Consider the following 72,089-nt stretch of genomic DNA (forward strand, 5'->3'; position numbering starts at 1 on the left):
GATACGATTGGAATCCGGGCTATTCAGGTCTGAAACTTGAAGAGAGGGTAGCACAATGGCCATCGTCACGGAAGTCGGCATTGTACAAGCAGGACGACAGGTGAATTGGAACCTACTAATTCTGGATCTTTACGATTCTCTTTGGTAGCTGATTTTTTGCACCAAGGACAGCACAAGTCGTTGTCCAACGATTTTTGGAGACAATAACGCCGTGATATACTAAATTTGTGGAAGTCTGCAATCTCCTTTGAGACGATCAGTAGTAGCTTGGAGTCAAGCGAGCCTACTATCAAGACGCGGTCGGCGGATGAGCAGCGGAAGGAGATTGAGCCATTGCATGAGCAAAGGTGGATGAAGAGCGATGTTGACGAGAAACGGAGCTGCAAAAGATCGATTTGCACAAGATGAAGAAAGAAGTGCAGAAGTATATTGCAATAATCTACGTCTGCTGGGATACTGCAATGTGCGGAGAGGAGAGGCTGCTGGTGCACGAGTATACGCATAGAGGAAAGCTTAGATGACATGCTGCAAGGGGAAGGAGGGAAGCAGAACCTGACATGGGAAAGCTGGGGACTCAATTTTCTGCATCACATTCTGATTTCGCATACCATCCACAGGACCTGAAGTCCGGCAAAGGATTATTGGATAGAAATCTTAAAGCTCGGTTGTCTGATTTCGGGATGGTAAGGCTGATGAGTGCGCTTGATATGCTCTGTGAGTCTTTTGGCTGGGACGCCATGGTACGTGCCCCCAAGAGTACTACCAGAGCATTCGTTGCACCACCAATTACACACACACACATATCAAGCGCATTCATCAGCCTCACCATCCCAGAGTACTACCAGAGCGTTTGTTGGCTGGTGATGTCTACGCGTTCGAGGTAATCTTGCTGGAGCTTCTGATTGGAGCTAGAAGATAGCAATCTGGTGGGTTGGGTCAAGGCACATATGTATCAGAATCGACCTCAAGATTGCTTCCGATTGCGTGGAGGATCAGCCATCTCGGCGACCCACATTGCAGCAGGCGGTGGTGATGTTGCAAGAGCTACAGGTAAATGAGAATCTGTAGAGTGTCTTTTGGCGTTGGTGGTGCTCCAAGCTTCTGATCGCTCCACCTGCTACATGATTGCCTGGTGTCAAGCTCAAGTTTTCCTCCTTGCATTTTGAGGGGAGGACGATGATCTTGATTGCCAACACTCAAAATTAAGCAATAAATCGCAAGGGTGATTCATTGAATGCGTTGCAATGCTGATTGACGGAAGTTGTGTCCTTCCAAACTACCCAACCGAATGTTGCATTTGTGCATACAATGTTTCGAGGAGATGTGCCGATTGTTGTCTTTAAACTTCAACAAATCTTGATGTTTAGCGATTGGCTGATGCGATTAATTTAATCAAACTATTGCAAGCTGCTCTCAGCTCCAATCGATCGGAGCTCATTCCTAAATTCTAGAAAAAAATTCTGGTTCGGGTGGAGGCAGGCGTGAGAGGTTCTGGTGCGAGGCTACATGAGAGGAAGGTCTACTCACAACGTTAATCAAGCATAGCAGGGTGAGAGCTAGCGAGCCCAGCTCTGCCCTTCCTCTGATCGTCCATCACCTCTGCACGAGCCTCTCCCTCTACTCTCCCCTCTCTCTCTCCCTCTCCTTCCACTCTGTTTTGCCCCTCTCCCTTTCCCTCCCCCTCCACTCTCTCCCTCCGCTCAGCCTGCTCGACTCTCTCGCTCGTCTCCCTCCCGTTCTCCCTCTGCGCTCTCGCTCTCCACTCTCTCCCTCCACTCTCCCTCCTAGTCACCCTCCCTCTCTTTATAGTTGCTCTGGCAACCTCCTTAATGGGTTATTAACGTTTGTTAATTACACTTTAAAGTACATTGCTTATCGAAAAAAATCACTGAGAAACCAGAGAAAACTACCACCGATAGTATTCACATATTGGCTGAGAAACCAGGTAAAACTACCACCGATAGTATTCACATAGCCAATACCATAAGTGACTATTACCGCCACTATTATACCTGTGGTAATGCTATATTACTGGCAATGTTTTTCATATTACCGTCAGTAGTAGCTTAAGTTACCGGTGGTATTGTTGGTTGCAGATTCACAGTTTCCCGTGCAGCCCGACGCCATATATCGGTGAAAAGAGCAATAGAGACTCATCATTCGATCCATTTGTATTTCATATCCCGATAAACCCTTTGGTAAGTTGGGAAAGAAAGTGAACCACAATCTGGATCTTAATAATGATAAAGCTCAGTGGGGGAGGGTGAGTCAGCATTCATTTACTTGTGGGTGTGGTTCGCTCCTTCGATTCTTTGCGTAAATTGGAAAAATCACAGACCACGAATGCAAGTGCTAGTGGATGTGAGTGTTTATTGTGTGTTCCTGACGGTGGTCTATACTGTAACTCCTTGCATTTTGGGGAACTTGTGGACCACGATCATGAGTGCCAATGAATACAATTGTTAGTAAGGAATCTTATTATTAAGTTAAGGCATGTAGAGAAGGGGCAGACGTGATGGCAATGATTTGAGCAGAAACAGGGCATGTGTTGTGACTACAAATGCACAATCAGAAATGCTTGAAACTAGAAATGTTTGTCCACAACCTTCAAGACGAGTTGTGACTAGGCAAACTGTGGATGCATCGAGTAATGCCATGCTAGTATTCATATGCCTGATAATATTCCTGGGGTTGAACAAGGAGTTACAAAAGAGGATATCAATGTCAAAATGGGCACTACCCGAATGCTTGATCCAACTTGTGAGGTTGTTAGCCAAGATATGGGGATGTCACAATCCTCTCAAAGAGGAGATATTCCACGTGCACAGGGGAAAAATGTAAGTCACATGGTCTAGAATGGGGCTTTGTCATTGATGTTCGTGACTACATTGAGTGGAAATGAAACTTGTGGCATGGACCCCTTCTTAATGCTTGCACTAGGATCCTCATTGCCTCATCTGTGAGTATTGTTGCCTTGCCAAAACATATTGGCACACAAAACCTAAATGCTTCGAGCTAAAATTGATCATGTGCCAAAGCGACACCACATTCATTAACATGCTCAACTTGTTCAGAAAATGCATCCACACCATTAAAGACTTAGAATACATCAATGACAAGTACTTGTGTCTTGTCCCACTCAATCACACCTTCCCCCATTTGTACTACACAAACTTACAAACAAAAAAACATGACGACATGGTGATGCAATTATGTACAGAATGAAAGCATGTACTTCTTGCAAAAGACCACTTCTCCCATGCAACATGCAGCAGAACTATGATGCTAGAGGATCCAAAGAACATGTGTGGTCTGCACACTAAAATTGAAATAAAAGAGGGTATGCTAGTAGAACTCTGCTCGCGAAACATTGACCAACAAGACAAGATACAGAATGGCACTGGTGGAGTTTTCATGACAACATAAACATCCGCTGGCAAGGACATAGTGTGGATACTATTCCCTTCCAAAGACATTGGGGTTTGGGCTCAACGAAATAACATCAACGCTTATTGAAGAACACATGGTGCCACAATGGACACCTATCTTCAGGATAATTGTGGAATATAAAAATCACCTCGCATAAGGAGTCACTTGTTTGGCGACTCATGAAAGAGCATTCAATATTATGTGGCCCCAGGAGCTAGTGCAGCAACTTGGACCTTGACAGAGAAGTTGCAATCTTCTGGAAAAGTTCGAAGAAGACCAATTTGAAAAAGTCAAGGTGTAAATGGAGTTGAGTCTGTATGCACGTGTCATGGTGATGGAAGTACAAGTGTTGGAGGCTCCCATGCAAGAACACCTTGTGTGGACACTAATATGCAAGATAGATCTCCACCTATGGCTCGTGAAGCTAGATCGGCAAATGCCACTCCTAATTTTAGGCAATCCACGATAGTATAGAGCATTTGGATTCCAGATTTGAAGAATGCACAGTATGTACTTGGTAGACCAATCTTGCATGGTTAGGATATCCACTGAGTATGGTCGATAACACTGATATGAGAGTCGCATGGAATTGCATTGCTAACTATGGACTGGGTTTCAAGCCCCCTTCATTCCACACATTGTGTACAACATTGTTAGAAAAGGCATATGCAGAAGAGAAAGATCACATAAATCCCAACATTTTCAAGCAACTGCATAACACCGGATGCACAATTGTCTCAGATGGGTGGACAAGCATAAAATGCCATGTTTGATTAAATGTGATGGTTATATCGCTACATGGGGAGGCTTTCCACATGTCAATTGATGCCTCACATGTAAAGAAGTTTGGGACCTATATAGTTGGTGTATTATCAAAGGTTATAAATGAGTTAGGCCCTGAAAGGTTGTGCGAGTTGTCATGGATAACGCCAAGAGTTGTAAAAAGGCAGGTAGAATATTGCAAAGGACATATACCAATCTATATGCATCTACGTGTTGTACGCATACTTTAGATATTGCATTAAAAGATTGGTATAAACAAATTCCATGGTTCAAAGAGATTGATTGTGAGGCTTGAGACATTGTGAAGTTAATACGATCAAAGCAACGTTGAGATCCCAATTGTTATGCATGACTTTCATAAGGTTGTGTGATAATATAATAACTCCAGTTTTCTTATGAGCCTGAGTTTGAGCATGTTTGAGAAAGAACCCTCATTGTAATCGGGCATAGAAACTCACACGTGCCACCATTGATCATCCACCATTTCCAAGTAGATGTAACTTTTGCCAATGCTTAAATATTGCTCGATGCAAACAACCCCTCCTAGCATTGATACTTGGCTAACTCATTACAAAACTTTGCAAACTCATGGTTTTGGGGATAATATTGTCACATGACCTTATGAAAGTCATGCAAGAAAATTGGGATCTCTTCGGGCTACATTTCCACCATTTCGGGTTTAAAAGGTACCCAACACTATGCCTTCCTCATTCTCTTAGCTTGGGCGAGTAGGGAAATTGCTCGCAATAAGAGCTTGCTCAATACTCCAAAAGTGCATCCATGCTTTTTCGATTGTTGGAGCCTTTGAGTCCAAATCCCTAAGCACATATAATACAGGTTCCATAACATTAGTATCATCCTCAAACCATTTTCATAATGTAGGGGATCCCAATGTTTCTTTCAAGTCATGCATCTTCTCCTTTGTTACCCTATCAGTCAACTCTGACATCCATCGTTCAAATGCATTACAATGAAATGCCTCTATAAGAAAACTTCTATTTTTCACCAAGGATTGCAAAGTGTAGAATTATGTGTGGAAAATCTCACGATTGCTGGCAATTGCAACATGGTAACACCATCAAGAGTCATAAATGTCTTTTTCAAGACACTACTTCGATCTTATTAACTTCACAATGTTTGGAGCTGCATAAACAATCTCTTTAAGCCATGGCACTTTTTTATACCAATCTTTCCATGCAAGATTTAAAGTATGCATACAACACACAGATGCATATAGATTGGTATACTCCCTTTGGAATATTCTACCCACCTTTTTTTAACTCTGGGCATTATCCATGATAACCTACACAACCTTTTCAGGGCCTAGCTCTCTTATAACCTTTGATAATACACTATCTATACATGTCCCCAAATTCTTTACATGTGAGGCATCAATTGGCATGTGGAAGGCCTCCCTACATGGTGATATAGCTGTCACATTTAATAAAGCATGTGTTTATGCTTGTCCACTCGTCTGAGACAATTGTGCATTTTGTGTTATGTAGTTGTTTGAAAATATTGTGATTTATGTGATCCTTCTCTTCTGCATATGCCTTGTCTAAAAATGTTGTACGCAATGTGTGGTATGAAGGGGGCTTGAAGCCTGGTCCATAGTTAGCAACACAATTCCATGCAGCTCTCATATCATTGTTATCACCATACTGAGTGGATATCCTGACCACAAAATTGATCTACCAAGAACATATTGTGCATTATCCAAATCTTGAATCCGAATGATCTCAACTATCATGAGTTTCCTGAAATTAGGAGTTACAGTTGCCCATCTAGCTTCACGAGCCATAGGTGAAGATCTATCTTGCCTATTAGTGTCTACACAAGGTGTTTTGGCATGGGAGCCTATAACACTTGTACTTCTGTCACCGTGTGTGCTTGTAGACTCTACTCCACTTACACCTTGACTTTTCCAATTAATATTCTTTGAATTTTTCAAGACAATTCCAACTTCTCTATCAAGGTGTGAGTTGCTATAGTAGCTCTTGGGGCTACACAATGCTAAATTTTCTTTCTTGAGTCACAAAGCAAGTGACACCTCTCCCCCTAATTTTTGTATTTCACAATACTTGCATTTCCATTCAATGTAGTCATGAGCATTAATGACAAAGTTCCATTCTAGACCATGTAACTTACATTTTCTCCCCTGTGCATGTGGAATACCTCTTTGAGAAGATTGTGACACTTGTAGAAATCGTCTCCCCGAATCTTGGTTAACAACCTCACAAGGTGGATCAAGCGTTGGGGTAGTGACCATTTTAGCATTGAGATCCTCTTCTACACCTCCTTGTTCAATCCCAGGAACATTATTAGGCATATGAGTACTGGCATGGGCATGACTAGATGCATCCACAGTTTGCCTAGTCACAACTCATCTTGAAGGTTGTGGATGAACATTTCTAATCTTAGGCATTTTTGATTGTGCATTCGTAGCAGTAACACATGCCCTATTTCAACTCAAATCATTGCCATCTTGTCTCCCACTTCTCTCCATGCATTAACTTAAGACTCCTCACCAACAATTGCATTCATTGGGACTCATGATTGTGGTCCACAACTTTCCCAAAATGCAAGGAGTCAAAGTATAGACCATCCTCAGGAGCATACAACAAACACTCGCATGAATCACTAGCACTCACATTTGTGGTCTGTAATTTTTCCTAAATGCAAGGAATCGGATTAGTGAACCACACCCACAAATATAATGAATGCTAATTCACCCTTCCCCACTCAGCCTTACCACTATTCAGATCCAGCACCTTTCAATCCCAACTTACCAAAGGGTTTATCTAGATATGAACCCCAATCAGATCGAATGATGAGCCTCTATTTCCCTTTTCGCTACGGCCTATGCAAGAAACTGTGAATCTGTAACCAACATTACCATCGGTACTTAAGCTACTACACACGGTAATATGAAAAACACCTCTAGTACTATAGCATTACCGTTGATTATAATATTGACGGTTATATTAATCATCGATATTAGTAAAATTAACACCAGTAATGTACATATAACCGGCAGTTATGTGAATAATACCGGAAATAGTATTACCCAGTTTCTCGGTGATTTTTTTTAATAAGCATTTCATGATGTTGTTTTTACGCTACTTTAAAGCATAATTATTGAACGTTATTAAACCATTAATGCAAATGTGAAAATATGAATGTAATCCCAGGTCAAATCGACTCAAAAACTTTAGGACATATGCAAATTTCCAATTTAAGGAGGCTCCATACAAGACTCCTTTCAAAGTATATCACCATAGACACATATATATAGTGCATGAATGAGAAATTGTTCAATTGATGAAATCAGACAAAGCATGGTTGTGAGGTGGCATCTAGCACTAAATTTTCATGCGAATTTTTAAAATCTTAAAAATGATAATTATTAATTATAAGCCTTGTTGAAAAAACTATGGTTGCACCTTGAAATGATTAGTACATAGCTCTTAGAAAGATTCCCCTCCTAAATGCTAAGGGGCTTAAGCTTGACTATGGTCAAGTATCTTGGTTGCATGCATAAAAAATTAAAGCAATCTTTGAGACCTTTAAATCTTTCATGAATTCAATGTCCTTGCCTTAAGATACATCTTTTTGAAGGTCATATGAGATATATATGGGAAATTAAAATTAGTTTGGTTTCACGAATTAGAAAAAGTGATATATATAGGGTAATGTAGATGACTATTGTAATTCAAAGCTAAAAAGTGATGTAGATGACCATTATCCATCTCCCTTATTCTTCCAAAGTAACAAGGCCTTTTTCACAAAAAAACAACAATGTAGATGACCATTTTCATGAGAGAATTTGCAAGATATTGGAAAATTCCATGAGAATTTATTTTGAGAATATAAATTGAATTATGTCACTCCAAAGGTTGGTGGTTTGGTTTGCATGTGCAATGAAAATGTGCACAAAAGTAAATGTGAAATTGGATTTTAATGGTCCTTCACGTGCTTTGGATTCAACCCGTTTCTAGTTCTACATTAATAAATTGGTAGTTTTTATCAATAAAAAGCATATGAAAATGTTTATCTTTGTCTCTCTCTTTCTTTCTCTCACTATTTTTATTTCTCTTTCTCTCTTTTTGTTTGCTTCTCTCTTTGTCTCTTGCCTATTTTCATGCTATTAATAGCTTAGGTTTTAAGAAGTCTCTTTTTCTCTCCCCTTCTCTTTTTGCATCTCTCTCTCTCTCTCTCTCTCTCTCTCTCTCTCTCTCTGAGTTTGAAATGATAGACCTCGGACCGATGCATTTCTATTTGGGGATTGAAGTTTGGCAGGAGCCGAAACATATCTTCATTTCACAACTGAAGTATGCTCTATACTTTCTCTTTCATGAAATGGAAAAATTCATCTTTTGCAAGCAAGGTGTGTGTTTTGATAGGGTTGAAACATTTGTGTTTCATTTATTCCATTCATTGGAAGAAAATGTGGCATTCCATTTGGCATTATAGGCTTTCTTTTCTTTGTTTCTTTTTCTTTATGTTGTTTCCTATGGGGTTATTTAAAAGACAGTCAGCAAGAAAATTATGTAGCAAGAAATTTTTCCTTGTGATTGTTCTATCTTGTTGGGAAAGAAATATGGCATTCCTTGTGGAAGCATAGCTGTGGGGAGAAGAAAATGCATTTGGGCTTTTCTTGAATGATATACAAAATTTGTGGGCCGTTTATTTTGGTAGGCGCATCAACTATGTATACATGTGTGCTTTGAAGTACTCCCCTTGGGGTTTTCTTAGATGGCATATAGATAATGCAAGGAATTTGGTTAGTCAAGTGTTTGGATGTGGACTCAGGGTATGTGCTCATTGATTCCTTTGGCAAACACATTTTCTAAGTATATTTTCGATGTGCTTTGGGGTAATCCCATGCATCTTCTAAATATATGTGCCATGTGCTTTGGAGTACTCCCATGAGGGTTTTTTGAGATGGTATATGGACAATGTAGGGGATTTGGCTAATCAAATGTTTGGATGTGAGCTTCCAGTGTGTGTTTGTTGATTTTCTTTGAGAGGCACATCTTCTAAATATGTGTGTTGTGTGCTTTGGAGTGCTCCCATGAGGGTTTGCTCAAATAACATATGGACAATGACATAGATTTGTTTGGCAGGTTTTGGGGGGTGCATATTTTAATTATATGTGTCGTGTACTTTGGAGTACTACTATGAGGGTCTGCTCAAACGACATATGGATAATGCAAGGGGTTTAGTTAGTCAAGTGGTTAGATGTGGGCTCGAGGTGTATGTGAGTGTGTTATTTCTTTTGGAAATATGGTGTGTATGTTTCTGATTTTGTGGAGCTTTTGATTTTGTGGGTGTGCTTTTCAAGCATTTGTGCTATGTGGTTTGGGAGCAAGGCAAACATGATAAAGAATTGGGATGTGGGTGTGTCATTTTTTATGGAATAAAATATGTATGTGACTTTGGAGTACTTCTATAGAGATTTGTTTGAGGGACATACGAACATTGCAAAGATGAGGATGCGATGAAATCCATAGATTATATTGTTATGGATATGCTAGATATTTGTTTCAGCTTTTGCTTAATCAAATGCAGTGGAGTTGTGTGAGTTTAGGAAAATATGTCTTTGCTATTTGGACTCTATGATGTTATCGTATGGCTTTGCACTCACTTGCATGCGTTGAGTTAATGAGTTTCCATTTATCATGGATTGTTAAACTTTGTGGCAGCCTCAATTTTGATTTTTCATCCTCTTTGATCTGGTTTCAATGACTATGGTTTCAATGACTGTGGCCACAATGAATTCAGTTCATGGTGAGTGGGAAATTAAAACATTGAGGTGCTAGGATGAGGGACTATCTAGCAAGACAATGTAAAGGGTATGGGTTTACAATTACTTCTTCCAAGGGGGGATATCTGTATGCCAGTTGGGGAGGGTGTCTATACATGTTTGTAACCTTCATGGGGGCTTTGTGGAAATTGCATGCAGTGCATGACAATGTGGCTTTATTGCGGGTCATTGTATTCTTTGGTAGTCTCCATTTTGTTTTCTATCCATGATGCAGATTTGGGTTTGATGAGCATGGTGGCAAGGGGCTCAATTCAACGTGGATAGGGAACTAAAGCATCGATGTTCAAGGTCTACCTGGCAAGGCATAGCAAGGCAAATCATGGGGATGGTTTTGCACTTGAGCTTTTTTTAATGGTTGTCCTTAACTTGTTTTTGAGAATTGGCTATATATGCTTGTGAGCTTTGTGAGAGCATTGATAAGACTAGACAAAGTCATGGGTTTTGTAGGGATCATGGCATGGTGCATTTTTTATTTCCTTTTCATGAGCAATTGCATTTTAGTGCTAGTAGTGGGTGGGAAATAAAAATGTTGAGTGGCACGAGTTGTGGGGGAGAAGAATTCATGGTCGTGTTTGTCTCATGGTTGTTTGTATATCAAGTTACATGATTATACATATGATATAACATACCTAAGTTGAGAAGGAATATAGGATTAATATTTTATTTGAGATTGCCTTTTGATTTGGAAAGAGATGGAATTTTTTTGTGTGGTGTTGGCTTGCACATAGGATTCACACATGAGAGATCTATTCAATGGCAAGGGGTTTGGTTCATGGCCATATTTGTCTCATGGTTGTTGGTATATCAAGCTACATGGTTATCCATATTATTCTATAACATACATTTGGAAAGACATGGAATTTGTTTACGATTTTTTCTTGCACGTGGATTTTAAACATGAGAGATTTATTCACTGGCAAGCTTGTACTTAGAGAGAGGTTGTTTGTTTGCTGTTACATATTCTATATAATATTAATTTGACATTTTTTTCCGCAATGGTAAGAGAGGGCACTAGTTCCAGTGCAAAAGCCTTTTGCTATGTGCAACCATGGCACAACTTTGGTCTTAACATTGTATTTGTTGGATGATCTTCCCTACTTGCGCTATTTGCATTTAAAGGAGGTTCTTATGTTTCAAGGAGATGATGTCAAGTGGGGCTTTGAGACAAAGCCATGCCTAAATGCGATGGCATTATTCATGCCCTATGACTTGCAAGTGGATACATATAAGTTATTTGTACATGAGTTGGGATGTTCCATACTTGGTGCATTGTGATAACCTTTTTATTCATTACTTGTCCAAGGAGAAGATTAGGTTCTTCAATGGCACTAGCCATGTGCTTATCTTGGGCTTCCATTTTTAGGATTTTTACTTATGTTTCTTCGATGAAATTTTTTTGTAAGAGCTAGTGGAATGGAGATTGAGGATACAGATATTCTATAATATATAAGTATGATGTTATATATGTAAAGAATGTGCATAGAAAATGCAACAAAAAATGATTCTTTGTTTAAAGAAGATGGTCATGATTTTGCAAATGGGACTTGGAAAGTTTTTCATTGAGGCAAGATCAATTGCTTGTACATAGGCAACGATCTATGTTTGGTGATTTTGGAAATGGGGCTTGGAGGGTTATTGGTTGGGGCAACATCGATTTCTTGTGTACAAGCAGCAATGATCTATGTTTGGTGCATTGTCTGAGCTTTGTGGGGTCTGAATTCAGTGAAAAATGGAATGGGGCCTCTTCCCATGTAAGGAATCATGAACGAGAGTTTCTTATTCTTGGCGTACTTCTAAGAGATACAGGATGCACAATTTAATACATTTGAGTTATGCTATGTGAAAGAGAGGGAATAATTTTTTTTGTCGTCATGGTTTGCTTTGACTACAAACCTTATTTTGTGAGTTTGGTTGCAATACAGACTATGGAGACAAAACTCAAACAAAAGGGGTGCATTTTTTGGCGAGCATGTTTTGGTGAGCTTGTGAAAAAATGGTGAGCTCTCTCTCTCTCTCTCTCTCTCTCTCTCTCTCTCTCTCCCCCCCCTTTATTTCCTCTCCCCTCTCTTGGACTCCCATATCTTCCCACCTCCCTTTGTTTTCTCTTCTTCCCCATCTCCTTTCCTCCATTCTCTCTCTCTCTCTCTATATATATATATGTGTGTGTGTGTGTGTGTGTGTGTGAGACATAGATATGTTCCATACAATTTATAAATATGCTTAGAAATAGCCTAATAAGAGCAATTGTTCATGACACCCACCTATCCATCAATGTGGTAAATTATGAGAATTTATCCAATCAATCGGTTCAAATCACCATCATTAAATATGCAAAAATCACACCTTTTTGTACTTGTTGGATCTAAAGAAGATCCAACGGTATGCAAATGGCACCTATTTCTGACAATTACAACTTCAAAAAGGTTTCCATAAAACCACCACAAGAAAAGGGGTTGCAATAAAACTACCACAAGCTTATTAGCATTTTTTTATTCTATGTTTGAAGATGAGCCACATGCACATTGAAGGCTTGTTGCCTGGTGTACTCTTGCTTCTTGATGAAGATGGTTTTGGCCATCAGGTCCATCGAGATGAAGGCATCCATAAATTATATTTTTCATTTTCGAGGCATCCTTGTTTGTTTCCATTAGGTGGATATACCACTCAAGAGAGGAATAGTCGGCAGAGGATGCATTGAGAGGAATAGTCGACGGAGGCGCAATGCATAAGGGCCTCCATTTGGGCCACCCACCTGGCTCTTGCCAATTGTCAATGTTGTTGCTGCTATTGTTGCTATTGTTGTTGTTTGGCCTCTTCTTTTTTCTGCTTCTACTTTGTGTTGGCCATGGTAGTGACGACTTCTTCAGTGGAGAAGTTGCTAGCTTGGCCTTCAGTTCCTTTACCTACACCTGATGGATGGATGGGGGAGCCAGGGCTTTGGAAGTTGTGGAAGAGGTGAATAAGAGGAGTTTATTTAGGGTGGCCTCTTTGTGGTTTTGGTAGAATCAAGTTTGTGCATGTTCCCTTTCCTTTTATTATCGAGCCTCATCTCCCACCTTTTGAAGCACTTCATTGGGATGAAAGTGTAAAGATATTGCTTATATGGTGAAATCTCATGAACTGTAACTCTCTAACCGTAGGGAGTTTCCTCTTGTTGTAAGAAGCAAAAGTACTTCATTTCATGTGCTCTATTCATTTTCGATACTAGATTGTAGATTTTGAACTTTTTCAAGTTCACTCCTTGGATGCACGCCACACGAGGAGGGTGGATATTTATGTCACTTCTCGACGAGTTCAAGGATTCTTTATCCCTTGTAAAACCCATAAAATTTTCACTATGCATTAGGGGAATTTTGGACTCAAAAAGGGTCTTTTGAATTAGTCCCTTAAGATTTGTGATTAGCAAACCAGCCAATGGGAAGTCTTGGGCATTAAAAGAATGGAGGATTCCATATTGGCCTCTCATTGGTGGAGAGTCCTCCTTGGTCCCCAATAGGCTTCCACTTGCTTCTCTCTTGCCCCCACCACCTCTTGAGGCATTTACTCCCCCCCTTTACTTTTGAATGGTCCCCATACCCTCCTAGGCTCTCTTGGTAGGCCCCCAAATCCACGACTTTTTTTTTCCTCCAAAAAATCAAAAATTTCCAAAAGTGTCCCTAGCACCCCAAACTATCCCCATTGACTCCTCACCTTTCTCTAAGTCTCTTCCTCCTCTCTACCTCCTGTCAGCCTCCTCCCAACCTCTTCCTCCTCTCAACCTCCTCTTAGCCTCCTCCTCTCAACCTCTTCCTCCTCCCAACCTCTTTATCTTTGCTTGCTCCCATTCTTTCTACGATGGTGAAGCACACCCCTTCCCCTAGGCCAAAGCTATCAATTCAATCTTGTGTGGATCGCATTTTGAAGGACAACAATGATATTTGGATCCCTCAAGAGTTTAGGTTAATGTCCTGGGTCACAATGCAATCGTGTGCAATAGATCCATTCAAGGTTTCTAGAAATGATAGAGCAAAGAAAGAGAAGCATTGGAAGGGTCGCATTGGTGGGTTTCGTAATACAAAAAAAGGACTTAAGGTGAAGGTTCAACACGTGTTCATGGCTTGAGACATGAACTTGGACCCTACCAGTCGAACTTGCTTTCCTTCAAATTGTATCTCTCTTTTACATTAACTTTTTTTCATTTTCAGTTCAATTGTGCAATCTAATGATTGTATGTGTGCATGCATTTTGAGAGAGGGTGTCTTGTGGTGATAGTAAAGGGGGAGGGGGGGAGGGAGAGAGAGAGAGATGGGGGGGTTGAGGGGTGTTAGGGGGAGATAGTAGAGGGGAGAGATTTGTGTGTGTGTGTGTGTGTGTAAGAGAGAGAGAGAGAGAGAGAGAGAGAGAGAGAGAGAGAGATAGAGTGAGAGAGACAGATTCATTGGCCCATTAACATTTTTCTTTGCTTTCTATGTAGATATCTTTCCCTCTACCAAAGTTGAAACCCAACCTCTGGATAGTCTCACGGGAATATTTCAAGCTTTCCATTCAAATATCAGGGAATTAATGTTCTCAGGATGGAGTGCTACCTCCTTGACAAAGTCTAGTATTTTTTTCTATAATTCATGTTACCAAGTTCCTTGAAGAGAAGGTGCATATGGAAGCCTCTATCCTATTGGATGAACAAAATGCTACCCACATTGTAAGTTCATGATATTTGTCAATATGAATGAATTTATGTTCTTAGTTTGGCATTGAGAAGATTACTGATGTTATCTCAATTTTCAAGACATCATCGAAGTTGATCATTTTGCAATACATAAAGGGGGTCGAGGTGACAACATCGATGTGGATTCAACACTAGGACACTACATGGGAATGTTTGAGTGCCATAGCCTAGTGTGCTTCCATACTTTGTTCTCCCCTTATGGGAAGGAGGAGATGATAAAGTGTAGGGCACTTTCAAAGCTAGTTTCCCTTGTGCCTTTACCCCCTTTTGCACGTAAGTGTATTTTGGTGAGGCAGGATTTGGCACTATCTACTTTTGGAGAGAAACTAGCAGGAAGAATCATGGCAGTTGCTACTATGGGTGCTTCGGTAGGTGTTTATGATGCTGGGCAGCTTGTAGAATCTTTTAGTGAACTGACTGTTTTGTCAACTCAGAGGAGAGCAGCAATAGTAGCTAAGGCTAAGCAAGCAAATATTTTGTAAAAAGTGCATCTATTGGATGCAATATACAAAAAATATTATATAGACATCAAAAATTAATATATATTTCTCTTATTTTCTAGATGGGTGGTGTTTTACATTATAATTGAGTTTCATTTCTTGGATTTTAGCGTATTCTTGTATTCTCCAAAATTTGCATCAAGTAGGGCTTGTTTTTTTATTAAAAAAGTCAAGTAGGACGTGGGGCTAGAGTAAGAGGGAGAGTACTGTACATGAACTTGATGAACTGCAAAAGTGGATAATTATAAATGATACTATGAAATTCCTTAATGGAAATGATACTATGAATTTAAATATACGGTTTAGTTTGAAGAAAAGTGCATTCCCTTATCAAAGATTTCAAGAATTCTTCAAGTTACTAGGTGTATGAATAAACAAGATCAAGATTGCTGATGAAATCTAGTGTAAAAAGCAACAAAAGGTTAATTCGATGCACAAATTTGGATGGGAGGGGAGTTGCATTTCAAAGAGAGTGAAATGGTCTTGTGTATTGATAGACACCTAGACCATCAATTAAAAGTGGTGGAGGAATGAAGCAATAGATGTGTTATGGTCCAAAAGCTTAAAGAGCCACATGGAAGGAAGAAATTCTACAAGTAAAATCTCAAACCCTTCCATATTTAGATTCACATATTGGGACTAGGAATGTTTTGCATCAAACCTAGGAGGAAAATAGAACAACAATCATATGGTGGCTAATTTAGTTATGTGCATGGTTAGTTGGAAGGAATAATGTAAAATAAGAGGATATATGCTCCATGATTGAGATAGCAAGCTCTCACTTATGCCAATGGTTCCATATGGAGATGGCAATAATCCACACATATACTTGGTTGGTGTTTGTGTATTATGAAATTTGGATAGGGAACAAGCATATGACCGACTCACAATACTAGCATAGGAGATTGGGTTTTGACTTTTATGGAAATTGAGGCTAAGGGGTGCTACACACAATTGAAGATGTAGGCCCTTATGGTGTAAAATGTTGTGCCTTCATGTTGTTTCAATATTACAAAAATAAGTGCTACAACACTTACCAAATCTCACTATAATTCATTTGTAGAATTTCGAAGCTTGTATCATACTTATTCATTATTAGAGCTTATAGGATATTGTGAGCATGCCTAATTGGGGTCACCTTATAAGCATGCAGCATAGAACCTTAGTTGATGGAAGAGGGTATTTTTAATAGGGGGCTTACCTTGAGCTTACATGTAGTTTACATACATAAGGAATTTTAAAAATACCAATTCAATGTTTTTAATTCTTGTAAAATTTTTAGAGGAAATATTTAAATCTAACATCCAAATATGTACACATATAAAGGGGAGATGCAATTATGTATAAAAAAGCAAAGTATTAAAAATAGGGGTATTTTAAATACCTACTTAGTTGTGCATGCTATATATGTGACCCCCTTTTTTGTTTTGTGTGTGCATTTTTCATTGTTATTGAGAATGATTAAAACTTTCATGGAATGCATAGAGGTACCATGTAGGGAGAAGTTAAAAAATAAGCTATTAGGCCTTGAAGCATTTTGTTACAAGAGGACCCATAACTAGAATTGCTTTTCCACCATAATCCATTTTGATTATTCTCTTTAACCAAGAGTTGACATCATGGAGCATCCCCCAAAAAAAAAACAATGTGTCACGTGTGTGTTGGGTGTGTGTGTGTGTGTGTGTGATGGGGGATGCATCCCCCAAAAAAAAAACAAAAAAAGCCCCCGAGGGGCCCTGGTGCATGGAGGTGTGACTTTGGGCCAAACGAAGCCAAAGTCACGGCCCGTTTGGCCCAAAGTCACGCTTGCATGCACCAAAGCCCTGTTTGGCCCAAAGTCATGCTTGTGTGCACCAGGGCCCCTCGGGGGCTTTTTTTTATTTTTCTCTTGGGGGGATGCATCCCACATCACACACACATACACCCATCACACACACAAGAAACATACACAAGAAAAAGACCCTATGCATAAATGACAATTAAAAAAAAAAAGCAAAAAAAAGCCCTGAAGGGGCCTTGGTGCAGCGCACAGGCATGACTTTGGGCTAGACGGGGGCCCCATCTAGCCCAAAGTCACTTGCATGCACCAGGGCCCCTAGGGGGATTTTTTTTGTTTTTTTGTTTTTGGGATGCATCCCCCATTACACACACACACATCCATCACAAACAACTTAAAAGATTTAGAGAATATTAAATTAAGTTTGCATGGATGCAAATTATATCTACAAGAAACATAGTTTCCAAAGGTATTCTATTACAAAAAATATTTACAACCATCTTTGCACAAAATTGCTTTTAACAACCAAAATTGGTGTCCATAGTGAATACAACAAAAAATTTGATCTATGGCCTAAGTTGTGGGTCTTCTCCGATGCACCTTGCCAGTTGTATGTCTTTTGCCATGATCGTAACCCTCTTGGCATGGATTGCACACAAGTTTGTGTCGTCAAGAAGGGTTATTATAGCCACTTCTATTGCTTCTTGTATGGTGGCCAGTGCGGTTGATTGAATACAATAGTCGTCCTTGTAGGACTGCAAAATCTCTTTCACCAATCAAGCGAATGGAGCTTTTGGGATGAGAAGGTTCATGCCACTTTGATACTTTCTTATCTCTTGAAGCGCCTTCCTTATAGGCTTTTTGCGGTGTCTTCTAGGGACTCCTCCACCTCCACCTCCACCTCGCCTATTGCTAGCTTTGCCTTTTCCTTTTGTTGTGCAATGCAATTATGGCAAAGATTTTCCACCCTGTCTAGAATGTGGAAAGTCATGAGTGGCATTGTGCCATGTGGGTTATCATTGTTGGCTCTCCATTTGTGGCCTTTGTTGTTGAGCCAATTGGATCTGTGTTTGCTTGGCAATCTACATCTTTTGCACTCTTGTTCTTCTAGTTTGCTTTCTAGCTCTTGAGGTGCCTCGGGCTAACTCTAAGGATTTGATTGATCCCCATGTTCTTCTTCATCATCATCTGTTTGCTCATCAGTTTCTATCCTCTCCTCCTCCTCCTCCTACTCCTCCTGCCTCCTCTGGCTTCTCTCTTCGATCATTGCATTGTATACATTGGGAGGGATTGGGAGCTTTGTTCTGGAATCAACCGATCTTCTAGTCTGTTTTGTTCTTGCCATGTCGATGATGGTGGGGCTATGGGAGATGTGACGGTAGGAAGGAATGTACTCATATGAGAGAGTGCTGGTGGTACTAAGAAAATGAAGGTATTTGCATATATATAGGGGTACATTTATTTTTTGCATCATTATTAGTTAGCCCCCCCCCCCCCCCCTTCTTTCCCCCTTTACCCCTCCTCAAACCCTCCTCCCCCCCCCTTATTTGTCATTGCTCCCTTGGTTAACCTCACAAAATTTTAGTGTACCACGTGCATTGTAAAGAAGGGATATTTCTCAAGAAAATTACTTAGCTCATTAAAACATTGGATTTTTTCATTCAACTTTAGGAAAAAATTACGGAAAGAGGGGTGTTTGTTTTGGGGAAAAAAACTTATTTAAGGGGTTTTTGAAATTCCCCTTGAACACCCGTGAGATCCAATGCTTTCCAACACAACTTCTGGTTGCTATCCAACTTCTATGTTTTTGGGAAGCTTGCAAAGATGTCCATGAATGTCTTCTTTTGTCATAATTGTTCTAGTGTATCTTTGCCGACAGCCTTGTGGCCATAACATTGACACGTCATGGCATACTCTGGTGCAACTTCGATGTGCAAGGTGCTTTTTCATGGCTTATTGGTGCAATCTTCCAATGGAGCCATGAGAGGGATTTAGAAACAAGGCCTTGGATCACTTCAAAGAATAGAATAGAATCAATGGAAACAAGTTTGGGACAATGGAAAGATATAATAGGATCAATGGAATCAAGTTCAAATTTTTGAGGTAAGGTATACCCGCGAGATACTTTTTGGGAATGTGGACCACATAAAGGTTGTAAAGAGAGTTAACTTTTTGAGAGTGGGGGGGCCCTCTAATTGGGAGAGGGAGGTGCACTTTCAGGGACCACATAAAGGTTGTAAAGAGATTTAAATCTTTGAGACTAGACCACATAAAGGTTGTAAAGAGAGTTAACTTTCACGAGATACTTTTTGGGAATGTGGACCACATAAAGGTTGTAAAGAGAGTTAACTTTTTGAGAGTGGGGGGGCTCTCCAACTGGGAGAGGTAGGTGCACTTTTGGGGACCACCAAGGGCCTAGGGAGATGTTCTTTTTTGTCCCCATATGGGGTGATGGGACGGTTTGTCGCCATATGAGCTGATGGGATGCTTTGTAGGCCTTATTAATTCTTAATCCATTTTGCTAATTCACTCCTTATGAGGCCCTTTTTTACTCCAAAATTCCCCTAATGAATAATTCATGTACAAAGGTTTCATATAGGATTTAAAAACTCAGTTTGCATTATTGTTTTTAACAACCGAAGGAGGAATGTTACAACCTCAAGGTTATAACTCAAAGTATGTATATAGCATTAGAGCTAGACTAGTAGCATAGCTACTCTAGTATGTTTCCCCAATAATTGAGAGTATAAAGCTAGACTAGTAGAAGAGGTTCTCTAGTTGCTTCTCAAATAGCTCAAGAAGAGATGGGATGTTGAAGCAGACGTTAGAGGAGAAAATGGTACAGGAGGAGCTGGTGCACAAGGTGAAGATAGAGGATCGTTTAGGTACATCACATGCTCCATCTGTATTGGAGTCCTCTTGAGGAGTTTCTTGGTATAATGGAAGCTGAAAGTCTCCACTGTTGGGTAAAGGCCAATGGCCCAGGATATATCCCTTTGTACCATACATACATAATAAGAGCTTACCTTGATCTGGGTGAGTTGGCACCCAAAATTTCGGTGTTCTCCCTTTCTTTGTTGCTCTCCGATAAGACCTCCTCTCCATCAACTGGTATCAGAGCTTGGTTGAGTGAAGCCAATAAGGAGACTGTAGCATTACGGTGTTGCTGTGCCAAGAGCCCAAACTTGTTGCATGGAGTCTCCTATTGCCCGTGGGTTGCCCCTGGGAGCTGTATTTTGACATATACTAGCTCGTTTTTATTGTTTCAGCCTTATATATCAGGTTGCCTCGATTGTTCCAGCAATCTATTGCTTTGTTTCAGTGGGGGAGAAGTAATATTATCCATCTGCATTCAAAAACGACCTACTGCTCTGCAATTCCAGCCACTAGAAGTTGCTTTTTTGGGGCCCAAAAGCAAAAACGTCTTTTGCTTGTGGTAGCGGACTCCGGTTGATCAAAGGCGGCTGGCACATTGAGATTTCAGTTGGGTTTATGCCTTCAAGTTGATGCATATCAAGCCAAAGGTTGGCTGAAAGTGATTGCTTACAATTAATGCATTTTGAGCCTTTGTTTCGCTAAGAAAGTGAGCATAAGTGAGTAGTGTTTTTTTGAAGCTATCTTGTATCCCAAGAGGGGATTATTTTTGTGAGTGCAATACTCTTCCCACTAAGGGAATGTTTTGGACAACAATTTTCAGAATTGTTGGGCTATTTCATTAGAGTTTATGCCTCAAATGCTTCAAGAAAAGTTGGTGATTGACAGTTTGCAGTCTTGTGACAGCTAGAAAAGTGAGCAGGTGGCTGTTTTCAGAAGTGAATATCAAAGAATCCATGAGGAATTGTTGAACTAAGAAATTTTAGTTTTCTAGACAATCTACAATCTTGTTTTTGAAAGCGTTTCAATTTAAGATTTAGAGAAAAAGTTTTGATGCCCGGTATGCCCATGATTTATAGTTTTGATAGTTTATAACAACAGTTAGAAAAAGTGAGCAGGGGGTTGTTTTCAGCAGTGAATATCAAAAAAATCCATATTGAATTTGGACTTATAGTAAACTAGAAGTTTGTAGATCTATTGGTTGTCTAGAACTTTGATGTTTATAGCAAAGGCAACCAAGTTATGGTTGGGAACATATTGATAGTTCAAAACAGGCCAAAATTGTTACAGACTATTATTATAGGAGTAAAAGTTTGCAAGCAGTGGTCTCCAATAGCAGATATAAGGAAATCTGTAAGGATTTTGAACTTGCTATAAACTAAGAAGTTGTAGAGTTTTCTATAAGCTACATTTGTTCTGTTTACACTTTTTGCATCGGAGCTACCGTGCAAAAGCTATTGGCTGGTTTTGGGATGCCCTGAGGTACTTATAGCAGAACGTGTATTTGTGACAGTGACAGTGTGGCTGTTGTCATTGTAGTTGATATTTTTGGGCTTGAGTTTGGTACATTGGTATAGTGTATCTTGGTTGTTTTGTCATCCATTGTGAGGGCTTCGGCATCAGAGAATGCATTGTTTAACATTGAGAAGTTGGATGGCACAAACTTCTCCTATTGGAAGGAGCAAATCTACAATGTTCTGGTGCAGAAGAAGCAAGTAAAGCCTAAACGCAAAGGCGTAAAGCTAGAGGATTGGGAAGATGATGAAGAGTGGAAGGAATTGGATGAGCTTGCATGCTCCATGATCATGCTCACAGTTTCAAAATCGGTGTATTTCAATGTGAAAGATACTGCAGGTGGTGCCTATGGTGTGTGGACAAAGTTGCATGATCTTTATGAGAAGCAGAGTGCCGCTTGTCAAGTATATTGGCTGAAGAAACTCATAGATCTTTGCATGGAAGAAGGGACTTCAATGTCTAGCCATTTAAATGAGTTTAACACAATTTTCAGTCAACTTTCAGCTCGAAAATTGCCTTTGATGACTCAGTTAAGGCAATGTTCTTATTGGTCACCCTTCCTGAAAGTTGGGACACTTTTAGGACTGCTATAAGCAATTCAGCCCATGCAAGAGGCCTGACAAGTAGTGATGTTGAGAGTAGCCTTCTCACTGAGGAGGTAAATAGAAAGAACAATGCTAGAACTAAAAGTTCAAGTGCTCTCAATGTGAGAGGGAGGTCATATTTCACGAGGAAATACCACAACAGAAATACAAGCAAGTCTAGAAGCAAATCTAGATAAAAATCCCATGCAGAAAAGGATTTGGAATGCTTCTATTGTGGGAAGAAAGGCCATTTCAAAAAGGATTGCTACAAATGGAAGAATGATAAAGGCAAAGGCAAAGCTAATGTGCAGCCCAAGAAGGAAGAGAAATCCACGGTCAATATAGAGGAAGTGAATGCCATAAGTAACAATAGTGATGAGGGTGACATTTTTTATGTCTCTATGTTTGAGCATGCTTTTCTTGTGACTAGTGATGATGCATTGTCACAGAATTGGATACTAGACTCAAGAGCATCTTTCCATGTCACTCCACATAGGGAGTGGTTTACCATTTATGATGCAAGAAGGAAAGGAACTGTGAGACTTGGAAATGATTATCCATGTGACATTGTTGGAGTGGGAGATATCCACTTGTCTCTTTCTAATGGTTCTACATTTATACTCAAGAATGTTAGGCATGTTCCAAATCTAAAAAAGAGCTTAATAAGTATGAGACAGCTTGATGATGATGGCTATCATGTGTTTTTTGGCAACAATACATGGAAAATTAGCAAAGGGTCACTTGTGATTGTTAGAGGTTCCAAGCATGGAATGTTGTACTCAATGCATGTGTCAGGCATCAGAGATAATGTAATCAATGTGACCAAGCAGCCATCTGTCTCTTTGTGGCATCGTCGGTTGGGACACATGAGCATGATAGGAATTAAGATACTTTTTGGTTTGCAGTATGTTCCCGTGTTTAATTTTTCACATTTATCATGTTTGAGCATTGCATGTATGGGAAGCAAACACGGTCTTCACATAAAAAATCTTTGGGCAAGAAGAGGCTTGAACCATTGGAGTTGGTTCACAATGATGTGTGTGGACCTATGCCTACTATCTCCTTGGGTGGTGCTTCTTACTTTGCTACTTTCATTGATGATGCTACACGGAAAGTGTGGGTCTATTCTCCTCGGAAGAAGGGTGATGTCTTTGATGCATTCCAAAAGTTCTTAGCATTTGCTAAAAATCAATCGGGCAAGAAGCCCAAATGCTTGCGCACTGATAATGGAGGAGAGTATACCTCTCATGCATTTAAGAATTTTTGTGAGCTACGTGGCATCAAGCGGGAGTTGGCTACTCCTGAGAATCCTTCTCAGAATGGGGTTGCTGAGAAGATGAATAGAACTATTCAAGAAAGGAATATAAGCATGCTTTCTAATGCCAGTCTACCTCATGCTTTTGGGTTGAGTCTATCAAGACAGCAGTACATCTTATCAATAGATCGCCTAGCAAGGCACTCGATGGGAAAGTGCCAGAAGAGGTTTGGTCAAGCAAGACACCATCTTATGGGCATCTTCGTGTATTTGGTTGTGAAGCTTATGGTCATATCCTTAAGGAAAAACGCAGCAAGCTTGATCCAAAGTCAAGGAAGTGCATTTTTCTTGGATATGGTGATTCAGGCAAGATGGGATACCAATTGTGGGATCTAGAGGCCCGGAAGATAGTACGCAGCCATGATATTATCTTTAATGAGGACAAGATTCCAAGTTGAGCTAGTACTCTGCAAAGCTTTTTTGACAGTTTTGAAAACCAGAAAAGAATGTTGAGACATGCAAAGTGGTGTTTCAAGAGGATGGACAACCACCATATGAGAGGCATGCACAACTTGTTCCACATGATGTAGGGCATGGACATCCCATAGATCGTGAGGTGGGAGAGCCACATCTAGGTGGACAACCTCAGGTTATGCAGGAAAATCAGTTGGGACAGCAAGATGCTCATGGTGAGCAAGTGTTGAGACGTTCCACTAGAGTCTCATGACCTCCACAAAGATATGCTCCATCTCTAGATTATGTCATGTTGACAGATTGTGGTGAGCCTTCATGCTTTGAGGATGCTATGTCTAGGAATGACAAGCATAAGTGGGAGAAGGCTATGCAATCAGAGATGGATTCTTTGATGAAGAATGGGATTTGGTTTATTTGCCCAAAGGAGAGCATGTATTGCCATGCAAATGGGTTTACAAGCTGAAGATGTCTCCAGCAGATGCATTGCAAATTTTTATTCAAGGTTGGTAGCCAAGGGTTTTAAGCAAGAGAAGGGTATTGACTTTGATGAGATCTTTTCCGCAGTGGTGAAGATGACTACCCTTTGTATAGTGCTTGCATTGGTTGCTTGAGAGGACATGGAGCTTGTCCAAATGGATGTAAAAGCAACTTTTCTACATGGAGATCTTCATGAGAACATCTATATGTAGCAGCCAGAGGGGTTTGTTGTGTAGGGCAAAGAACGGATGGTATGCAAGCTTCAGAAAAGTCTTTGTTTACTAAAATTTGGACAAGCTCCATGTTTGGCAACCAATGCAAGCACTATATGAAGGGTAGTCATCTTCACCACTCGGGAAAAGATCTCATCAAAGTCAATACCCTTCTCTTGCTTAAAACCCTTGGCTACAAACCTTGCCTTTATACTTAGGCAATGCATCTTTTGGAGACATCTTCATCTTGTCAACCCATTTCCTTAGGCAGTGCATGCTTTCCTTTGGGCAAATAAACCAAATCCCAAGTAGCATTCTTCATCAAAGAATCCATCTCTAACTACATAGCCTTCTACCACTTATGCTTGTCCTCTGCTTGTCATTCCTAGACCACAATCTGTCAACATAGCATCTATACCCTTTCTGCTGAAGAGAATAACCAATAAAGATGCACTTCTCAGCTTTTAGATCCAACTTGGACCTCAATTCATCTGGCACATGAATATAGGCAATGCAACAAAAAATTTTCAAATGAGAAATATCTGGTTTCCTACCAGTATACATCTCCTCTGGCGTCATGCCATGTATTGCTGCAGTGGGAGTCTTGTTCATTATGTAAACTGCTAATGCTTACATACCCTTACGCTAGCCTGGTCAAAACAGCGGTGAGCTAGTTTGAACAAATGGGCTCAGTCAAGACATCGGTGAGCTACCTAGTTGAAACAGACTTCCGTGCAAAATGGAGCCCCCATCTAAGAAGTACTTGTTTGAATAACACACCTAGGACCGTGTTTTTTTATGGTTGTGCATGACACTAAGGCAAAAACGGTGTTTTATGCTTGATTGACAATGCAAAGCATATCCGATGGCTGCAATACTTTGCACACACCTTAAAGTAGCTAGAATTGACTTACATGCAAAGTGGCACACCCATCCCATAAGTACTTGATTGGATAACATACCTAGCAGCGTGTTTTTTTACGAATGTGCATGACACGAGCAAAAATGGTATTTAATGCTCGATCGACCATGCAAAGGATATCTGATGGGCACAATACTTTTCCTACACCTCAACCTAGGTGGTATTGACATGTTCTCAAAGAGGCACACCCATCCGATAAGTACTTGGTCAGATAACATACGTAAGGGCATGTTTTTTTGCAGATGTGCATATCACTACGAGAAAAACGATGGATAATGCATGATCGACCATGCAAAGCATATCCGATGGTCACAATACTTTGCACGCACCTCAAACTAGCTGAAACAGACTTGCGTGCAAAGTGGAGCCCCCATCTGAGAAGTACTTGTTTGAATAACACACCTAGGACCGTGTTTTTTTATGGTTGGCAAAAACGGTGTTTTATGCTTGATCGACAATGCAAAGCATATCCGATGGGCACAATACTTTGCACAAACCTTAAAGTGAATGGAGTTGACTTACATGCAGAGTGGCACACCCAGCCCATAAGTACTTGATCGGATAACATACCTAGCAGCGTGTTTTTTTACGGATGTGCATGACACTAGAGCAAAAATGGTATTTAATGCTCGATCGACCATGCAAAGGATATTCGATGGGCACAATACTTTTCCTATGCCTCAACCTAGGTGGTATTGACATGTTCTCAAAGAGGCACACCCATCCTATAAGTACTTGGTCAAATAACACACCTAAGGGCATGCTTTTTTACGGATGTGTATATCACTAGGGGAAAAACGGTGTATAATGCGTGATCGACCATGCAAAGCATATCCGATGGTCACAATACTTTACGCGCACCTCAACCTAGTTGAAATGGACTTGCATGCAAAGTGGAGCCCCCATCTGAGAAGTACTTGTTTGAATAACACACCTAGGATTGTGTTTTTTTATGGTTATGCATGACCCTAAGGCAAAAATGGTGTTTTATGCTTGATCGACAATGAAAAGCATATCCGATGGGCATAATACTTTGCACATAGCTTAAACTAGGTGGAATTGACTTACATGCAAAGTGGTGCACCCATCCCATAAGTACTTGATCAGATAACATACCTAGCAGCGTGTTTTTTTACAGATGTGCATGACACTAAGGAAAAAATGGTATTTAATGCTTGATCGACCATGCAAATGGTGGATGGTGAGTAGATGAAAGATCTAGGATGGCTTTAGGTGAGCGTGGATGTAGTTTGGTGGGCTCCAAGTGGCTAATTTTGACTTTGGGGAGGCTAGGTTAAGAAGTAGTAGGAACCTTTTAATGTGGATCATTGATCTAGATCAAGATAAATGGCTAAGATGTAGGTGCATAATGGAGGGTTAGGGGAGGGTTAGGAAGGAGGATGATAATTGAGGGTGGATATCAATCTCCTTAGATGGAGGTCTAGGATGATTAAGGTGCAATAGGTGTCCTATCATACATAAAGTCTCTATTTGTGTTAATTAATTGTTGGGGGAGGGGGGAGTGGTACATGATGGCATAATATATAGGGATAATGAGGGGTGGGGGAGGGCATCAAGTAAATAAAATATTTAGGGATAAAGGGGGGAAGGGGGGCTTCAATTAAATAAGAAGGGGGGGGGAGTGGTATATGATGGCAATATATTTATTAGGGATAAAGGAGGGAGGGGAGAGGGCTTCAATTAAATAAAGGGGGGAGGGGGGAGTGGTATAAATACCTAGGGATAAAGGGGGAGAGAGGCTTCAATTACATAAAGGGGGGGGGGAATGGTATAAGATTGTAAAATATTTAGGGATAAATGCGGGAGCGGAGAGGAGAGTGGTATAAATATTTAGGGATAAAGGGGGGAGGGAGGGATTAAATTAAATAAAGGGGGGGTGGTGGTATACATGCCAAAATATTTATGGATAAAGGAGGAAGGGGAGATAACTTCAATTAAATAAAGGAGGGAGGGAGGAGTGGTATAAATAGTTAGGGTTAAAGGGGGGAAGGGTATGCCCTCAAGTAAGTAAAATATTTAGGGATAAAAAGGGGGGAAGGAGGGTTTGAATTAAATAGAATGGGGGAGGGGGTGAGTATTAAATGTGATCAAAAGGTACCTTTCCCTTTGATCCAGATCAAGATCAATGGCTAATATGGAGGCACATAATGGGGGGCTAGGATGGAGGACCATAATGGATGGTGGAGATCAACCTTTATAGATGGAGGGCTAAGATTGAGGTGCCTACTACTTTCACCTCCTCCCTTGAATCTTCCTAATATATGGCCTAGATTGAAGCGTTTTCTACACCAATCTCCTCCCTTGGATCTTCCATCAAATATATGGCCCAAATGGAAGCCCTTTCTACACCCATCTCCACCCTTAGATCTTCCATAAAATCTCTAATATATGATGGTATAAATAATCTGGCTAGGTTTTTATTTCATTTCAAGTAGCATAGCATATTGTTTTATGGTAGACAACCCTTTTTTTGCTAGATTGTGGGCTGAAAAATTTTTGATAGGACATGTTCAAATCCATTGCTCTATATCTCGTAATTTGGTATGACTCTCAATAACATTTTACTCAAGCCCCATACCAAATATTTACCCATAAATAGGTCTATACATGTCTTTTAGAATACAAATCCCTGTCATGCACATTACAACATGTGAGGGTCACCAACGTTGGTTTTTCATAACCATGTTCTGCATTGATGGTCATAAGAAGACAAAGTTTTGTGGGAATCTAATACATGATGGCATAAAGATTATGGCTAGTCTTTATTGCATTTTGAGTGGCGTAGCATATTGTTTTAGGGTAGAGAACCCTTTCTTGGTCACACTACAATGAGAAATATTTATGGTAGGGTAAGGTCAAATCCATGGCTCTATATCTTGTAATTGACCGAGACTTAGTATGATTCTCATTCATATTATACCAAAGCACCCTATCAAATCTTGTCCCATAAATAGGTCTATACATGGCTTTTTCTTTTAAAGAACCTCATCACACACATAGAACACGTGTGGGTCACCAATGTTGGTTTCTCATAACCATGTTGGACACCGATGTTGGTTTCTCATACCATGTTGGACACCAATAGTAGAAATAAGATGCAACTAAATAGGGTTCTAATACATGATGAAATAGAGATTCTTTCTAGGTTTTATTTCATTTTGAGTAGCATAGCATTTTGGTTTACAGTAGACCAACAACCCCACACTGCGAGCTGAAACATTTTTGATAGGGTAACTTCAAATCTTTTTCTCTATATCTCGTAATGGACTGAGGATTGGTATGACTCTCAATAACGTTTGACCCAAGCACCATACCAAATATTATTGCATAAATAGTTCTACACATGGATTGTGGTTCACCAATGTTGGTTTCTCATAACCATGTTGGACCCTGATAGTCGAAACAAGATGCAACTTGTTAGGATTCTAATACGTGAAGGAATAGAGATTTTGTGTAGGTTTTATTTCATTTTGAGTAGCGTAGTATATTGGTTTACGGTAGACAACCCTTCTTTTGCCACATCGTGAGCTAAAACATTTTTGATAGGGTAAGTTCAAATCATTTTCTTTATATCTCCTAACACACTGAAAATTGGTATGAATCTCAATAAGATTCTACCCAAGAACCATACCAAATTATATTGTCCCATAAATAGGTCTATACATGCCTTTTTATTTTACAATTCCCCGTCACACACACTACAACACGTGAGGGTCACCAACATTGGTTTTTCATAACCATGTACAACATCGATGGCTAGAAGAAGACAAAACTTTGTAGGAATATACTAGATGATGACATACGTCCAATTTTATAGCTCGTTTTGATACATTTGGTTGTGTCCTTTCGTCATCTTCTTCATTTGCTTTTGCACCTACATCTCTCATATCTCCATCTTTTACAATAGCCATTTTGCTCATGGAGGAGTCAAGGAGAGAAGCTACTGACTAAAGAGTTGAAAGGCACCTACTTGTGTGTCGCCTCCACACCCAATCGAAAACTTCAACAACATCTTAGACTCATACGACACTGAGGATCACAATGTCATTACAAACAATGTTCACATTCTTCTGAGCTCAAAGTTGCTGGAGGAGGTATTCCGATTCAAAATGCATCCAAAGCTATGATAGCTAGCCTCTGCTGAAAGATGTGATGCTTACTTTGATGAGGATAGCTACTCAACCTCACATGGCTACCTCATCAACAAGGCATTTGATGAAGGCCTAAGGAGATGGACCATATCTCTGTGGAGGTCATGAGACTCTAGTGGAACGTGTCAACACTTGCTCACCATGAGCATCTTGCTGTCCTAACTGATTTTCCTGCATAACCTGAGGTTGTCCACCTAGATGTGGCTCTCCCACCTCATGATCTATGGGCTGTTCATGCCCTGCATCATGTGGAAAAGGTTGTGCATGCCTCTTATATGGTGGTTGTCCATCCTTTTGAAACACCACTCTACGTATCTCAACAGTCTTTTCTGGCTTCTTGTGCATGTTATCCTCATTAAAGATAATATCATGGCTGCGTATTATCTTCTTGGCCTCTGGATCCCACAATCGGTATCCCATCTCACCTGAATCACCATATCCAAGAAAAATGCAGTTCCTTGACTTTGGATCAAGCTTGCTATGTTTTTCCTTAAGGATATGAACATAAGCTTCACAGCCAAATACACAAAGATGCCCATAAGATGGTGGCTTGCCTAACCAAACCTCTTCTGGCACTTTCCCATCTAATGCCTTGCTAGGCGATCTATTGATAAGATGTACTGCTGTCTTGATAGACTCAACCCAAAAGCCATGAGGTAGACCGACATTAGAAAGCATGCTTATATTCCTTTCTTGAATAGTTCTATTTATCTTCTCAGCAACCCCATTCTGAGAAGGATTCTCAGGAGTAGTCAACTCTCGCTTGATGCCACATAGCTCACAAAAATTCTTAAATGCATGAGAGGTATAATCTCCTCCATTATTAGTGAGCAAGCATTTGAGCTTCTTACCTGACTGATTTTCAGCAAATGCTAAGAACTTTTGAAATGCATCAAAGACATCACTCTTCTTTCGGAGAGGATAGACCCACACTTTCCATGTAGCATCATCAATGAAAGTAGCAAAGTAAGAAGCACCACCCAATGAGACAATAGGCATAGGTCCACACAAATCACTATGAACCAACTCCAATGGTTCAAGCCTCTTCTTGCCCAAAGATTTTTTAGGTGAAGACCGTGTTTGCTTCCCATACATGCAATTCTCACACATGCTAAAATCTAAAAAGTTAAACACGAGAACATACTGCAACCAGAAAGTATCTTCATTCCTATCGTGCTCATGTGTCCCAACCGACGATGCCACAAAGAAATGGATGGCTGCTCGATCACATTGATTACATTATCTCTTATGCCTGACACATGCATTGAGTACAACGTTCCATGCTTGGAACCTCTAGCAATCACAAGTGACCCTTTGCTAGTTTTCCATGTATTGTTGCCAAAAACCACATGATAGCCATCATCATCAAGCTGTCCCTACTTATCAAGCTCTTTTTTAGATTTGGAACATACCTAACATTCTTGAGTACAAATGTAGACCCATTAGGAAGAGACAAGTGGATATCTCCCACTCCAACAATGTCACATGGATAATCATTTCCAAGTCTCACGGTTCCTTTCCTTCCTGCATCATAAATGGTAAACCACTCCTTATGTGGAGTGACATGGAAAGATGCTCCTGAGTCTAATATCCAATTTTGTGACAATGCATCATCACTAGTCATAAGAAAAGCATGCTCAAACATAGAGGTATAGAGAATGTCATTCTCATCACTATTGTTACTTATGGCATTCACTTTCTCCATATTGACCGTGGATTTCTCTTCCTTCTTGGGCTGCACATTAGCTTTTCCTTTGCCTTTATCGTTCTTCCATTTGTAGCAATCCTTTTTGAAATGGCCTTTCTTCCCACAATAGAAGCATTCCAAATCCTTTTTGGCATGGGATTTTCCTCTACATTTGCCTCTAGACTTGCTTGTATTTCTATCGTGGGAATATGACCTCCCTCTCACATTGAGAGCACTTGAACTTTTAGTTCTAGCATTGTTCTTTTTATTTACCTCCTCAGTGAGAAGCTTACTCTCAACATCACTGCTTGTCAGGCCTTTTGCACAGGCTGAATTGCTTATAGCTATCCTAAAAGTGTCCCAACTTTCAAGAAGGGTGACCAATAAGAACATTGCCTTAACTGAGTCATCCACGGCAATTTTCTGAGCTGAAAGTTGACTAAAAATTGTGTTAAACTTATTTAAATGGCTAGACATTGAAGTCCCTTCTTCCATGCGAAGATCTATGAGTATGTTCTAGCTACCTTTGATCAACTAGAGTCTGCCACAAGCAAAAGACGTTTTTGCTTTTAGGCCCCAAAAAAGCAACTTCCAGTAGCTAGAACTGCAAAGCAACAGGTCGTTTTTGAACGCAGTTGGATAATATTCCTTCTCTCATGCTCAAACAAGGCAATAAATTACTGGAATAGTCAAGGCAACCTGATATATAAGGCTGAAATAGTAAAAACGAGCTAGTATATGTCAAAATACAGCTCCCAGGGGCAGCCCACGAGCAATAGGAGACTCCACACAACAAGTTCGGGCTCTTGGCATAGCAACACCGCAATGCTACAGTCTCCTTGTTGGCTTCACTAGACCAAGCTCTGATACCAGTTGATGAAGAGGAGGTCTTATCGAAGAGCAACAAAGAAAAGGAGAACACTGAAATTGTGGGTGCTAACTCACCCAGATCAAGGTAATCTCTTATTATATATGTATGGTACAAAGGGGTATATACTAGGCCATTGGCATTTACCCCAACACTCTATGTCTTGGTCTTCTGCATTCTGAGTTACACACCGCTTTGCATTGGGACACCTTTGGATGATTCATGAAAGAGAACCAAACTTTCAAATGGGTAAAAGTCAAGCTAGAGAACTAGGACAAAAAGTAGGAATGCAATCAAGAAAGATGCCTTGGGGTGCCTATTGCCATGGATGGAAAGTGCGAGCACGAGAATTGGGGGGGGGGGGGGAACATGCCCAATCTTTGACTCAAGAAAGCACATTTGAATCTTTAATTCATACAAGTGGGAAAACTTGTTTAGGAGGGAAATCATATTTGAGTCCATGATCTTTTTTGAAAATGATTCCTTGTCAGGCTTATACAGTTGTACATCCGTAAAGTTTTGTCTCTTTCTCTTATTATGTGAAACTATTTTGTATTTTCTCAATGTTACATTGGCCCTCTTATGATTGGTGGAGAGGGATTTTTCATTTTGGCCAAAAGGCCCTAAAGTGATGCTTCATTAGAAGGAAAAAATATATGGTGGTCTGAAGGTACCTCATTGGAAGTCAACATAAAGTGAAGACACATTGACCCATTAGAAGATAATAATTCAACAATACTAAGAGGAACTATGTTAACACTAGTTTGGTAGAATAACAGGACATAAAAATGTCATTTTAAGGTTTTGGCAAAAAAGCCGAGACTTGATGTAGATGTGTTTTTTGGTGATTTCCTCTCTTGAGCTTAAGGTAGACTCATAAGACTATTATCAAAAAATATAAGGAGCACCAAAACCTATTACATGTGATTATAGAATGCTCACAAATGTATGGTGTTTATATTTCCTTTCATAATCATTATGATCTATGGCCTTAAATGTAATTTTAGTGAATGCTCATGGTGAGGAAAAATTTGATCTTTTAGAAATAACTTAACATTTCTAACAAGTTCTAAACTCAACCATACTTTGTATATGTCTTCAATAGGATATTAAGGAGTAGCATGAGTTTTTAGGGGACTTAATGTCATGTAGAACACCAAATTCAAATTGTATATTGATTGTTCCTTACGCTGTTATTCACACTAAATTCAAGGTACAAGGGTTAAAGGATATCATAAGAACCTTAATAAGTTTAAATTATACTTATAGAGTGCCCCTAATCATCAATGAGTGATAAAAGTTTCAAATCTGATTACTGTTTGAGTCAAAGACTGCGTATGTTTTATAGTTATCCTTAGACTCTAGGACTTATAAACTCTAAGAAATTTCATTTTAAGTAAGAAGTGTGGCCATTTTATCTAAAACGTGAGAAAATATCTTGAAATGTCGGTGTTAGGTTGACCTTAAAACTTTAGGTAGAACTCAAATAGGTAGAGCTCAAGTTCCTATCCATAATAATTCTAGGTTTTTTTAGGCATATAAACTATTATGGCATATAATCAAAACCCCAAAATACCTTATTGATGCTTTTGAATAATTCTAGGAAGTGGCTAAGTTAATAGGACATAAAAGTGTCCTAGGACATTTTTATGTCCTTCTACCAAACTAGCGTTAAGGAAATATTAGGACTTAGAACAAAGTCTCTATCATAGCTACAATACCATACATACATACATGCATGCATGCATGCACGCAATGCAGGCACACGTGCATGCATGCATGCACACACGTGCATGCACGCATGTGAACACACACACACACACACACACACACTGAGAGAGAGAGAGAGAGAGAGAGAGAGAGAGAGAGAGAGAGAGAGAGAGAGAGGGAGAGAGAGAGAGAGAGAGAGAGAGAGAGAGAGAGAGAGAGAGAGGTGGAGGGGGATGGGGAAATGGGAGTGCACACATCATAGCCAATTACACTAAAGAAAAGAAGGAAGTGAGGTTATATACATCTCACTCCTTAGGTTGGGAGTACACACATCATAGCCAATTACACTAAAGAAAAGAAGGAAGTGAGGTTATATCCATCTCACCCCTTAGGTTGTGTTTCTCTATTTGCCTTTTAGGTCCTCTCTAGACTTTTGCTTATGATGCAATTTACAACATTGTCAATAGCTATCAATTAATCCATGATTAGGCCTTTGAGCCCATCTGAAGTATCTCTTCTTTAGAGCTTTGTGACTACTAGTCTTTGTGTCCTTTAATCAGTGAATGGCATTATCTTAGTAGGCCTTTTAGCCTTTCAATCATGTAAGCTCATGGCATGAGACATTGAGTCCTTGTCTTCAACATTGCTTCTATATGATAATTGTTTGTTGACATACAGCACATGTGTTCAACTTTTTGGGTTGCTTTGGGTTGAGTGGGCTGGTAAGCCCTTCATAACTAATAGTCATTGCTACACTAGCTAGTACATATGATACTTTTGTATACTCAAGATCATATTAGATTTTCACCATGCTCTATAATCTACTATATAGCCTGTGACAGTTTTACATTATGCATTAGCCTTTTTATTTGCTTTGGCTATTGCATAGACATTGGATTGTATCTACAACAATGCCTCAGCCAAATTTCCTTCTTGAGGCCATTGTGACCTTCTAATATCTTTGTGATCTCATACTTTGCTCTTTAACTCTAAATGTTCTTGTCAAACCTTTGCCAAACCTTGTAGGAGCTTGTTAAGAGTTGTAAATAGTGTACCAAGTATTTTATTAAGCTCTCATAGCTCCTCCAAGTTTCTATGTGATCTTGTGGTTTTGCCCCGTCTTCACTATTGTAGCCTGGGAGGACACTATGTAAAAATCCCATATAACACATGCGATCAAGGGGTACTTATGTATGGAAATTTCACTTTTTGAATTTAAATCCATTCTGTATAATTCCATAGAGATATAAAACCCTTCCATTTGTTGCACATATGCTACCTATACAATACTTAGTGAACCCCTCGGGTATCTAAGCTCTTCTTCCTCATAATGTAGACAATAGGCTCTCAACAAAAAAGAGAGGGAGAGAGAAGGAAGATAGAGGTTTTGAAATGAGAAATTGTAAAAGTTGAATGGAGGAGTTGCTCAGTGAGCTCCCCCTCGCACGTGGTGGCCTGTAGGCTGCTTGCGACTCCTGTTTGCTCCACCCGCTACCCCCTCCTCCTCGTTGCCCCTCCTCCTTACCTTGCCCTCGTCCTAGCCCTCACTCCATCTCACCCCTCCTCCCTCTCTGCTCTGCCCTGCCCTCCCTGCTCCAGCTCCACCTCCCATCCTACCATCTCCCCCACCCTACCTTCTCCCTTGCACTGCCTCCCCTTGCTCCACCCCCCGCCCTACCTTCTCCCTAGCTCCACCCCTCCTTCCGCCTCCTTACCTCCCACTCCCCTCCTTGCTGCCCCGCACATCCTCCCACCCTTTTGCCCTCTCGCCAGTGCACCCCCCTCGCCACACTGCCTCCCCCCTCCTTCTTCTTCTCCTCTTCACTCCGCCCTCTGCCTCCCCCCTCCTTCTTCTCTTGCCTCTTTGGCCCTCCTTCCTCCTCTTCATTCCTTCCTCCTTCTCCTCTCCCCTCTACTTTCCCTGCCACCCTCTCCTTCTCTCTCCTCCACCTTTCCGCCTTGCCTCGCCTCGTCGTTCTTTCTTTTCCTTTTTCATTTGCCTCCTTGCAGTGGGAGCATGCGTGTTTGTTACAGTGAAACAAAATCTTGGTGGCAACCTTTGGTCTGGCTAGAGGGGCTCTATGGCAGCACCCTCGACTCCCATAGCCGTCAAGGTTATTCTTTTCCTAGCTGACAAGAAACAGGTACAATAGGCAATTCAATCCCTCCAAGACAAGGCGCTTGTGGGAAGAATTGTGGGCCTCATGCCTACATGGAGACAAGTGTGAGAGTGGATCCAGATGAGCTTGACATTAGAGGGTGACCACATCCAGGAGGTCACTATCTATGGATGAGGCATTTTCCTCATCCAGCTGAGCTCCCCTGCTGACATTGCCTCGACACTTGTGGATCAAAGCCCCTTACTCCTTGGCCCGCACCTTGTCCACCTCTTTCCTTGGTATCATGGGTTCGCAGTGGAGGACATGGATACGACACACCATGTTCCACGGTTTTCAATTACACTCCATTTCCCAAGGCTCCCCAAGGAGTATCAAGCCATGCTCCCTTCCATTGGTCGGGCATTTGGCATAGTGCTTGAGTCCCTGCCAAAAATGACCGCCTCCGTTCTAGTAGGTGATGGAGTCCCCAGGATCAGACTGGTGGTGGAGAGCCTGGAATCCCTCCCAGAGTTGATCCTTCTTGAGACCCTGGAAGGGGGCACACTTCGCCAAAGGGTGGAGATCTCCGGGTTTCCAGGCTAGTGTCTTTGATGCAAATAGATGGGTTACATCACCAGAAATTTTCCCTGTGGCCTCCCTCATGCGCCTCCTCCCGCTTCTACTTGACTTTCATTGACAACTACAACAGAGATTGTTGGGTTTACTTTTTGAAAGAGAAATCTGAAGTGTTTTCTAGATTTCAAGAATTCAAAGCCATGGTAGAAAACTAGACAAGCAAAAAGATCAAAGTCATGAGATCAGATAGAGGAGGTGAATACATGCATTTAGCATTCATGAACTTTTGTAGAAGCCATGGCATTCGAAGACAATTCACTTATGCAAATACTCCTCAGTAGAATGCAAGAGCAGAAAGGAAGAATGATACTTTAGCACATAGTGCTAGAGCAATGCTTAGTGATGAAAAGCATCTTCCAAATTAGTATTGGGTAGAAGCAATAGCCACTGTAAACTATTTGCTTAATTGACTTCTTACCGAACCAATTCAGGGTATGACAACTTATGAAGCATTCACTAGACACAAGTCACACATTGGGCATCTCCGCATATTTGGTTGCATAGCATATGCCCACATACATGATGATCATTGTGGGAAATTGGATCCAAAGTCATGTAAATGCATCATGGTTGGCTACAGTGAAGAAAGCAAAACATACAAGTTGTATGATCCCATTGACCACAAGGTCATTATCTCTAGAGATGTAATCTTTGATGGGGAATCAGAATGGAAAACCTCAAATACACAGGAGATAGACGCACCGATTTCACAGTCATCTACACAAAAGGTTGATGAAGAAGAGCAAGAATTGCCAGTAACACCCCAAGAAGAGCCACGACAGCTCAGATGGTCTACTAGGGAAAGCAGACCTCCAGCCAAATTGACATATGCTTAGAAAGGCAAAGCACTTTAGGTAGAAACTACCAACGATGCTCTTACAACTACCATCATGGCTACAAAAGAGCCAATGTACTTCGAAGATACAGTAGACAAGCCAAAATGGCAAAGTGCTATGAATGAAGAAATGGATGCTTTGTATAAGAATAATACTTGGGAATTATGCAACCTTCCACTAGGATAGTTTATGGCAAATCCAAAATAGTCTCACTGGAATGTAGCCAAAAGAGTCTTAAGATACATCAGAGGTACAAGACAATTTGGGATAGAATACATCAGAAGTCATCCATGATTGCATGGATACTGTGACAGTGACGATGTCGAAGATCATGAGACCTAGAGATCGACACAGGGATATGCATTTCTCCTTCATCAAGGTGCTATATCATGGTTGTCAAACAAATAGCCAACTGTTTCTTTATATTTGACTCAAGCAGAATATAGAGCACTCACTACAAGTGCATGTGAGGCTATATGGCTAAGTAGACTATTTTCAAAAACAGATTACTTTGATGAGTCAAAGCCAATAACAATATATTGTGATAATCAATCAACTCAAGCATTGGCCAAGAATCCAATATATTACTCCAGGACAAGCACATTGATGTCAGAGGGCACTTTATCAGAGAAAGAGTGTTACTTGGTGGCATCACACAGTAGCATTGTGATAGCAAATAGAATGTTGGAGACATCTTTACCAAACCACTCGATAAAGAGCTTTTCGAGAAACACCAACTAGCTCTTGGTTTGACGCAGAGGAAAGACATTCCCATTAAAGGGGTGTGATGGAATGTAATGTTCAGTCCTTCTTCGATTCACCAGAATCATCATGTTGAGGGAAGGCCTACTTCATGATGTTGATCTTGAGGGAAGATGTTGAGAGATCACACTCACCAAAATGTGATCATATGTGCATAGCACTAACCCAATAGAGTGCTATAAAGGAAAGGGTTAGATTCCCTAACCCTAACCCTAAATGGGTTTGTATATATTCTACATTTTCAATTAAATCTAGTGTATAGTTAGTCATCTGTGGTGTGCTCTCTAGTTGTGCCCTCTCTCCTCATCTCCACTCTTCTCCTCTTCCCTCTTCATATTTTGTCAACATATGGATTGACTCCCACTTTTTAGTATAGCCTTGAGGCTCCGTCCATTTTGCTCACCTACTATGAGCTGAATCAACTCGTCATAGATGATTTATTACAACTCCACATGTATTGCATTGGAGGAAGAGGGGGATTAGAGGAGCTAGTATGCTCATATATGCTAACTCTATGCTATTAGTTTGCAGGTGTATCTCAAAGAAGGCATTTACTGAATCATTAGGCTACAATCAAATTCATCTCTCATATGCACTGAGGATCTTGATAGGGTCGTCTCATAGGTTATGGATTGAGATGGGATGAGAAAATGGCATCCCACTAGAGAGACATATGTTTATTTTATGTGATATGCAAGAGACTGAGACTGAGGAGAAGTTTTCATTCAAATGCCTTATGTACGATGAGATTTGTGGATAGCACCACTGTCTATTTAGGAGAAATTTTGTTCCACTTAGAGAGATTGTGGCACATCTTAGTAAGTGATGCTTGACCATTTTCCTCCTCTAGGCCTACAGATAGAGAGATCAACTCATTCAATCAATAACTAAAACACAACAAGCGGTCTCTACCTACGTGGCACTCTGACCCTCTACAGGCATAGTTACCCCTCTGGAGGCACACACAGTCACTACATGTGCACTTGTTTGCCACATCACCACAGGGCTCCACAGGTGCAGTCCCTGCTAGGCATAACACCGCATGTGACCCCTGATTGCCACATCATCATTGAGCACATTTGCACTCCTTTTGTCCCTCCACCTAGATCAAGCCGTATCTCTTGTTCTAGGAAGAAGTTGAGGGTGCTCCAAAAAGAAAAATCGATTGATTTTTCGTGCTCTATGCGCTCATCACATCACGCGCACATTTTGATGCAAGTATCACTCACTTTTGAGCCTCGCTGACAAATCCACTTCCTACATGCACATCAGCCTCTACATCGACGCATCTGACCCATCACATAAAAAGAACCAAAGAAAAGAAATTATTTGTTGTTCTTTCATCAATAAATGGTTGGTACATATGTAGATCAGAGTAGACTAGATTGCCATAAAGGGGACGCTTTGAATCTCCCAAAGTTGCCAATCTAAGCCATGCCCAAAATTCCCAACTAGTTCCTATAGGAAGTCAATCCATATGCTCGCATACGGTTTCACATCATCACATTAGCTGAAACTTGACATTCATCAGTTCAGTGAGTAGAGTTTAGAGTGATCAGAGGCATTGTGGATTGATCAGTGGGTAGATAGCACATGATTTGATTTCACACACACATGCCATCATTGTAAAGCCTATTCGGCTATTTCACAGCATTGTGCACATCATTTCAGCCTTGCAAAGCCTCTTGGCTATTCTCAGCATCATTTGCCACAAGCCTTGTAATTCAAATCGAATTATATATTGCAGTTCTATCTAGGTGAACTTTCAGCTGAGCTTCATGCACAAGGAGCGAGTGTGTGGTTTAGCGACGAGAGTTATCAAATTGCCGATGGAGGCAAAGGTGGAGAAGGCACACTTCTAGCCCCTCCAGACATGTGCGGAGTTGCTCGGGGTCGAAGCCTCCTTCATGATGATGAAGTGGGCATAGAAGATCGGTATTGAGCCGGTATCCACCCTAGTACGACATTGCACACACTGACTACTCGCCCTCCAAACCCTCGGCAAAATCACACAAGTCAGTCTTTCTAGGACGGGCACCCACCCATAAGAGAACCTTGTTCCCGAATCCCCCATCCTCATGAGCTCGACCATAGTGAGTTGGATCGTACACGGGCTCCACGATCATGTTCGTAGCCAGTGACACTACCTGTGTAGAGGGCAATGGTACAGCGTGCAGTGGACATCCTTATGATTCAGGAGCAGATGTTTTTAGCAGCAACAGACATTAGACAATGCCATTACCTTCTTTTAAGGAGAGGTCCAGAGGAGTGGTTTCCCACAGTAGGAGGAGCAGAGGGTTCTGCATCTCAATCTCACAGACCTTGGCTCCATAGGTCTACGATCAGGGCGAGCTCATTCCGGGCAGTTTGGATGGGAGTTCATACGGGAGAGTCTAGGATTGGAATCTTGAACATGTATGCCCAGCGTGTAGATAGCATCGCCCGACCTTTTGGAGGAGGCTATTAGAATGTCTTTCGGATGTTGACTCCTAGATTGTTGGAGGGGACTTCAACAACCTGGAGTTTGGGGAAGACAAGTAGGGCGGCACCTCGCTCTCTGAGATGCCAGCAATAGAGCATAGTACTAACCTAGGAGTAGTTCATTTTCATGATCAGTGGGGCAAAGACCCATGGAGAGAGCTAGAGTTCAACAGGACTCCTGGCAGCCTTCTCTTTTCCTTTGTACAGAGGAGATACGATGGATTGCTTGAAAGATTAGACCGCTTCTATGTTGGGGACTGGGCATTACACAGAGGCAATGCAATCAGGATTCTGGTAGGTACCACGATGTCTAACCACTCTCCAATGGTACTTCACTTGGATCAGCCCCACCGAGGTCTCCCCCAGAAGGGGATCCGCATTCCAAAATACCACTTGCAGGACGAGGAGATTTAGCAGGTTATGTCAGAGATCTAGGAGCACTCAAAGATGGCACCGAGTGAGGGTTGGGCTGTGTGGGTTGCCGATGTGATTCAGAGTAGTGTGGAGCTACAGGCTCACGCCCTCAGGCGGAGGATGACACTTCAAGAGCATGAGCGAGCTTTGAGGAGAGACCTCGCCTCCATCAAGAGGCTCAGGGAGCAGGACCCAGTGTCTCAGTGGCTTAGTGATAGATTGGAGAGCGCTCGTCTCGAGCTTTAGGACAAGGAGCTATGGTGGGCTGAGTTCTCCTACCATTCCTCTTGAGCCTAATGGGTACAGCAGGGGGACAGGACGAAGCATTTCTTTAAGAACACTGGAACCCGATCGACCAGCACACAACTACAGCATCTCCGAGACTTGCAAGGCATCATACACACTGACCCGCAGGAGATTCTTGACATGACCACCGGTTTTTATAGCCAGGTCTTTCAGATAGAGAGGATGACACCAACCGATCTTGTGGCCCGAGAGCTAGTTTGGGATCAAGTTCTGACAGTAGTCTCACGGGACTTATGCAACAGACTTGAGGAGCCTTTCATAGATGAGGATCTCTGGGAAGCCCTCAAGGCTCTCCCGACCTATAAATGCCTAGGGGAGGATGGCTTGACTCCGGCCTTATTCCGAAACTTTTGAGAGATTATCTCCACCCATTTTCATTTAGCTTGCGAGGAGATTTTGGACACAGGCCTTCTCCCTCAGTCATTGCATAGGGGGTGGATTTGTTTGATCCCGAAAGGGGGAGATAGGTCAAATATTTGATAGCAGAGGCGGGTCACTCTGCTCGATATTGCATACAAGATCCTCGCCAAGGTCTTGAGTTTGTAGTTACAACCTCATCTTACTGACATCATGCATAATACACAGACTGGGTTTGTCCAAGTGCGCAACATCCTGGACAACATCTTCATGTCCTAGGAGGCAGTGGATTGGTCCAGGGAGGAGTCACAACCACTAGCCATCCTTCTCTTGGACTTTGAGAAGGCCTACAATAGGGTGGAGTGGTCTTTCCTCGAGGGCACTATGAGGAGATTGGGTTTCTCAGACCGATGGGTCAGAGGAGTTTTAGCACTATATGCAGAGAGCTCTAGTCAGATGATTATCAGAGGACACACAGGCAAGGCCTTTCCTCTCTCTCGCTCGGTCCATCAGGGCTGCCCACTAGCTCCCTTCCTCTTCTTCTTTGTAGCGGAGGCTCTGGGCTACTATTTGACATCACAAGTGGTGGGTCTCATAGGGTTGAGGCTCCCAATCAAGCAAGATGAGGAGCTCCTTGACTCAGAGTTTGCAGATGACATGGCCTTGTATGTTGAGGGCACCACAGCGAGTCTAGAGAGAGTCAGAGGCACCTTAGCTATCTATTGTGAGGCCTCGGGGGCACAGATCAACTGGACAAAGTCCATAGGCTTCTTCACGGGCTTTGAGGAGACACTGGAGATCCATGAGAGGGGGAGTGACTTTGGTTTTAGATGGATATTGTGGGGCCAAACAACGAGATACCTTGGATGCCAAGTGGGTATTGACATCAGAACAGAGCAACAGATTGCCCCAGTCCTCGCAAGCTTCTCTATTGGAGCTCGGCCAAACTCTCCCTCGCAGGTCGCACCTTAGTGGCAAACTAGGTCCTTCTTGCCACTACCTAGTATATTGCCTCCTGTCGGTGCTTTCACAGAGGATGCATTAGGTAGCTCCGATGGTTGGTACGAAACTTCCTCTGGGTAGGTTCAGACAGCACAAGGAACACTAGGGCCTAAGTAGCTTGGCAGACAGTGATCATGCCACAAGCACTAGGCGGCTTGGGTATCATTGATCCAGAGATGCAGAGCAGGGCCCTTCTAGGCAAGTTGGTGGGTTCGTGGCCTCACCCCAAGTGCCGAGCCCTGGAAGCTCCTCTTATAGAGAGGGTTTTTTAGGAACACCCCACACACTGGAAGACAGTGGGAGCCTTCACATAGATGGATCGTCTCAGAGGCCCCTCTTACGGGGAAGGGCTCTCCCCTGATGAGGAGTCTTCACAGGGTTTGGCAGAGACTAGCAGAGGGTCTGATCCATGCTCTTCCCAGATCCAAAGAGGAGTTTGAGCACCAGCCCCTTATTATGTGGCACCCAGAGGTCAAAGATCAGGAGGGACGTATGCTTGGGTAGTGGACTCACATTGGCTAGACACAGTGGGACAGTGGTCCAACAGGGTCTTTTGGTCGCTAGAGCAAACTACCTATGGAGGCAGAGGCGAACGCCCTAGCGCATCTGAGAGGGGCAGGGCAACGGATGGCCGAGATCAACTTAGCCATTCCTGAGTCTTGGTGGGAAGGACTTCACATTTGGAGAGACAACAGATGGTTGGGACAGTTTTCCCATATTGGTGTTCCCTTGAGGATTTTGATGTAGTGTGGCAGCATGCACCCCGGCTTCTTCCATGTAGGACCTAGAGGCCTACTTCAACCCCTCACTAGAAGTGACCCTGAGATGGATGGGAGTCTTGATGGGATACACTAGCAAATGATCAGAGTGGTAGGACGATTGGGGAAGGAGTGGCACATTGATCCTCCCAGTATCTTAGAGCAGGATGCCTCTCGATGGCACCTCTGGCTTTGGGAGGGTAGTTCCATGAGGGAGGTCTAGTGGGATCTGGGGGAGTGGTTCTGGCCCTCCAAGGGCAGCCTAGCTGAGACGATAGATGAGGTGTCTTTCTTTTCCTACACCACACGGATTGGCAGGAGACTCGTCGAGGTGAACACCCTCGAGGGAGAGACACTGGGTGACCCAGAGAGTGCCTCGAGATGTTTGCTCTAGGTTTTGGACGCAGTTGTGGTCTAGCTTGCAGTCGAGGAAGATTTCATACTTCTTCTGGCTAGCATCCCACAGAGGCTTGCCCATGGCCCATGATTGGAGCAGATGCGAGTGGAGGGGCAATGCCACTGCTGCTAGATGGTGTCCTGGAGACTATCCCGCACTGCCTATGGAGCTATCGTAGCACAGCGAGGATCTAGATGAGAGCCCTCAGGATCATAACATGCATGCAGAGTCTACACAGAGACTACACTTGGGGGATGGTGGCTTGCTTGACAAAGAGAGGACAATCGTTCAGATTGATGAGATCTCCCAAGCCTACCGGATACAAGGTCAGAGCATTTAGAGGATTGCACTCCACGAGGCAGCCCCCCCTGACACCCTAGCTCCTCCTTCTCCTAGGGAGGACAGTGTTTGGGAGGTGGTAGCCAGCATCACGGCTTGGAACATTTGGGTGGCTCGGTGCAATCTTGTGATGGGAGAGCACCCAGTTCCACCCTTAGCTACCTTGGTTGCCATCTGGTAGGATATCATTTACACTCTATGGTCCACCTGGGAGCGTGGGACTCTAGGCTCGAAGGTGACCATTGAGAGGCGTGCTCGTTTCTGCAAGGCTTGGCCTGTAGGTGTTTTCTACATCTTCACTCCACGAGGGATTCACTGGCTATATAGTCCCCCCACTTGGCTGTTAGCCCCAATTCCAAAGATCCCCTAGGCAGTGAGCTGGGCTTCTCTGGAATAGGCCGATTTTTCTTTCAGCCTTTTCCGAGTTTTTCATACTCAGCACCTTTGGGGCTGTTGTTTTGTATGAAATCTTTCAAGCATTAATAGAAGGTTCCTTTCTTTGAAAAAAAAAAGAGAAGGAAGATAGAGTCTCCTAGGCTCAAGTTCTCCCAAAGCTCTAATACCAAGTTAGAAAGTAGGATGGACATAAGATGACAAGAAGACTCACACTCAATCGTACTTTAATATGCGAATGTAATCATGAGACTCTAAGACTAACTAGTTCAACAAGGGACAATTAAGATAAAGTCATTTGGGTGAAGGGCGAGCATTACCATAAAAGCATGCAATAAATTAGCTTGATTCGATTTATAATTGTTCTATAGTCGTGGAGTCTAGTGCTTCTCTTTGTTGTCGTTATACTTTCAAGGCGTTTGGATTGAAAACTATCCTCAAGAATCATTGTAAAGTAAGTTCAAGGATTGAAACTGATTATCTATCAAATCATCCCATTATTCGAAGCAATGTGAGCAAGAGTTCTCATAAACTTGTAAAACTAGATACGCAAGTTGCAACCCATGGGAAGACCCAGCCAAGGACGAGCTTTCCAGCATAGGCTCCAGGGGATTACTAGCTGTTGAGATTTGATGCGAGTAGGGAATGGACTGAAAAGGACATGGGTCTTACAAAGCAAGACGGATGCAGTGCCTTGCCATCAATTGAAGGCGTTTGGAAGGCCGGTTGCGTTACGTCCACGCCGATCTCTATGCCTCACAGTCTTGTTATACCAGCTACCTGCTAGCACAGTGCGGCAATTATACATTATTTTACCAGCATCCCCATCAAACCGCAAAGGAAATGGAACCAGGAAATCATCACAGCCTTGCCGTTGAGCAGCTCCAACACAATGACTACAATCGGACGACGTTGGCATTGGTAAACGTCATCGGTTTGCTCCTCGCAGTCCCCATTGTCATCACAGGCAGCTTGCTCGGTCTTAAGCACAACATTTATTGCATTACGTTCATAGAAAAGCCGATCGTAGCGTTGGGCGTCTTGCTTGCACTAGTCTCCCTGGCAGGTGTTGTCGCTGCAATTTTCCGAATTCAATGGCTTTTATGGGTCTATTTTGGAGGCATATCCCTCCTGGTTATTGTGCTCTTCTGCTTTGCCATTTTTACCGTGGACATTACGAGCGGCGGCTCCGGCCACTCTGTCCCGGGTAAGAGCTATGACGAATACGTGCTCAGCGATTATCCAAAATGGATGCGACATCGCGTGGAAGAGACGTCTGAGTGGAGCGATGCCACGAACTGCCTGAAGAAAAATGGCTTTTGCACTAAGCTTTTGCCTTACAATGGTACCGATGAATCGCTGTATGACAAGAGCCCCCTCTCCCCCATTCAGGTAGATCCTGATTCGCTCGCCTTGCGCATATCGATAGTCGCTTGTTTTCCCATCCGTCGTTGATAATTTGTTCACGTTTGATCTGCAGTCTGGATGCTGCAAACCTCCACTGGCTTGCAATTTCGTGTACGTGAATGCAAATGACTGGAGCTCAGCGTCCACTCCAGACGCGAGTGCAGACTGCGGATATTGGGCCAACGATCCTTCGCTGCTTTGTTATAGGTGCTCTTCGTGCAAGGCTGGAGTGGTTGAAGCAACCAAGGACCGGTGGAGGAAAGCCGGGGTAACTTTGTTTGTAATTTTAATAATTCTGATCACAGCCTATGCGCTTGCGGGCTTTGTTGCTTTCCACCACCACTCCGAAAGGTCTTAGCCGGGAGCCTACCAGGCCAACAGAGGGGCTTTCCCTAACGTCAAGGGCAATGGCGAGTAAGATGGCGATTCAGAATGATAGGGGCCGCATTCTCGGAGTGGTAATAGCTATCAATCTGCCATCTCTTCTAGCTTGATGATGAAGACATGGAAACACAATTCTAGATTAATAAATTGGTAATTTCGTGACCAATTCTAAGACCTCGTTGATTAGGCTAGTAGGTGCCCCATGAGTTTTATTCCGGGATTTTCTTAAACTAGTAGCATGACCAGTCTACACGGGTTAGAGACCCGCTTCGGTGGGTCTCAAGGCGGAATCGTAAATTTTATTTATTTTTAAGGAATGCAATTTGAAGTTTCAGCACCCCCTCCATTGTAGGTGCTCCTTGGCTTCACTCACTCAATCTTGGTTTTCCCAGACACTGTAGGTGATTGTAGGTGATGTATCAACAGTCAACCTTCAACTTTAAATAGATGGTCTTTCCATATTTGTATGCTTGTTTCAATTAATGGGCATTTTTTATGACATGGATTTTCGATTTACACTAGGCCAATAGGAGAAGGTTAAAAACCACACGCACACACACACGCACACGCGCACATCCACACAAAGAGAGATGCTCGCCACTTGATTTAGTTGCTCGCCACTGGCTCCTCACCACTTGATTTTTGGGAAATGCTTCCCTCACGCCGCTCGCCACTTGATTTTTAAGAAAGGCTTCCCTCAGTCATTTCCCTAATGTCTTCTCTCCCTTCCCGCCCTCCCCTCCCCTAGATTTCTATTTCTTCTCTTCCTTCGTTCTCCTCCCCCTCCCCTTCCATCCCCTTTTAAAACTCCCCTTCCCTAGATTTCTTTTCCTTCTCTTCCTCCGTTCTCCTCCCCCTCCCCTTCCATTCCCCTTACATTCCCTTTTTCCCCTACCTTCGCTCAACGGTGGCCATCTTTTTTAATTTATTTTTTCAAACAAAACAATAAATAAATCAATTTGCGAACTTGGATTATAGTCACTCTTTTTTTTTAATGGCCATAATACCTCACACTCAAATCAATCCCACCTATCTTGAGGCACGTGCAAAGTATTATTGCCATCGAATATGGTTTGCATAGTTGAACTCGCACTAGACCATGTCTCATGCACAACTGTCAAAACACACCCTCTAAGTTGTGTTATTCAAATGCGCACATATATGATGGTCATGATAATTTTCACACACATAAACTCACTTATCTTGAGTCACATGAAAAGTATCGTTGCCATCGGATATGGTTTGCATGGTGGAAATCGCGTTAGACCATGTTTTTCACCAAATCTCATGCACAATGGTCAAAAAACACTCTCCAAGTTCCATTATTCAACCGCACACATATCCAATAGCCATGATACTTTGCATACACATCAACCTCACCTACATTAATATGCATGCAAAGTATTGTGTCCGTTGGATATGGTTTGCATGGTCGAAGTCGCATTAAATCATGTTTTTCACAAAGTGCCATGCACAGCCGTAAAAAAAAGACGCTCGGAGGTGTGATTCAAATGCGCACATGTCAAATGGGAATGATAATTTGCACATGCATAAATACCACCTACCTTGACAAGCTTGCAAATTATTGTGCCCATTGGATATGGTTTGCATGGTCGAAGTCGCATTACACCACGTCATTACCAAGTCTCATGCACAACCGTCAAAAGACACTCTTTGAGGTGTGTTATTCGAATGCACACATATCAGATGGGCATGATACTTGTATCATACATCAATACCATGGTTACATGGTCCAAGTATCAGTAAAGCATTTTTTTAACCAAGTGTCCTACACAACCATAAAAAAACACACTCTTAGGTGTGTTATTCGAATGCACACATATTCGATAGACACGATACTTTGCACATATGTCATCCCACCTATGTTGAATCACATGCAAAGTATCATGAACATTGGATATGGTTTTGATGGTTGAAGTCACATTAAACCCTATTTTCCACCAAGTCTCATGTGCAACCAGCAAAAAACATGCTCAAAGGTGTGTCATTCAGATGCGCACATACCCGATGGACATGAGACTTTGCACATGCAGCATCAATCCCACCTACATTGAGGTGAATGAAAAGTATCATGACCATTGAATATTATTTTAATGGTCTAAGTTGCCACAAACTCTGTTTTTCACCAAGGGTTATGCAACGATTGTCAATAAGCACGCTTTGAGGTGTGTTATTCAAATGTGCACATACCCAACGGGCACAATATTTTGCATGCACATCAATCTTACCTATGTTGAGGTGTGTGTCAAGTATTGTGCTAATATGATATGGTTTGGATGGTCGACTTTGCCATAAATGCCTTTTTTCACTAAGTCTTGTCCACAACTGTCAAATACTATTTTTTAATGGTTGTGCATAACACTGTTAAAAATAGGGTTTATGGTGGCTTCAACCATCTAAAGCATATCCTATGGGCATGACAGTTTGCACATGCCTCAACATAAGTGGGAATAACATGTGCGCAAAGTACCATACCCATCGGGTATGTACGTGTTCAACTACTACACTTCAAAGCATATTTTTTTACAGTTGTGCAAACACTTGGTGAAAAACGGGGTTTGTGGCGACTTCGACCATCCAAAGCAATAAGCAAGGTATTTTACATGAACCTCACTATAGGTGGGATTGACATGTGTGTAACGTATCATGCCCATTGGGTATGTGCGCGTTCAAATGACACACCTCACATACTATTTTTTGACAGTTGTGCATAACACATGGAGCAAAACAGGGTTTGTGGCGACTTCGACCATCCAAAGCATATTTGATGTGCATGATACTTTGCACCCACCTCAAAATATGTGGTAGTGATGCATGTGCAAAGTATCTTGCCCATCGGGTATGTACGCATATGACTAACACACTTCAAAGCATATTTTTTAACGATTGTGCATTACACTTGGTGAAAATAGGGTTTGTGGCTACACTTGGTGAAAACAGGGTTTGTGATGACTTCAACTATCTAAAGCATATCTAATGGGCATGACATTTCCCATGCACCTCAATGTAGGTGGGTTTAACTCACATGAAAAGTATCATTCCCATCGGGTATGTGCATGCTTGAATAACACACCGTAGAGCATGTTTTCAGATGGTTGCACAAAATACAGTGAAAAATGGGGGTTATGATGACTTCAACCATCAAAAGCATATTTTACGAGCACCATACTTTTCATGTGACTCAAGGTAGTTGGGATCCACGTGTGTGAAAAGTATCATATCCATCGGGTGTGCACGCATTCAAATAACACATCTCAGACTGTGTTTTTGGATGGTTGTGCATAACACTTGGTGAAAAGCAATGTTTGTGGCGACTTCAACCATCCAAAGCATATCTGATGGGCATGATACTTTGCAAGAACCTCAACATAAGTGGGATTCAATCATGTGAAAATTGTCATGCCCATCGGGAATGTGCACACTCGACTAACACAGCTTAGAGCATGTCTTTTTCCGGATTTGTAGTGACTTTCACCAGCCAAAGCATATATGATAACCTCAAAATAGTTTGAATTGATGCGCTCTCAAAGGATATTGCCCATTGAGTATGTATGTGTTCGAATAACACACGTCATAGCATGTTTCTTTGCACTGTGCATAACACTTAGTGAGAAACAGGGTTTGTGGACTTTGACCATTCAAAGAATATTTGATGGGGATGACACCTTGAACCTGCCTCAAAATAGGTGGGTTTGACATGTGTGCAAATTATCATGCCCATCAGGTATGTGCGTGTTCAAATAACACACCTCAACATGTGTTTTTTGATGGCGGTTGTGCATAACACTTGGTGGAAAAAGGCATTTATGGTGACCAACCACCCAAAGCACATCTGATGGGCACGATTATTTTCACACACCTTAGAGTAGGTTGTATTGATGTACATCCAAAGAATAATGCCCATCGGGTATTTACGCATTCGACTAAGACACTTCAAAGAGTTTTTTTTAATGGTTGTGCATAACAATTGATGAAAAAGAGGTTTTGTGGTGACTTCGACCATTCAAAGTATATACGATGGGTATAACACTTTGTATGTACCTCATAGTAGGTGGGATTTATGCATGTGCAAAGTATCATTCCCATCAAGTATATGTGCATATGAATAACACACCTCAAAGCGTATTTTTTTATGGTTGTGGATAACACTTAGTGAAAAACAAGATTTGTGGCAACCTCGTCCATCCAAAGTATATTCAATGGACACAATAACTTGCACACACCTCAATGTATGTGGGATTGACATGCATACAAAGTATCATGCCCATCGGGTATGTGCACATTTCAATAACACACCTTAGATACTATGTTTTGATGGTTGTGCATAACACTTGGTACAAAACGGGGTTTGTGGCAACTTCGACCATCCAAATCATATATAATGCACATGTTACTTTGCACGCATCTCACAAAATATAGGTTGATGCACGTGCAAAGTATCGTACCCATTAGGTGTGCATAACACCTAGTGAAAAACAGGTATATGGAGACTTCAACGATCCAAAGCATATCTGATGGGCATGATACTTTGCATGTGCCACAGCATAGCTGGTGTAGCTGGGTTGATGTGTGTGAAAAGTATCCTACCCATTGGGTATGTGTATATATCAACAACACACCTCAGAGCATGTGTTTTGATGATTGTGCATAACACTTGGTGAAAAACAAGATTTGTGGTGACTTCAACTATCCAAAGCATATCAGATGGGTACAATACTTTGCATGCAACTCAATGTAGGTGGGATTCATGCACGTGCAAAGTATCATTTCCATCTAGTATGTATGTGTTGGAAAAATGGGATTTATGGTGACTTCGACTAGCCAAAGCATATTAAATGTGCGTGACACTTTGTATGCACCTCAACATAGGTGGGCATGGATGTCTTTATCAAAGGTATATATATATATATATATATATATATATATAAAATCTTGGTGAAAGTTTATTGAGCTATTTTTTTAAGTTTCACAATATTGATAATCATAAAGCACAACTTTGTATATTCTTTTGAATTTTGAAGTAAAATATGCAAGTCCTAGCGAAACTTCAAATTTTTTCACATAAAAGTTTTAAATCCTTGCAAATGTTTCAAACATTTATTTGTAGGAGGGCATACAAACTTTTGACATTATTATAAAAGTTTTGAACCTTAAAGATACCTCAGATACTACTTTTTTATGATTGTACATAACACTTAGTGATGAAAAACGGGGTTTGAGGTGACTTCAAGCATCCAAAGAATTTGATGGGCATGACATTTTTCACATGCATACACATAGGTGGGATTCACATGCATGCATAATATCATGCCCATAGGGTATGTGTACGTTTGAATAACACACCTCAAATACTATTTTTTTATGATTGTGAAGAACACTTGGTAAAAAATAGGATTTGTGTCAACTCCGACCATCCAAAGCATAACCGATGGACACGATACTTTTCATGCAACTCAATTTAGGTGAGATTGATACACATTCAAAGTATTTTGGCCATTAGGTATGTGCTATTAACTAGAAAAGAATTCAAGGCATGAGGCTAGATGCTAGGCATGGCGATGCTCGAGGGCCATGGAGGAAAAGGGAACGTGAGGGAAGAAGCGTTAACATAGGTGGGGAAAAAAAGATTAAGAGGGGTGGGAATGAAGAGAGGGACTATGGCACAAGGGGGAAGGAAGAGGGGTAAAAGGAGCATGTACATGATGGGAGGTGGAATGTAAAGATGGAGACATCAAGGGAAGAGAGTCATGCTTTATTGGAAAGATGGGGGGGGGGAAATCAAAGTACTAGCTAGGTGGCTTTACAAGAATGAGCGTGTTCCATCAAGGAATAGCCCCCTCCTTTTATAGCCAAGAGAGGGGGTCTCTCCCAATAAATGCATCCTCCCACATGCATGGTGTGTGTGGAAGAGTGTCCCATGTGGGCTAGGCGGTTACGTACTCTCAATTGTGTATGACAACCCTTTGCCTCATTTTTCCACATACATCAACCCCTATATCCCAAGTCTAAAATACTCCCTTGGTCTCTTCCCAATTTTTATAATACGCTCAAACATCTAGGAGGACAAGTGGAGGGCTGGCACAAGGAATCTTGCCACCTCATCCTACTTTCCCATTATTTAACTTGCACTCTTGGACTTTCTACACCCCCCCCCACATGGGCCTATCCTACATGGAGGGAATAATCCAATATAATATCCATCTCCACCTATTTTATATTACTTCTCCCATGGTCCTTGGGCCATATCTCACTAAATGCAGGTGTGGGACCGCCTAGGTGGAGGGGTGGTGCATGGAGGACCCATGCCACCTTATCATTTTATATTATTACTACCATGGATTATGTACAACACACCTTATGGGTCCTCTTACATGGAAGGGTGGCACATGGTCATGCCCTACCACCTCAACCCTAGGCCATATGCACATCATATTTTATTATACTATTGCCACACATACAATCACACACACATATTTATGCCTTTTACTTTGGTCAAATTTATCCATAACAGTTCCCCCCCCCCCAGGCAGGGAATGCATAGCATTTCCATGCGTGGGACCATCATGCACAAAGAAGGGCTTGAGACAGTGCTTGTTGATCACCTTCTTGCCATATGGCTCATGCAGCTCCTGAACTTGTACAAACCCATTGCTATGTTCCTTGATGACTTTGTATGGACCAGTCCACAGTGGCAGGAACTTCTTATCCATTTGGCGGTCCAATCTGTTATCAAAGCATAGCACAACATCCCCCTTAGCAAAGTGTCTTTCCCATCCCTTGCGAATTTCAGCATCCAAGTGGGCCTTTTGTCGATTCTTTTGGATCTCTGTTTGATGTAGTGCAAGGCGTCGGGTTTCATCTAACTTCTCAAGTTTTACCAACCTGGCCTCTACATGTTCATCTTCTGTCATCCTCTGTTCTCATGCCAATCTCAAGGCCGGAATCTCCATCTTTAGTGGTAAAACAGCCTCAGTACCCTACACCAACTCAAAAGGAGTGTGACCTGTAGACGTTTTATGAGTGATGTTGTAAGCCCACACAGCTTCAGTGACCTTCTGATCCCACTGGCTCCTATTCCCTATGGCCAATTTTCCCATGGATTTACAAACTTGGAGGCCATTGGTCCACTCCATTTGTCCCATGGACATTAGATGATAGATGCTAGAAGTGCAGTGATCAATACCCATGTGATCCATGAGCAACTCCACTGCTTCATTTAAGAATGGACTCCCATGGTCAGATACTATTTCCATGGGTGTCCCAAACCTTGTGCAGATACATTCAAATATGAAAATCCAAGTGAGAAACAGTACCCTGTCACTAATCTCCTGCTGTCCGTGTCTCCTGCCCAATCTGAGTCACAGAATTCGGTCAAGATGTTGCCCATGGTATAGGTGATGCCATAATCAAGTGTGCCTTTTGATGTATTTCAGCACCCGCATCCTTGCCCTCCAATGGTTCTCCCAAGGCTTATTGGAAAACCTGCTTAGTACACCAGTCACAAAACTGATGTTCGGTCGTGTGTTGCACAAGTAGATCAAGCTTCCCACAAGTCTTCTGTACTTCGCTTCGTCCACCAGTGGTGATGAATCCTTGCTTGAGAGCTTCGCGTCATTTTCCATAGGGGTACCAATTGTCTTGCACTCAACCATACCAAATGCCTTCAGTATCTCTCCCTGTTATGACAAGGTCGTCCACATAAAGGACCACAATCATACACCTGCCTCCTTCTCTAAAGATATACAAATTTGCATTAGATGGGCTCCTCTTGAACCTGTTTTGCAGAGAGTAGGTATCAATTCACTGGTACCATGCTCGTGGGGCCTATTTCAGCCCGTAAAGTGCCTTCTTCAGTTTGCATACTTTACCTTCTAAACTGGGGATCTCAAAACCTAGTGGTTGTTCCACGTATACCTCCTCCTTGAGATCTCCATTCAGAAAGGCGGATTTCACATCCATGTGAAACACAGGCCAACTTCCCTAGGCAGCTAAAGCCAAAACACTGTGCAAATCCTTTTGCCATGAGCCGAGCCTTGTACTTATCCAACGTGCCATTGGACTTGTACTTGGTCTTGTACTCCCACTTGGTTCCAATTACCTTGCATTTTGGTGGTCGATCCACAAGGTCCCAAGTGTTGTTCTTCATTATGGAGCCATACTCCGACTGCATAGCCTCCATCCACCTATCATCACCCTGTGCCTCTTCAAGACACTTGGGTTCATCAGCACGGATCACTTCTATCATCAAAGCATAGTTAACCAAGTGTTCCTGCACCCTTCTTTGCTCCTCTAATCTCTTGGACCGGTGGTGTTCGATGGTTCCTCCTCAATGGCTGGAGGTTCTCTGCCATCCAAAAGCTGCTTTACCCACTTCGGGAATGGCCATTGCCGTTGTGGTTCTGTAGGCTCTTCTTCATCTTCTTTGTCTTGAATCCTCCCAAGCACTATTGGGGGAGTGCGGTCTGGTGTTGGTGGCGGTACTAGATGGATATCCTGGTCCTAGTTGTTTGGGAAGGAAGCATCCTTCTCCAATTGATGCGGTTGTTCTGAGAAGACCACATCGCGACTTACAATTACCTTCTTGGTAACAGGGTTATAGAGATGGTAACCCTTCACCTCTTCACTGTAGCCCAAGAAAATACACTTCCGGCTCTTCGGTTCCCATTTGGTCTTGGTAGCATCAGGGACATGCACAAAATAGTCACATCCAAAAACTCTAAAATGTGCAGCTGAAGGTTTCTTATGCAGTGGAGTCATCCCATTCACAGCCTTCATGTAGCTACGATTCAAGATGTAAATTGTGGTGTTACATGTTTCAACCGAGAAATGCTTTGGCAACTCTTTCCCTTTCATCATACTTCGGCCCATTTCGCAGATGATGCGTATCTTGTGTTCTGCTACTCCATTTTACTATGATGTATGTGGCAGGGGTTTCTGCCTCTTGATCCCGTGACTTTTGCAGTAACTTTCGAATTCAATCGATGTGAACTCTCCACTTCTGTCTGATCTCAACTTCTTCACCTTCCTCCCCGATTCTTTCTCGACCATTACATGCCATTCCTTGAACCTACTGAAAGCCTCGTCTTTAGTCTTCAAGAAGTATATCCATATCCTTCTACTGTAGTCATTGATCAGCGTCATGAAGTAGTAGGAACCACCCAAAGCTTCCATCTCCATCTTTCCGCAGAGGTTCGTGTGAACGAGCTCTAGAGGAGCCTTTGCCCTGCTAGTCTCTTTAGGAAAGGGATGCCGATGCTGCTTGCCCATCATACAAGCTTCACATACATCGGGCAGATCTAAAATTTCTGGTAGGTCTGCAATAATTCCACTTTTACGCATTTCCTTCAAAGAACTAAGGTTTAGATGACCAAACCTCTCATGCCACAGCTTAGTGTTCTTCACATCAGCTTGCACACTAAAAGTTGAGAGTTTGTAAATGTTGTTGCGCCATGTACCTTTACTAATGACCTTTCCTTGAAGATCCAGGATTTGTGCACCATTCTTATCAAATTAAACTTTGAGGTCCCGATCTATGATCGCAGAAATGGACAACAAGTTCCTCTTGATATCTGGCACATAAAGAACATCGGACAACTGTTTTACAACTCCATCTGACTTAAGAGCAATCGTACCTTTTCCTTTTGCTGGACATTTTGCATCATTGCCGACTGCTACCAGGATGTCATTCCCTACTGGCTGTAGAGAGGTATACCAATCCTTCCGACTGGTCATGTGGCACGATGCACCACTGTCAATGATCCAAGGTTCATCCATAGGTACATGAACTACCTTCGTTCAAATCTCCTCAATTGCTACGAATAGCTCTATTGGTACTACTTGTGCGCTGTTGCTGGACTCTTTCTTTACTCCGTTCTTCTCATCTGCAATCTTATTTTGGCACTCATTCTGCTTGTGCCGTGCCTTTTTGCAATAGAAGCACTTGATCTTCTTCTTTCTCTTTTTATCATCAGAAGAAGATGGGTTACCAGAGTCCTTACCCTTACCTTTCTTTGATCTGGGTCTAGAATGCCGAATCTTCTCCAGTCCTCATCTTTTGACGCATCTCCTCCTCCAGAAGCATCGCGCTAAAATCCTCAAAGTTGAGGGATGGATTCATGTTCTCTATATTTAGTGCCATAACAAGACCATCATACTTTGGTGGGAGAATCCGTATGCACCTTCATGCTAGATTCTCGCAGGTGATGGTGATGCCAATTGCAGTCATCTGATCGCGCAGATTCTTCACCCTAGTGATGAACTTCTCTGCCACTTCAGACTCAGACAACTTCTCATTCGCGAGTTGAGTCTTTAGATTCAGAATCCGCGTCTGATTCATTGTCTTGTACTAATTTTTCAAGACCGTCCATGCCTCCTCCGCTATGGTGACATGTTGAATTAACGCCATGACGGAATCACTAACACTGTAGACAATAGAACACAGCACATTTGCATTTCTTCTTGTCCACGCAAGAATCTCATCCGTAGTTGGTACTCTCTGTTGTCCTACATTGGTTGGATTCGGTCTCAACCGACCTCACGTCCACACCAGTAGCAGTGTCCCAAAGCTCGTATGTGCTTAAGATGGTCTTCATCTTGAACTTCCAGAGTGGATAGCTAGAGCCATCCAACTTTCTGCTTTCGTCGAATGGTGGGAAATCAAAACTCATATGACATGTCAATTGTATCAATACAAAATTCAATGATGCATTAGTAGAGACATCCCAAATGGGACTGTAGAGATAAATAAAAACTCATATTACAGGTATTGTATCAATATAATGAGTGAGTCATAATCAAAATCTAAAGTCCAACTATGATGACAATATGTAGCTACTCCTATGCCGATGAAGTTGGAGGCTACTATGAAGGCTGATGTGAAGGAGTCTATTGATCAGGCTGAGGTTGCCCATCAAGCTGTTGATTAGGTTGGTGGCTGGTCATCAGTCTGCTATGAAGAATGAGGCTGCTCATCAAGCCACTGTGAAGGTTGAGGCTCCTCATGAAGCTGCTATGGATTATCACTTGAAAGCTTCTCTTCCACTTTGGGATTATCCTCAGCTTTTTGATGGTTTCCTCACCCTCCTCCTTCCCTTCAGTAACAATAGGCTTCTTGCTTCCGCAAGCAGCAGCTGTAGATTGGATCTCACTCTACGTCTCCCTTGGGATACTTTATGAGCATAATTTAATAGCTTTTCTATGACCATAGATCTATATCCATCGACATACATTGATTTAAAGCTATCCTCTGAAACTTGCAATCAAGAAAAGTAATAAGAAATATTAATAGATTATATTTTGTTTCACAATGGCATTTGTACAAGATTCACAAATATATAGATTTATACACTGTGTGCAAATTTTTGTGCCCATCGGGTATGATTTGCATGGTTGATCAAGCAATTAACACCATTTTTTCCTTAGTGTCATGCACAACCATAAAAAAACACGATCCTAGGTGTGTTCAAACAAGTACTTATCTGATGGCAGCGCCTCTTTGCACACAAGTCAATAACACCTAGGTTGAGGTGTGTACAAAGTATTGTGTCCATCTTATATGCTTTACATTGTCGATCACGCATTATACACCGTTTTTCACCTAGTGTTATGCACTACCATCAAGAAACATGCTCCTAGGTGTGTTATCCAAACAAGTAATTATAGGATAGGCATGCCACTTTGCATCCAACTCAGTACCACCTATTTTAAGATGTGTGCAAAGTATTTTGTCCATCGAATATGCTTTGCATTTTCGATCAAGCATAAAACACCATTTTTGCCTTAGTGTCATGCACAACCATCAATAAACACGGTCCTAGGTATGTTATTCAAACAAGTACTTATTGGATGGGGGCGCCACTTTGCATGTAAGTCAAGTTAAACTAGGTTGATGTGTGTGCAAATTATTGTCCCCATCGGATATGTTTTGCATGGTCGATCACACATTATACACCGTTTTCCCCCTAGTGTTATGCACATCTATATAAAAACACCATTTCCCCCCTAGTGTTATGCACTACCATCAAAAAATGCACTCCCAAGTGTGTTATCTGAACAAGTACTTATGGTATGGGTGCCACACTTTGCATGCGACTCAATACCACATAGTTTGAGGCATATGCAGAGTATTATGCCCATTGAATATGCTTTGCATGGTCAATCACACATTATACACCTAACAAGAAGCTCCCAGGTGTGTTATTCGAACAAGCACTTATGGGATGGACGTGCCACTTTGCATGCAAGTAAATGCCACCTATGTTGAGGAACTTGCAAAGTATTATGCCCATCGGATATGCTTTGCATTGTCGATCAAGCATTAAGTTCCGTTTTTACCTAAGTGTGATGAACATCCATCAAAAAACACGCTCCTAGGTGTTATCCGATCAAGTTCTTATCAGATGGACACACCACATTGCATGAATTTCAATACCAGCTAGGTTGTGGTGCGTGCATAGTATTTTGTGCATCGGATGTGATTTGCATGGTCTATCAAGAATTAAACACATTTGTGCCTTAGTGTCATGCACAACCATAAAGAAACATAGTCCTAGGTGTGTTATTTCAACCACTGCTTATCAGATGGGGGTGCTACTTTGCACGCAAGTCAATAAAACCTAGGTTGAGATGTGTACAAAGTATTGTGCCCATTGGATATGCTTTGCATTATCAATCAAGCATTAAACAATGTTTTTGCCTTAGTGTCATGCACAACCGTCAAAAAACACGGTCCTAGGTTTGTTATTCAAACAAGTACTTATGGACTAGACACACCACTTTGCATGTAAGTCAATACCACCTAGGTTGAGGCATGTGCAAAGTATTGTGACCATTAGATATGCTTTGCATGGTTGATCACACATTATACACCTTTTTCCCCTAGCATTATGTACATCCGTAAAAAAACATGCTCTTAGGTGTGTTATCCGACCAAGTACTTATTGAATATGACAAAATATGAAGAGGGGAGAGGAGAAGAGTGGAGATGAGGAGAGAGGTTACAGCTAGAGAGCACACCACAAATGACTAATTGTACACTAGAATTAGTTGAAAAAATAGAATATATACAAACCCTTTTAAGGTTAGGGTTAGGGGATCTAACCCTTTCCTTTATAGCACTCTATAAGGTTAGTGCTATGCACATATGATCACGTGATGGTGCTATGCACACATGATCACATGATGTTGAGCGTGAACTCTCAACACCTTCCCTCAAGATCAACATCATGAAGTAGGCCTTCCCTCAAGATGATGATTCTGGGGAATCGAAGAAGGACTGAGCATTACATTCCATCACACCCCTTTAATGGGAATGTCCTTCCTCTGCATCAAACCAAGAGCTAGTCGGTGTTTCTCGAATAGCTCTTTACCGAGTGGTTTGGTAAAGATGTCTGCAACATTTTCTTTGCTATCACAATGCTACAGTGTGATGTCACCAAGTAACACTCTTTCTCTGATGAAGTGCTCTATGACATCAATGTGCTTTGTTCTGGAGTGATATACTGGATTTTTGGCCAATGCTTGAGCCGATTGATTATCACAGTATATTGTTGTTGGCTTTGACTCATCAAAGTAATCTATTTCTGACAATAGTCTTCTGAGCCATATAGCCTCACATGCACCTGTAGTGAGTGCTCTATATTCTACTTCAGTCGAAGACAAAGAAACAGTTGGCTGTTTGTTTGACAACCATGATATAGCACCTTGACCAAGGAAAAATGGATATCCCTGTGTCGATCTCCTGGTCTCATGATCTCCAGCATAGTCACTATCAAAGTATCCATGCAACCGTGGATGACTTCCTCTGTATTCTATCCCAAACTGTCTTGTACCTCTGATGTATCTCAAGACTCTTTTGGCTGCATTCCAGTGAGACTGTTTTGGATTTGCCATAAACTGTGCTAGTGAGCTTACTGCATAACAAATATCTGGCCATGTGATTATCAGATATATAAGAGATCCAATGAGTTGCCTGTAGTATCTGTCATTGATTGTAGGCTTTTCTGAATCTTTAGTAAGTTTCAAACTCTGTTCCATGGGAGTGGCTGCAATCTTGCAATCTGCCATATGAAACTTCTTCAGGAGACTGTCAACATATTTGAGCTGACTCATGAATGTGCTATCTGAATCTCTCCAGAACTCAATTCCAAGACAATAGTGCATAAGTCCAAGATCTTTCATGTCGAACTCTGCAGATAAGTCTTGTTTTAGTTTTTTGATGAAGCTATCCTTGCTTCCTATCACAATCAGATCATCTACGTACAAAAGTGCAATAGTAATATCTTCCCCTTGAACTTTGTAGTAGAGAGTATGATCTGCATTGGACTTCATGTATCCCAGATCAGCAAAATACTTGTCAATTCTGCTGTACCAACTTCTAGGTGCTTGCTTTAAGCCATAGAGACTTTTCTTGAGATGGCAAACCTTGTTCTCCTTTCCTGGTTCAACATAACTGGCTGGTTGTTGCATGTAGACTTCCTCGTCTAGATAACCATTGAGAAATGCATTTTTGACATCTAGCTGATACACATTCCATTTACTGAGTGTTGCTAGTGATATCAAGAACTGTATCGAATCCATCTTTGCTACTGGAGCATAAGTCTCATCATAATCTTGGCCATATTGTTGTGCAAATCCTTTTGCAACTAATCTGGCTTTGTATCTCTGAATACTGCCATCTGGATTGTACTTCACTTTGTATACCCATTTGTTGGCTATGGCCTTCTTTCCAGGTGGAAGGTTGCATAATTCCCAAGTGTTATTTTTATACAAAGCATCCATTTCTTCATTCATAGCAGTTTGCCATTCTGGCTTGTCTACTGCGTCTTCGAAGTACACTGGCTCTTCTGTAGCCATGATGGTAGTCATAAGAGCATAGTTGGGGGTTTCCACCTGAATTGCTTTGCCTTTCTGAGCATATGTCAATATGGCTGGTGGTCTGCTTTCCCTAATAGACCGTCTGAGCTGCTGTGGCACTGCTTGGGGTGTTGCTGGCAATTCTTGCTCTTCTTCATCAACCTGTTCTGTAGGTGACTGTGAAGTCGATGCTTCTATCTCCTGTGTAGGTGAGGTTTTCCATTCTGATTCCTCATCGAAGATTACATCTTTGGAGATAATGACTTTGCGGTTGATGGGATCATACAATTTGTATGCTTTGCTTTCTTCACTGTAGCCAACCATGATGCATTTGCGTGACTTCGCATCCAATTTCCTGCGATGATCATCATGTATGTGGGCATATGCTATGCAACCAAATATGCGGAGATGCCCAATGCATGGCTTGTGTCCAGTGAATGCTTCATAAGGAGTCATACCTTGTATTGGTTCGGTAGGAAGCCGATTAAGCAAGTAGTTAGCTGTAGCTATTGCTTCTGCCCAATACTGATTCGGAAGATGCTTTTCACTAAGCATTGCTCTAGCACTGTCTGCTAAAGTCCCATTCTTCCTTTTAGCTCTTGCATTTTGCTGAGGAGTATCTGCACATGTGAATTGTCTTCGAATGCCGTGATTTTTGCAAAAGTTCATGAATGCTGAAGACATGTATTCACCTCCTCTGTCTGATCTCATGACCTTAATCTTTCTGCCTGTTTGGTTTTCTACCATGGCTTTGAATGCTTGAAATTTGGCAAACACTTCAGATTTCTCTTTCAGAAAGTAGACCCAACAATATCTCCTGTAGTTGTCGATGCAAGTAATAAAGTGAACCATTGATGCTGCGGGTCTGGGCATAACCCCATACATCTGTATGAATCAAATCAAGAATACCTCATGCACGAGAGGTACTTCTGACAAAGTTGGTTCGCTTTTGTTTGCCGAAGCAACATGCTTCACAGACCTTTCCAAGAAACTGTAGCTTCGGAATCCCAATTGCCATATTTTGATTCCTGAGATCTAACAAGTACTTGAAGTTGACATGACCATATCTCTTGTGCCATTTTGCAGATAGTGGCATCTGTTGCATTTCAGCTGACATGGCATGCTTATCTGGTACTGTAGCTAGCATCCTATATAAGCGTCCTTCCTTGACACCTTTTGCTACTAGCTGACCTCTTTTGGATTTGTCTCTGATAGTGCATTCATCATCGCCGAAGATGACTTTGTAGTTGTGTTCCATCATTTGACCTACTGACAAAAGGTTCTTGCTGAGCTTCGGAACATAGAGCACATCTTTGACTAATCCTTTTGTACCAGTGAAATTGTTCATGGGGATAACACCTGTCCCTTGAATCGGATTCGGTGTATTGTCTGCTGTGTAGATGACATTCTTTTGACCTTCTAATGGCTTCATTTCTGTGAACCATTCCTGATGATTTGTCATATGAGATGATGCACCGCTGTCGATGTACCAAGGATCCTGTTCCACTTGGTCGACTTGATAGCTGAAATCCTCTTTGGGATTGAAATCAGTGTCTAGGTGCATTGTATCAGTCTGATGCAATTCCTCACTTGCAAGAAACATATTTCCATGTTCATTTGCAAAATTACTGTGACTAGAATGTCCACCACGATGATTTCCTCTTCCTCGGGAATTCCCTCAATTACTGCTAGATTGACCGCCTTGGTCGTACTGCTTCTTGCGGCAATCTCTTTCATAGTGTCCGAACTTGTGACAGTAATTGCACTGGATGTTTGACACATTGGTGGATGCATTCCCTCGTCCTTGGAATCTTCCTCGGTTGGAATGATTTCCTCTTTGCTGATTCTGATGTTGCTGAGGATGATGCTGATGCTGATGCTGATTTTGACTTTGTTGATGATGACCACTTTTCTGATATGATCTACCTCTATTTCTACCTTTGCCTCTGCTTCTGTCTGAAGCTGTGAATGCCTGATCATTAGAATGACCTTTACGTGCTTGAATGGCCTGAGTCCTGAGTTCTTCACCAAGTAGAACTGACTGAAGTTCTTCCAGTGTTGGAATTTGCCGTTGGATGGCAATACTCTGGACTAGATTCTCATATCCTTCTCCTAGTCCATTCAGGATTACTTGAACCATTTCTGCGGGATTCATAGTCTCTCCTGCTGCTGCAAGTTGATTGTTGTAGTCTTTGATGCGGAGTACATAAGCATGACCGGTTTCATTGCTATTGCAGAAACTCTGGTTGATCTGGTTTCTCAGGGTGAGAATCCTGGTTGGACTCGTAGAGAGCTGCGAACATATCCCATGCTTCTTTTGATGTCTTGACTGTGTTGAGCTGTCCTAGCATGACATCTTGCACATTCTGCTTGATCAGGTGATAGGCATACTTGTCTTTCTTATCCCATTCTGCTTGAGCTCGGGCAATGGCAGGATCTACTACTGGTGCAGAAACTGTTTGTGTAGATGTAGATCCCGATGTAGATCCCGTTGCTGGTGCTGTGACAACAGATGTGGTAGAGCTACTGGTGGCTGGATCGGCCAATGGTCTAGGTATAGATCCATCGACATACTCCCATTTGTCCTGAAGCACAAGAATGGTCTCCATTCGGTATTTCCATGTACCATAATTGGAGTTGTCTAACTTAGCAGATGCCTCCAGATTGAGGTTGCTAGTCGACATGGTGCAAACAATGTACTCAAAAGTGTCCTGAAAAAAACTCTGTATGAATCAACTGCAAAAACACTGAAGATGCCAAGTGAAATCTCTGTACCGTCGGTGAAGATAGAACTGCAGTATATAAGATCTGACCTGTGTTACAAGGCTTGTGGCAATGATGCCGAGAATAGCCAAGAGGCTTTACAAGGCTGAAAAATGATGTGCATGATGCCGTGAGATAGCCAAATAGGCTTTACAATGGTGGCATGTGTGTGTGAAATCAAGTGCTATCTGCCCACTGAACCAATCTGCAATGCCTCTGAACTCTGAAGTCTGCTCACTAAACTGATGAACGTAAGGTTTCAGGTAATGTAATGATGTGAAATCAGATGTGAGCGTATGGATTGACTCCGAGTAGGTACTAGTCGGGAATTTCGGGCATGGCTTAGATTGGCAACTTGGGGAATTCAAAGCGTCTGCTCTATGGCGATCTAGTCTACTCTGATCTAGATCTAAACCAACCGTCGATCGATGAAAAAGCAGCAAATAATTCCTTTTCTTTTGTTCTTTTTAAGTGCTGGGTTAGATGCGTCGATGTAGAGGCAAATGTGCGTGAAGGAAGTGGTTTTGTCGGCGAGGCTCAAATGTGAGTGTAACTTGCGCCGAAATATGCGCATGATGTAACGAGCGCGTAGAGCACAAAAAACCGAGCGACTTTCCTTTTTGGAGCACCCTCAAATTCTTCCTGGATCAAGAGATATGACTTGATCTAGGTGGAGGGGCAAAAGGAGTGCAAATGGTGCTCAATGATGGTCACTATGAGTCACATGCAGTGAATGATGTGGCACTGTGCTTAGCAAGAGGTGTGCCAGTGAAGCTCTGTGCTGAGGTGGCAGGAGTGTGCACATGCAGTGTGTGCACAGTGTGCCTGGCAAGGGACTGTGCCTGCAGAGGGTCAGTGCTGACTGGACTGCTGAGGTGGCAGTATGGTTGAGTTAAGGTAGCTTGACCATGGTTCAGTGACTTGTGGTAAACTTGACCTGTGGTTAACTTAATTGGGGTTTACTCAACCAACCTTATCAACTCTCTAACCAGGGTTACGGTACCCGAGTTAACTTAAACAAATAAGATGATGAAGCCCAAGGGTGTGAGGTCACCTTAGGATAAGGTTCTTGCCACGTGTCTTTTTCTAAGGTGTTGAACCTTAGGAAGACAATACGACGGAGATGGCGATGGAGGTCGTTGACGGGTCGACCTTCAGTGGAGGCACTTCTGCTACGTGGTCGATGTTTCGATGGAGCGTTGGAGTAGTTGGAGCATAGGAGTTGCGTTGAAGGAGCCGCCTCAAGCGAGAAGGCATTGTGTGTAGCCCACAGTTGTTGATGCAATTGCCACTGCAGATCCTGTTTGGCACAGGGGTCGTGTTTGTGGCTGCATACGGTTGAAGAAGGTTGTGCAGGGCCCGTGAGATCCCTCAGCATTGTGAAGGGCTCTGGTGGTCGTTGGGCGCTGTTGGAGCCTTGTAAGAGCTAGGAGCTGAGGCAGCGAGGCATGCGTTGATGGAGTCATGGGCAGATGTAAGGCCGGAGTCTATTAGTTGAGCCGAGTGTGCAAGAGCCTATTGTCAGGAGCCCGTTGATTACTGCCTCTCAGAAGGCTATTGTGAGGCCCGTCGGCTGATGGCATTGCCTTGTGTATGGTTGCTGCCTGTGAACGGAAGCGGCTGTTCGAGCAGGAGGAGTAAGCTGCTTGTTGGGCACGAAAAAAGGCAGGAGGGTTACCGATGAAGGGAATGTAAGGGAGCACAAAGGCGCCTTGGGAGCGGAGAGTGCGAGCTACAGCGCTTGGCTAGAGACCTGTGGATAAGCTTGCAGGAGGAGCAGGCTGGTTGTTGAGTCGCGCTTTGTTGCTGCAGGTCTATGTAGCCGGTCGCCTATGGAGTTGACCGTTCATCATTCGAGATAGAAGACTGTTGTAGGAGCTGGGCGTTGCAGTCCCGGAATAGAGCAGAGTCGCAAGGTTGGAGCTTGCTACCATGAAGCCATTGATGTAGCTAGCCGTGGACAGCTCTCTTGAGCTTTGAGCTGTTGGAGGCTATGGCGGCCGAGTACAGGAGATCGTTGTATTGGGAGAGGTCTTTGCTACACCATTTGCTGTCACCTATGGAGAGCTTGGAGCGCTGCACAAAGGAGGTGAAGAATAGATCCCGTTGTTGATGTTGCTGGCTGTGGAGAGCCAGGAATCGAGTCGGTGGCCTTGTGAAGAACTCTATGTATCTCTCTCTCTCTCAAACAAGAAATCTATCTCTTTCTCACACCTCAAGAATAGTGGATGGAAACTTTCTCTCTATTTCTCTTAAGAAGAAGAATCAAATCTCTCACAAACTCTTGAAGGAGATGAACGGAAATATATCACCAAATGGATGGAATTTTCTCTCAACGGAAGTGAAGGGAAGGATCTCACAATCACTCAAGAGAACTCTCAATCTCACAATCTCTCTCACACTCTCAAGAAACTCAATGCTTCAGCGGAAGACAAGGGAGCTCTAATACCATGACAAAATATGAAGAAGGGAGAGGAGAAGAGTGAGATGAGGAGAGAGGGCACAGCTAGAGAGCACACCACAAATGACTAACTGTACACTAGAATTAGTTGAAAAAATAGAATATATACAAACCCTTTTAGGGTTAGGGTTAGGGGATCTAACCCTTTCCTTTATAGCACTCTATAAGGTTAGTGCTATGCACATATGATCACGTGATGGTGCTATGCACACATGATCACATGATGTTGAGCGTGAACTCTCAATAGAATATGCATGTCACTTTGTATGCAACTCAATACCACTACATTTGAGGTGCATGACAAGTATTGTGCCCATCGGATATGCTTTGCATGGTCGATCGAACATTAAATATGGTTTTTGCCTTAGTGTCATGCACAACTGTAAAAAAAGACGATGGTGCTAGGTGTGTTATTTGCACAAGTACTTATCAGATGGGGACGCCTCTTTCCACACAAGTCAATACCACCTAGGTTGAGGTGGGGGCAAAGTACTGTGCCCATCAGATATGATTTACATGGTCGATCGAGCATTAAATGCAGTTTTTGCCTTAGTGTCATGCACCACCGTCAAAAAACACGGTCCTAGGTGTGTTATTTGAACAAGTACTTATCGGATGGGGGTGCCTCTTTGCACAAGTAAATACCACCTAGTTTGATGCAAGGGCAAGGTATTGTGCTCATTTGATATGCTTTGCATGGTCAATCATGCATTATACACTGTTTGTGCCTCAGTGTCATGTACAACCATTAAAAAACACAATCCTAGGTGTGTTATTCGAACCATTGCTTATCGTATGGGGGTGCCATTTTGCACCAGGGATGTTCTTATCAAAGCTATATGTATATATTAATATAAAATCTTCGCTAAAGTTTATCAAGCAATCTTTTTAGTTTCATAATATCAATAGTACATATTACAATGTTATATATATTTTTTTGAAATTTGAAGAAAAAGTTGCAAATCTTGGTGAAACTTTAAAAAGTTACCCATAAAAGTTTCAAATCTTGGCGAATTTTTTAATCCTTCATTTTTATTAGGGCATAAAAACTTTTGACTCCAATATTAAAGTTTTGTTTCTTGACGAAACTAAGAGGAAAAAATCATCCATGCTTTGCAACAAGTCAATAAAATGTGGGTTGAGGTGCATGCAAAGTATTGTGGCCATTGGATATTGTTTGCATTGTCGATCAAGCATTAAACACTGTTTTTGCCTTTGTGTCATACATAACCATCAAAAAACATAATCCTAGGTATGTTATTCCAACAAGTACTTATGGGATGGACACACCACTTTCCATGTAAGTCAATACCACCTAGGTTAAGGTGCATGCAAAGTATTGTGCCCATCGGATATGCTTTGCATTGTTGATCAAGCATAAAACACCGGCTTTGCCTTAGTGTCATGCACAACCATCAAACAATGCGGTCCAAGGTGTGTTATTGAAACAAGTACTTATCAAGGAAGCACCACTTTGCACACAAGTCAAGTTCAACTAGGTTGAGGCACGTGAAAAGTATTGTGTCTATAGGATATGCTTTGCATGGTCGATCACACATTATACAACATTTTTCCTCAAGCGTTATGCACATACACCAAAAAACATGCTCTTATGTGTATTATCCTACCAAATACTTACTGAATGGGTGTGTCACTTTGCATGCAACTCAATACCACCTAGGTTGAGGTAGGGGAAAAGTATTGTGCCCATCAGATATGCTTTGCATGGTCAATCATGCATTATACACCGTTTGTGCCTCAGTGTCATGCACAACCATAAAGAAACACGGTCCTAGGCGTGTTATTTGAACCAGTGCTTATCGGATGGGGGTGACACTTTGCACGCAAGCTAATAAAACCTAGGTTGAGGTGCGTACAAAATATTTTGCCCATTGGATATTGTTTGCATAGTCGATCAAGCATTAAACATTGTCTCTGACTTAGTGTCATACACAACCGTTAAAAAACACGGTCCTAGGTGTGCTATTCAAACAAGTAATTATGGGATGGGCCTACCACTTTGCATGTAAGTAAATACCACCTAGTTTTAGGTGCATGCAAAGTATTGTGCCCATCAGATATGCTTTGCATTGTCGATCAAGCATAAAACAACGTTTTTGCCTTAGTGTCGTGCACAACCATAAAAAAACACGGTCCTACATGTGTTATTCAAACAAGTACTTATTGGATGGGGGTGCCACTTTGTGCACAAGTCAAGTTCAACTAGGTTTAGGTGGGAGAAAAGTATTGTTTCCATCGGATATGTTTTGCATGGTCAATCATGCATTATACACCGTTTGTGCCTTAGTGTCATGCACAACTATAAAAAACACGGTCCTAGGTGTGTTGTTCAAACTAGTGCTTATCAGATGGGGGTACCACTTTGCATGCAAGTCAATAAAACCTGGGTTGAGGCATATGCAAAGTATTGTGCCCATTGGATATTGTGTGCATTGTCGATCAAGCATTAAACACTATTTTTGCCTTTGTGTCATGCACAACTATCAAAAAACATGGTCCTAGGTGTGCTATTCCAACAAGTACTTATGGGATGGATGTGCCACTTTGCATATAAGTCAATACCACCTAGTTTGAGGTGTGTGAAAAGTATTGTGTCAATCAAGTATAAAACGCCGTTTTTACCTTAGTATCATACACAACCATAAAAAAACACGGTCCTAGGTGTGTTATTAAAACAAATACTTATCGGATGGGCACACCACTTTGTATGCAAGTCAAGTTGAACTAGGTTGAGGTGCATGAAAAGTACTGTGTCTATCGGATATGGTTTGCATGGTCGATCATGCATTATACACAGTTTTCCCTCTAGTGTTATGCACATACGTCAAAATACATGCTCTTATGTGTGCTTTCCGACCAAGTACTTATTGAATGGGCATAGCACTTTGCATGCAATGCAATACCACTGAGTTTGAGGTGCATGCAAAGTATTATTATGCCCATCGGATATGCTTTGCATGGTTTATTGAGTATTAAATACCGTTTTTGCCGTAGTGTCATGCACAACCGTCAAAAAACACGGTCCTAGGTGTGTTATTCAAACAAGTACTTATCGAGATTGAGGCGCATGCAAAGTATTGTGCCCATTGGAGAGGCTTTGCATAGTCGATCATGCATTATACACCATTTTTCTCCTACTATTATGCACAACCATCAAAAAAATGCGCTTGTAAGTGTGTGTTATTCGAACAAGTACTTATGGGATGGGTTTGCCACTTTCCATGCAAGTCAATACCACCTAGGTTGAGGCGTGTACAAAGTTTTGTGCCCATCAGAAAAATGTAAATGTGATAATATTAGCAAATTCCCAATGTGTGTGTGTGTGTGTGTGTGTGTGTGTGTTTGTGTGTGCCAAACAATTTTGATACAACAAAGTAAACACCTCATGCTCAAATCATGCACTTCATACCTAGAGTATTGTGTCAAAGTAAACACTGAAATAAGCTTGTTGATGAGGATAAATACGCCCTTGAATAAAAGCACAACTGTTCTATGACCACGATAGGCTCGCTTTGACACGTGTGATTTTGCTAGCATGTAAGTTTGCAAATAGTATTAAAAATAGTATAATAATATATAAATAGTCTGCAAATGTGTATGGAAGGTGAGTAATGGGAAGTGGAAGTGAGTGGGGAGGGAGGAGTAGGATGGGAGAGGGGGAGGTAGTAGGGGAGTACGATAATAAGGGAGTGGAATGAGTGAGGGGAGTTAATAGGGGATGGAAAAGAGGAGGGTGGGATGGGAAAATGTGGGATTTTGGGAAATGGAAGGGTGGGATGGGGAAATGGGAGGAGCATGGGACGTGGTGGAAAAGTGGGATGGGAGTGGTGGCAATGGGGGAGGAAGAAGAAATGGATGGGGGGGAGGGCCAATGAAAGATTGGGATGAGCGATGGGGGTCCAATGGGAGAGGGAGAGGAATGGGAGCCAAGGATGATTTTTTTCTCTTACTTTCGTTAAGAGGTGAAACTTTTATATTGGTGTCGAAAGTTTGTATGGCCTAATAAAATAAAGTTTGGAAACATTTGCCAAGATTTGAAACTTTTATGATTAAAATCTTAGGATTTACAACTTTTTCTTTAAATTTTAAAAGAAAATATAAAAAATTATAAGATATTCTATCAAAATTATGAAACTAAAAAAACAAGCTCGATTAACTTTCGCCAAGATTTTATATTAATATATACATATAGCTTCGATAAAAACATCCCTGATGGGAGCCAATGGGAGAGGGGAGGAATGGGGAGCCAATAGGAGAGGAGGAGGAAAACCTAGTTTTTTTCTTGTATATAGTCTTCCTTGCCTTCATTCATTCTCCCCTATTTCATTGAAGCAAGAAAGCAAAGAAGGAAGAGCAAGAAAGAAAGAAAGAGAAGTTACATACCTTTTCTAGGTACTTGTAAATTTTTCTTGATTAGTTTTTTATCTAAGTTTTGTAGATTTTTTTTTTTTTTTTAAGAGAGAGAAAGAAAGAGAGTAACTAGAGAGAGAGAGAGAGAAGGAGAGGAGCCCTGGAGGCCACGGCCTCCAAAAGGAGGGAAGGAGGGAGGGAGGAGAGGAGGAGAGGAGCCCTGGAGGCCGTGGCCTCCAAAAGGAGGGAAGGAGAGGAGGGAGGAGAAGAGAGAGAGAGAGGGAGGGAGGAGAGAGAGAGAGAGGTACGAGAGGGAGGGAGGGGAGAGAGAGAGAGAGAGAGAGAGAGAGAGAGAGAGAGAGAGAGGTCTCAGAGGGAGGTGGCATGGGGAGGAAGGTGGTGGTGGCGACGACGGGGGGGAGGAGAGGCGGCGGCGGTGGGAGGGGAAAGTGATGGAAGAGAGAGGAATGAGGAGGGAGAGGAGAGAGAGAGAGAGAAGAGAGAGAGAGAGAGAGAGAGAGAGAGAGAGAGAGATAAACCCCTAGTTTTTCTTATATATACTCTTCTTTCTATTCATTCATTCTCATTCTCTCCTCATTTCATTGAAGCAACCAAGACCAAGTGGAAGAGCAAGGACAAGCAAAGCCTTACTTTTTCCACTTTTTCCAGGTACTTGCAAATCTTTTTCTTTACTCGCAATTCTACAATTCTTCTTGTAATTCTTTTTCTTTACTTGTAATTCTTTTTCAATTAGTTTCTTATTTTAGTTTTTGGGTTATTTCAATTAGTTTCTTATTGAAATTTGAGTTTTTAAATTTGGTTTTTCAATAATATGTGCTTGCTTAAGTTGTATTTACATGAGATCTACATAAAGCAACATGGTGCCTGCTAGGTCAACCATAGAAATAGCCTATTAGGTCTCTATATCTATATCAACTTTCCATGTAATATTAACAATAACATCCAATTGGCTATCTATCAAAGAGTATTCTAATATGAGTAGAAATAGCTTATTCGCGATGCATGTAGGCATTCTCATTCGGGCTATAATTCAATTCTTGAAGCCATAGAGTTTGAGGTCTTTGATTCTTCACTACAATTATAAAACCTTTGTGTTTTCCTACCCAAACCCTTGCTCCTCTCTTCACCCCGAGTAGTGAGCAAAGACTTTATAGGAATATCTAAAAAATTAAATCTTTTCTCCATCCTTGACCAAATGGACCTGGAAGCTTCTTTGATTCTCTTCGTGAAGGTTTTAGCCGATGGGGTGGCATGGAG

General features: G+C 41.9%; 1 protein-coding gene across 1 annotated transcript; it reads left to right on the plus strand.

The window, feature by feature from the left end:
• Positions 1 to 361: 361 nt before the first annotated feature.
• Positions 362 to 46,377, plus strand: LOC147897976 (tetraspanin-9-like). The gene is made up of 5 exons (XM_087380159.1): positions 362 to 493; positions 618 to 740; positions 913 to 1,050; positions 45,371 to 45,943; positions 46,032 to 46,377. Exons 1-5 carry the CDS (start codon positions 362 to 364, stop codon positions 46,314 to 46,316), a joined length of 1,251 nt encoding a protein of 416 aa, XP_087236285.1. The 3' UTR covers positions 46,317 to 46,377.
• Positions 46,378 to 72,089: the final 25,712 nt, after the last annotated feature.

This window comes from Dipteris shenzhenensis, chromosome 10, assembly GCF_047967505.1.
Source record: "Dipteris shenzhenensis isolate YYH24624 ecotype China chromosome 10, Dip_SZ_1.0, whole genome shotgun sequence".
NCBI classification, from domain to species: domain Eukaryota; kingdom Viridiplantae; phylum Streptophyta; class Polypodiopsida; order Gleicheniales; family Dipteridaceae; genus Dipteris; species Dipteris shenzhenensis.

Coding starts and splice junctions, on each gene's coding strand:
- LOC147897976 (XM_087380159.1), top strand. CDS start 362: ATGTTGACGAGAAACGGAGCTGCAAAAGATCGATTTGCACAAGATGAA. Junction 494..617: donor GAGAGGCTGCTGGTGCACGA/GTATACGCATAG, acceptor TACCATCCACAG/GACCTGAAGTCCGGCAAAGG. Junction 1,051..45,370: donor TGATGTTGCAAGAGCTACAG/GTAAATGAGAAT, acceptor TTATTTTACCAG/CATCCCCATCAAACCGCAAA.